At 38.3% G+C, this 63,391-nt stretch overlaps 8 protein-coding genes and 1 long non-coding RNA gene across 31 annotated transcripts; 5 read left to right on the top strand and 4 right to left on the bottom strand.

Annotated features, from left to right (window-relative positions):
• Positions 1–12,093: 12,093 nt before the first annotated feature.
• LOC110770484 (importin subunit beta-1-like) lies at positions 12,094–13,000 on the top strand. Its single transcript, XM_088255272.1, has 2 exons — positions 12,094–12,635; positions 12,802–13,000. The coding sequence occupies exons 1-2, from the start codon at positions 12,112–12,114 to the stop codon at positions 12,953–12,955; spliced, it is 678 nt and encodes a 225-aa protein (XP_088111398.1). The 5' UTR covers positions 12,094–12,111; the 3' UTR covers positions 12,956–13,000.
• A 13,434-nt stretch (positions 13,001–26,434) lies between these two features.
• Positions 26,435–27,164, bottom strand: LOC148293535 (uncharacterized). Its single transcript, XR_015836231.1, has 2 exons — positions 26,782–27,164; positions 26,435–26,742 (listed from the first exon to the last, which is right to left on the bottom strand). It is a non-coding gene; the product is annotated as an uncharacterized LOC148293535 (long non-coding RNA).
• Positions 27,165–33,078: 5,914 nt separating this feature from the next.
• LOC110768414 (zinc finger protein BRUTUS-like) lies at positions 33,079–40,059 on the top strand. Of its 18 annotated transcripts, none has more exons than XR_015836583.1 (8): positions 33,961–34,264; positions 34,493–34,614; positions 35,279–36,673; positions 36,762–37,007; positions 37,251–37,309; positions 37,566–37,791; positions 38,218–38,889; positions 38,999–39,216. XR_015836583.1 is itself a non-coding variant. In XM_088254995.1 (7 exons), exons 5-7 carry the CDS (start codon positions 36,874–36,876, stop codon positions 39,906–39,908), a joined length of 414 nt encoding a protein of 137 aa, XP_088111121.1. In that variant the 5' UTR covers positions 33,954–34,094; positions 34,183–34,264; positions 34,493–34,614; positions 35,279–36,673; positions 36,762–36,873; the 3' UTR covers positions 39,909–40,059. The 18 variants fall into 18 exon arrangements, 5 of the variants coding, with proteins under 5 accessions (XP_088111121.1, XP_088111124.1, XP_088111123.1 ...); XR_015836580.1 differs by having other exon boundaries at positions 33,962–34,264; positions 36,762–37,130; XR_015836573.1 differs by lacking the exon at positions 37,251–37,309 and adding an exon at positions 39,855–40,059 and having other exon boundaries at positions 33,966–34,264; positions 38,218–38,251; positions 39,023–39,090.
• LOC148293534 (uncharacterized) lies at positions 40,049–41,231 on the bottom strand. Of its 3 annotated transcripts, none has more exons than XM_088254992.1 (3): positions 41,134–41,231; positions 40,895–41,033; positions 40,049–40,580 (listed from the first exon to the last, which is right to left on the bottom strand). In XM_088254992.1, the coding sequence occupies exons 2-3, from the start codon at positions 40,946–40,948 to the stop codon at positions 40,155–40,157; spliced, it is 480 nt and encodes a 159-aa protein (XP_088111118.1). In that variant the 5' UTR covers positions 40,949–41,033; positions 41,134–41,231; the 3' UTR covers positions 40,049–40,154. The 3 variants fall into 3 exon arrangements, with proteins under 3 accessions (XP_088111118.1, XP_088111119.1, XP_088111117.1); XM_088254993.1 differs by having other exon boundaries at positions 40,895–41,025; XM_088254991.1 differs by having other exon boundaries at positions 40,895–41,231.
• Positions 41,232–42,420: 1,189 nt separating this feature from the next.
• CXIP2 (CAX-interacting protein 2) lies at positions 42,421–44,041 on the bottom strand. The gene is made up of 2 exons (XM_021972165.2): positions 43,606–44,041; positions 42,421–43,148 (listed from the first exon to the last, which is right to left on the bottom strand). The coding sequence occupies exons 1-2, from the start codon at positions 43,987–43,989 to the stop codon at positions 42,645–42,647; spliced, it is 888 nt and encodes a 295-aa protein (XP_021827857.1). The 5' UTR covers positions 43,990–44,041; the 3' UTR covers positions 42,421–42,644.
• Positions 44,042–47,066: 3,025 nt separating this feature from the next.
• TBL3 (trichome birefringence-like protein (DUF828)) lies at positions 47,067–49,222 on the top strand. The gene is made up of 6 exons (XM_021972158.2): positions 47,067–47,358; positions 47,464–47,707; positions 47,806–47,977; positions 48,071–48,270; positions 48,371–48,529; positions 48,685–49,222. The coding sequence occupies exons 1-6, from the start codon at positions 47,169–47,171 to the stop codon at positions 49,016–49,018; spliced, it is 1,299 nt and encodes a 432-aa protein (XP_021827850.1). The 5' UTR covers positions 47,067–47,168; the 3' UTR covers positions 49,019–49,222.
• Positions 49,223–50,783: 1,561 nt separating this feature from the next.
• LOC110768426 (UvrABC system C protein) lies at positions 50,784–52,742 on the top strand. Its single transcript, XM_021972154.2, has 5 exons — positions 50,784–50,914; positions 51,110–51,208; positions 52,159–52,220; positions 52,322–52,380; positions 52,484–52,742. Exons 2-5 carry the CDS (start codon positions 51,129–51,131, stop codon positions 52,499–52,501), a joined length of 219 nt encoding a protein of 72 aa, XP_021827846.1. The 5' UTR covers positions 50,784–50,914; positions 51,110–51,128; the 3' UTR covers positions 52,502–52,742.
• Positions 52,743–53,036: 294 nt separating this feature from the next.
• Positions 53,037–55,594, top strand: HCC1 (electron transport SCO1/SenC family protein). 2 transcript variants are annotated; one of them, XM_021972153.2, is made up of 7 exons: positions 53,073–53,404; positions 53,586–53,759; positions 53,841–53,931; positions 54,237–54,449; positions 54,621–54,710; positions 54,813–54,945; positions 55,306–55,594. In XM_021972153.2, the coding sequence occupies exons 1-7, from the start codon at positions 53,270–53,272 to the stop codon at positions 55,415–55,417; spliced, it is 948 nt and encodes a 315-aa protein (XP_021827845.2). In that variant the 5' UTR covers positions 53,073–53,269; the 3' UTR covers positions 55,418–55,594. The 2 variants fall into 2 exon arrangements, with proteins under 2 accessions (XP_088110874.1, XP_021827845.2); XM_088254748.1 differs by lacking the exon at positions 55,306–55,594 and having other exon boundaries at positions 53,037–53,404; positions 54,813–55,081.
• Positions 55,595–55,629: 35 nt separating this feature from the next.
• Positions 55,630–63,158, bottom strand: FAC1 (AMP deaminase, putative / myoadenylate deaminase). Of its 3 annotated transcripts, XM_021972151.2 has the most exons (19): positions 62,647–63,157; positions 61,640–61,797; positions 61,182–61,389; positions 60,428–60,606; positions 60,272–60,323; positions 60,039–60,166; positions 59,747–59,926; positions 59,463–59,530; positions 59,182–59,324; positions 58,944–59,005; positions 58,646–58,759; positions 58,360–58,500; positions 57,900–58,052; positions 57,354–57,407; positions 57,167–57,277; positions 56,905–57,078; positions 56,716–56,796; positions 56,412–56,510; positions 55,630–56,130 (listed from the first exon to the last, which is right to left on the bottom strand). In XM_021972151.2, the coding sequence occupies exons 1-19, from the start codon at positions 62,999–63,001 to the stop codon at positions 56,062–56,064; spliced, it is 2,529 nt and encodes an 842-aa protein (XP_021827843.2). In that variant the 5' UTR covers positions 63,002–63,157; the 3' UTR covers positions 55,630–56,061. The 3 variants fall into 3 exon arrangements, with proteins under 3 accessions (XP_021827843.2, XP_021827842.2, XP_021827844.2); XM_021972150.2 differs by having other exon boundaries at positions 59,182–59,530; positions 62,647–63,158; XM_021972152.2 differs by lacking the exon at positions 55,630–56,130 and having other exon boundaries at positions 56,406–56,544; positions 62,647–63,158.
• Between the last annotated feature and the right edge of the window lie 233 nt (positions 63,159–63,391).

Genomic DNA, 63,391 nt, shown 5'->3' with positions numbered 1-63,391 from the left:
ACTATGAATAGGAAGAGTATGTATGGACATTCGACAACAGGGATTAGATACATGCTTGGTTGTTTAAATTGTTCTTCTATGCTTAATGGGTTCCTAATGCTTAATTTTAGGTTAGACAACAAATGATCAAATTAGGGAATTAGGAACACAAGGTTATGACCACACACCATGGCTTAATCATACATTAGCTAGAATCAATCCGTTAATCTAATTGAACTTGGGAACTTATCTGCTTGAGTTAGTTATTTTCTTTCTTCCTTGTTTTATTTATTTCCCTTCTTTTTCATTTCTGTTTTGTGTAGGGAAAATGAATTGAATCATTCAATCACCAATCCTCGTGGGATCGACCTCGCACTTACATACGCTATACTACCGAACGGCTCGTGCACTTGCGAGTATCACAAGTTGAGGATGCAGCTGAATCCATTTTGGTGCAGCTGTATCTACGCAACAAGTTTTTGGCGCCGTTGTTTTAAAGTTAATGACGTTAATGGACAAGTTGTGTTTGTAGTCCAACAGAAAAGGACAATTGCCCAACAAGCAAGAGAACTGGGTTTAAGTCCCAGCTTACACAACCCATTGGTGCTTGTTGCTTTGAAGCATGGAATTGGATGTGTGTTGATTTTCCTTTTCATTTTAGTTTTTATTTCCTAATCCTTTTAATTCCATTTCAAGTTTGTGTGTTTGTTTTAGCAATTTATGATAGCTTAATAAAAATGGAGAGAGATGGCAACCTCAATCATAAGAATGGGAAGTGTGGAGCAATGGGAGAAGTCGCGACCTCCAAGTGCATCACATTCGACCTAATCGCTTCAAGGGGGAGCATTTCAATCCTTTCTCTTCTTTGAATTATGTTTATTTCCGTCATTGTTTTTACCTTTTGGTCCGCGCTGAGTTCTTTGTTTTTCTGTGCTGAATCCAACCATATAAAGAACGTGAAATTTGGACTTACGGTTGGAAAGTTATAGCCTAAAAACTGAACACAGGTCGAAGCTGAAAAACATAGAAACGAATCTGTCCAAATGGTGATAAACGGGTGATAGAAAGTGCTGTTTGTTTTTTTTTTTTTCTTTGGTTTCTTGGTTTGTTTCTTTTAGTACAACAATTTATGTTGTTTGTTTGAATTTGTTTAGAGTACTTAGTTCATTTTCGTTTATGGTTTGTTGTTCCATTTTATCTTAATTTGTTTTTGTTTCTTATCTTAAAAATTTTAAAAAGATTTTTCATATGAGCTGACTTATGGTAACTCCAGTGAGCACTTCCGTCAATACAGTGTCTAGGAGTTCTATAGGCGACACCTTCGGTGTCTAAGAAGTTTGGGTTTTAAGCGGGACCATTGTGACCCCTCCAACCTTCCCGGATCCCCTGGCTGTGTTTTCTGAGGCCCTTAACTGGTCATCCGTGAGTTGCTTGTATATTTGTGTGTTTTAAAAACAATAATAATAAATATAAAAAAAAAAAAAATTGAAAATTGAAAATTGGGTTTTTATTTTTCCTTGTAAATTGCAATTTGGAACTTCTTTGTTTTCTTTTATGTTTTTTTTGTTGTTTTATTAGGTTAGTTTATTTATTTACGTGGTGTGGTTAATTAGTTTATTTCTGAGTGTTAAAAACACATTTTTATTCAAACATTGCATTCAAAAAGATAAAAAGTTTAAAAAAAACAAAAAAAAACAAAAAAAAACAAAAACAAAAACAAAAAAAAAACATTCAAGTAAATTAAAAATTAAAACAACTTCTTCATCTTCATCTTCATCTTCATGGCATGCCTCTGTTTTCTCTTACTTGCAGAATCTGCAGCAGCTCCACATGGTCCTCATTTTTTCTCTGCAGTGCTTCCACGTGCTGATTGGCACAATAGAGCCGCTTCTGCAAGTCCGCCACCATAGCCTTCAAGGAAGTTATTTCCTCGCTCATCGCGGCACACTCCCGTGTTCTCGCCAGCAATCGCATGCCCAAATTGGTAGCCGAGACCGCGTGGAGTACAGTTAAATTGTGGGACTCCTCCACCGCTGCCTTGTCAGACCTCTGTGCCACATGCAGATGATCTGTCGGTGTGAGCTTGTTACCAATCATGCCTCCCAGCAGCGCTGCTCTGTTCGGCATTGCCTCAGAAAAGTTCGGTATTATCTCAGCAAAGTTTGAGGCCGTACCGTGATGATATGTGGAGTTTGGGAAGACAGGAGTTGGAGGAGCCCTTGTCTGGGCATTTGGTGGTGCAAGTGAGAGCTCAAGGTTGAGATCATCAAGGTGAGTGCATGAGGATGCCATTTGTTTTGCTTCTAAATTTTTTGATGTTTTTCCTTGAGTTTGCAGGAAGAAATGCTGGGTATCATCCGCTTGCAGAGGTGTGGTTTAAATAGACATATGCTGATGAGAGAGAGCCAACACCATTTCGGATTTCCCGGGCATGCTCGACCTAATCGCTTCAAGGGGGAGCACCTTTACTTTTACTTTACTTTTCTTTTTTCCGTGTTTTCTGGTGTTTAATGTTTTTGCCCGTTACTTTCATTTTCTAGAGCTTTGTGTTTTTGCTTTTCCCTTTCGGCTATCATCTTTATCTTATTTTAGTTAGGGAAATGTGTTTTCTTTTCCGTTTGTCGTTTTTTTTTCTTTTTTCTTTTTCTTTTTCTTTTTCTTTCTGCAACCTTACTCTTTTATTTCCGAAACAAAATAACGAAAATACAAAAACAACAAAATAAAATAAAAACAACAATAATGCAGTAGGAAATCATTTCTTCTCGATGCTTGGTGTCTCGACCATTGGAGCTTTGAGTTTGGCCCTCTGGCTGTCCTCTTCCGGGGCTTCACGCACAGCTTCTTGGGGCTCATCACTTGAGCTCCCAAAGATCGCAATCTTAGCTTGAGCGTAACTACTCTCGCGATCTGCTTGTTTGCGTTTACCCGGTCGGTCTAGGTCCTCCAGCTGCTTTCGCATGTCGCGAGAATACAACTCTACCATCTTTGATAGGTTTTTATTCTCGTCCCGCAATACTTCTAGCTGGTGTCGATTCACCTCCACTATCCTTGACCTTTCCCTTTTCAAGCTTTTTATAGCACTCTGACAATCTTCAACCATACTTCGCTCCGCCGCCAACTGAGCTTTGAGCACCTCTACCTCATGGGACTTCGCAAGTAGGCGATGACCCAAACTTGCGACTGTTGCTGTACTCTGCACGCTCAGTGCCAGGGCATCGCTCACGACCCGGTTGTCATCCCTTGTCCCCAGAACACGTATATCTTTAGGAGTCACTAAATTTCTAGCCACTCCAATGGCAACATCGTTGTCCAGGAGTATTGAGTCAGTTACTGTCACAGGCCCCCGTGCGGAAGCAAAGTAGGGCATCCATACTGGTGCCGCTGCTTGGCCTCGTGTCTGAGTCGGTGGAGCTAGGTTGAGATCCAACGAAAATGGGTAGTTAGAGGCCATTTGATTTCTCACTCTCTTTTCTTCTTTCTTTCTTTTCTCTTTTGTGTGTTTCTGAGTTTGCGTTTTTTTTTTCACCCTTTCTTATAGACTTAGTCTTTGACAAACCCTAGCCATTACAGCATCTGAGCATTTTCTGAATCTCCAGCATTCCTTGAGTCCCACAACCTTCTCGCCTTCCAACCATACCCAACTCATTTATCACGACGTGTCTTTTCTGAACGAACGCGTTCAGTAAAGTCTTCGCGCCTTTCCATGAGCCCGTAATTTTTGCTTGTGGAGTCTGCGGCGCCTCTACGCGTCAACACGTGTCTCGCCCTGTCAGTTGGTCCCTTACACTGAACCGAGACATCATGACCCATGTTCTCTTAAAAATAAAAAATAATAATAAAAAAACGTGTGGGCTTCGGATTTCATTGTGGGTCGGGTTTTCACCGTTGTTTAGGTTTCAAGGTGGGTTAACTTTCTTTTGGGTTGGGCTTTCAATTGTTTGGGTTTTGGTTTGCGTAAGACTGTCTGTTTAGGGCTTACTGTTTTGTCTGTTTAGGGCTTTCTGTTTCGAGTGTTTTACTGTTTCATTTTTTTTCTTTTTTGTTTATTTGTTTGTTTGTTTTGTAATTTTTATTTTTGTAATTATTTTATTTGTGTTTTTTATTTTTTTTTTGTGTGGTTTATATTTACTTTAGTACCTTTCATTTCTTATTATGACATTGCTTGTTCCTAATTTTTAAACATTGAGGACAATGTTCATTTCTAGGTTTGGGGGTATTGGAGTTTAGCATGTAAAATTGGTTTTTCCTTAATTTTATTTAATTTTTTTTTTTATTTGCTTGTTTTTATTTTTATTTTATTTTGTTAAGTCTTGCTTTTATTTTGATTTTGATTTTATTCACTTTCCGAACACATTTGATGAGATTGTGATAAATGTTTGCATGACTTAAATGAAAATTGAATTTTATTTATTATTTATTTTTTTTTCCTTGTAAATTTTTATTGTAAAAAAAAAAATTTAATTAATTGATTAATTTGGCATCATTCTAGCATGATATGTTCGAAACCTTCTTTGCACTTGCCATTTGTTTCATAATTCTCCAATTAAAGGATTTGCATGACCCAAAGAATTGTATCAAGCATAAATTAGACTTATATAACCATAAATGTGAGCTTTTGAGCCTTGTGCTTCATTTCATGAGTGTTATACACATACTCTTATTTTCTTGTCATCAAAGTTGTTGTTTGATCTCATTATTCATTGATTTGGTTGAATACTTAAAAGTCATTCATTCTTTTGCAATTCGATTTCATGACATTTAAGAAATGATATTAGGCCCTCTTTGGATCGTTTGTACCTTTCAAGCTAACCTTATGCATGCTTAAGCATGATTTTCCATTGTTAACCATTTTGAGCCTACATGTAAACCTTTTCTTTCATTTACCAATTATATTTCCTCGCCTTAGCCTGAAAAACAAATATTTACCTTTCTAAGGAACTCATGAGCTTTAATTGGGATGTGTTTTTCATACTAAGTTTAGGAATTGGTGTTACATTTTGAAGGAAAAAAAAAAAATCACACAATTGGTGAAAGAAAAGAGAAAAGTTGTGATTAAGTGGTGGTTGAATGAAATTTCATTTTTGGGTTTCATTTTTGGGCCTTCAAAATAAATTGGTGTTTAAGGAAAGGAGTGAATCAATGTAAATGAAGGTATAAGGAGTTTTGATCATGTAAAAGAAAAATAAATTCTCATTGTGATGATTCGAAGTCTTGTAAACAATTGTTTTATGCTCTTATATTTTGAGTTCCTTGGACTTTGTTTTATCCATACCTTTCATTTCTTACTCACCTTACACCCTTGGCCCCATTACAACCTATGTTAAAGACCTAAATTGATCTTAAATGTCATGTGGTTGAATTGCATTCATTTTTCTACTTTTAAGTGTTTGGCATCCTTCTTGAGATCATATTAATGCAAGTTCTTCATCTTTCTATTTCGAGTTAAGTCTTTATGGTTTAACTCTAATCTCATGTTTATAACTGAGTGTTGCATTATAGCCCTCTTCCGACTGATTCCTTTGTGAGAGGACAACTTTGGTGAGATTTGAAGTTGAACTTGTGCTTTGTATGATTTTTGAAATTGTGTGAAAACTAAGATTGGGGAATTTGTTGCATTTGGCTATCACACTACCACACTTTGAGCATATTATGTTTTGAACTTTGCCGCTTTGTGAATAATGTTTAAAATTGAGCTTTTATTGTTAAAACTTTTGAGTCATGTGCATGAGTCATTTCTCTTCAGAAAATGTTCGGAAAGATTGTTTTGAGTTCTTTTTATTTTTGTAATTTTTTTTGTTTTGTTTTGTTTTGTTTTGTTTTTTTTGTTTTGTTTTTGTTAATGTAATTATTTTTTTTTGTTTTTGTTTTTTATTTTGCTTAAGGACTAACAATCTTTTAAGTTTTCTAATTACCTTGTTTTACAGAGTCAGTAAAACGTTTGTGGGTATCGTATCTGTTAAACCCTCAGGAGACACAACTCCTCCTACTAGGGATGCCTAGAGGTTTAAAGGCTTGTTGCATATGCTCAATGCAATCGAGTTACCTACGAAAGTGGTCTAGTTAACTTCTTGTTTGTTTTTATCTTTGTTTTCCTTTTGTTTTGCTCGAGGACTAGCAAAATCTAGGTTTGGGGGTATTTGATCGGTGCATATTTACATATCATTTTGTACCCTTCTAGCTTATGATTTGGTTATGTTTTTGAGTTAAACTTGTGCTTTTAATCCTTTTTGTGTTTATCTTTCAGTTCATTGAGCTTTAGGTAATAATGAGGGCTTTGGATAGTAAATGATGCAATCCATGCATGTTAGGGCCTAATTTGAATGAATGGATGAAGAGCTTAAAGACAAACTCAATTTTGGCTACAGTCCCCTGCCAGCCCAGTTTCGTAGGTCATATTGCAAGCTTTGTTTCAGCAACCTACATAGCTCGGATGAGGCCACATTCTTCATGAAAGTTGTTCCAATGGGTGTGTAATATAACATATCCAAAATTCAGCCCCATTGGATAAATATGGAGTCTGTTACCTAGCAAACACAGAGCCATGCTCAGGATGGATTTTATCAGCGCGCAAAATGAGTTAGCAATTTGTTTTGGCCTTAACTTCCTCCTCCGACCTTGGATTGGCCCAAATGATATATGGCTGGAAAGAAGACATTCTGAACTTCAAGTTTGAGTGCTTAAAGTCTTAATTTGCTTAAGGGAAGCCCAATTCGTAAGCCCTTGAAGTTGCTGGTCATGCTGACCTCAGGATGAGCTATTATTTCTGGTTGGAAGCTTGGTCATGGTGACATGAAGATGAGCTAGGGCTGCTGGTGGGATTTATTAGTGAAGTGCATCAACCATTTCAGATTTTATAATGGAAGTGTTGTATGCATTAGTGAAGTGCATCAACCATTTCAGATTTTATAAAACAAGTGTTGTATGCATTAGCCATACTTAATTCAGATTTTCAGCTTCCTTAGGCCTATATATAGTGAGGTTTCCCAAGCTTGTAAACACACCCCAAGGGGGGGAGCTCTCAAACACTTCTCTAGAGCTCCCTTCCCTTCTCTCCCTCAAATTCTCTTAGTTTCTCTTTCTAGTTTTCAATTGTTGTAATGAAATCTTTTGTGTTGAAATTTTCCTTAAGTTTTTCTTAGTTCCACTTTACTTTTCATTATGTAAATTCTTTTCTTTAGTCTCAAGTTTGATTAGTTTCCAAGTTTCAATTATGGTTCATGTTCTTATTCATTATGCTTATAAGTTAATATGCTAGTTTGAATGATTGATCACCATTAAGGCTTGCATGTTAGCTATCTTGGTTTGAATTAAGAGTATACACCATGCTTTAATTCGAATTGAACTATGAATAGGAAGAGTATGTATGGACATTCGACAACAGGGATTAGATACATGCTTGGTTGTTTAAATTGTTCTTCTATGCTTAATGGGTTCCTAATGCTTAATTTTAGGTTAGACAACAAATGATCAAATTAGGGAATTAGGAACACAAGGTTATGACCACACACCATGGCTTAATCATACATTAGCTAGAATCAATCCGTTAATCTAATTGAACTTGGGAACTTATCTGCTTGAGTTAGTTATTTTCTTTCTTCCTTGTTTTATTTATTTCCCTTCTTTTTCATTTCTGTTTTGTGTAGGGAAAATGAATTGAATCATTCAATCACCAATCCTCGTGGGATCGACCTCGCACTTACATACGCTATACTACCGAACGGCTCGTGCACTTGCGAGTATCACAAGTTGAGGATGCAGCTGAATCCATTTTGGTGCAGCTGTATCTACGCAACAGTGTCCTCCAGGTTATCATTCAGAAACTTAGCAGTGTTGAGGAAACTAAGCGCTTTATATTGGAGGCAGCAGATTGCATAATGCTTTTGTTTCTTAGAGTGTTTGCTTGCCGTCAAGTCAAATAATATGGGTAGAATATTTTCAGATATATTTCATTCTCCGAAAGGAGGTATTTATAATACAGGTTACAAACCCTAGTAGGGTTTAATTAGGAAATAAGTGGAATCATAATTACATAATATCTACACAAAAGGTAAAATAAATAAAACCCAAATAGAATAGGACTAGGACTCGCCAACACTCCCCCTCAAGTTGGAGCAAAGACGTCACGCATGCCCAACTTGTCAAGCGAGTTGAGAAAGATACTTGTAGAAACAGCTTTCGTAAGAACATCAGCTAACTGATACTCTGAACGGATGAAGGGGAAGGACACAATCTGCGCGTCCAACTTTTCCTTAATGAAATTTCGATCAACCTCCACATGCTTTGTACGGTCATGTTGTACAGGATTACGAGCAATTGCAATCGCAGCCGTATTGTCACAATATAACTCCATGGGTTTATTAGGCCCAAAACCAAGGTCTTTCAACAATCTTCTCAACCATAGTAACTCAGATACACCATGGGCCATTCCCCGATACTCGGCCTCAGCACTAGATCTAGACACCACCTTTTGTTTCTTGCTCCTCCACGTAACAAGATTGCCACCCACAAACATAAAATAACCAGATGTCGAACGCCTATCTGTGGCTGAACCTGCCCAATCAGCATCTGTATACCCTTCTACATTTGTATGGCCATACTTGGAGAAAATTAACCCCTTGCCAGGAGTTACTTTCAGATACCTTAAAATACGAGTCACAGCCCCCATATGATCTACACTAGGAGAGTGCATAAACTGACTCACTATATTTACAGCATACGCAATATCTGGACGAGTATGAGCCAAATAAATCAATTTCCCCACAAGTCGTTGATAACGTTCTTTATCAGTTGGAACTTGATCGGGATATATCCCCAACTTATGATTCTGCTCACTAGGGGTATCAATCGGTTTACAATCCAACATTCCAGTTTCTGCAAGTAAATCCAAAACATACTTTCTTTGGGATAGAAAAATACCATGTTTAGATCTGGCAACTTCAATCCCAAGAAAATACTTTAAATCACCCAATGATTTCATCTCGAACTCAGAAGCCAGATACTTTTGAAGACTCTGTATCTCTACATGATCATCTCCAGTCACAATCATATCATCAACATAAATAATTAAAGCCGTCAATTTACCTTTATGACGCTTCAGAAACAAAGTATGATCAGAGTTACTTTGCACATATCCAAACTTCTTCATAGATGCAGCAAATCTTCCAAACCACGCTCTTGGAGACTGCTTTAATCCATACAAGGATTTCCGTAGTTTGCACACCACACCCTCCTTAGAAGTCACAGGGATACCTGGCGGAGGATATATATTTCTTCCTTGAGATCACCATGGAGGAATGCATTTTTGACATCAAATTGTAGCAGCGGCCAGTCACGGTTAGCAGCTAAGGATAAGAGTACGCGTACAGTGTTGAGCTTAGCTACTGGAGCAAAAGTCTCTGTGTAATCCACTCCATATGTCTGAGTATACCATTTTGCTACCAATCTTGCCTTGTAACGGTCAATGGAACCATCAGCCTTGTGCTTCAAAGTAAACACCCATCTGCACCCAACTGCCTTTTTTCCTTTTGGTAAAGGAACTATCTCCCAAGTAGAATTCTTGTTCAAGGCTTCCATCTCAACATGCATTGCATCTACCCAGTTTTGATCAGATAGAGCATCCTGCAACTTAGTTGGCACACATACACTAGATAATTGACACAAATATGATGCATATGACTTAGATAAACGATGAGTTGACATATAATGGTTAATGGGATATTTAGACTTGGCATGTATATCAGGAGAATATTGTACTTTAGGTTTCCCACGGGTAGTACGTGGGGGCAAAGAATAGGTAGGCATATCACTAGAAAGTACCTCATTATCACAACTTGATTGAGGCAGTGGCAGGGCAGAGGGGGGTCTTGTATCAATTTCATCTGTACGAGAGTCGCTAGTATCACTGTTATGTCCTTCTGAGAGAGGCTCGAAAAATTCCAAAATATCACCTGGCGACCGGTCGCTTCACTCGTATCGTCATTGTCGTCGCTCGTCGAGGCAGGCGACCGGTCGTTTCCTATGTGCGACCGGTCGTTTTCAGGCAGATTCGTTAGCGACCGGTCGTTCACTTCTATGCGACCGGTCGTATCTAGGCAGATTCGTTCACGACCGGTCACTTCCTCCATGCGACCGGTCGCTTCCTGTTCTTCAAAAAATCCTTCTTCATGTTCTTCAGAAACTCCTTCTTCAGGTCCAACATCTTCCATATTTTTCACTCCGAAACTCTTCAATTCACTCCCCCTCTCCCCCTGAATTGGAGATGAGGGAGATACATAATAAGGCACTTCTTCATGGAAAGTCACATCCAAAGTAACATGCACCTTCTGGGTAGGTGGATGATAACACTTATAACCCTTCTGAGTAGAAGAATAACCAATAAAGACACATCGCAGAGCACTAGGATCAAGTTTACTCCGTTGATGAGAGTAGACATGAACATAAGCAACACACCCAAAAACTTTAGGGGGCAACTTGGAAACGGAGACAGGGGAAACATGGTCACCAAACACATCATGCGGAGTCTTGAAATCAAGAACCCGGCTAGGAGTACGATTAATCAAATAGGCAGCAGACAGAACAGAATGCCCCCAAAGGTGATGGGGAATAGACATATCCAACATGAGTGAGCGGGCAACTTCAAGCAAGTGTCGGTTCTTTCTTTCAGACACACCATTTTGTTGAGGAGTAAAAGGGGTTGTCGTCTGGTGAATAATCCCTTGAGTACGGAAGAAAGACGCTAAAGTATTATTCACATATTCACCTCCGTTGTCTATCCGAAATACTTTGACCCGAGCATGAAACTGAGTAGACACCATAGTACAAAACTCTGGAAGGATGGAAACAACATCATGTTTATTTTTCAGCAAGAAAACCCAAGTAAGTCGGGTACAATCATCAATAAATGTGACGAACCAACGAAATCCGTTCGAAGTAACGCGAGCAGGACCCCACACATCAGAATGCACTAAATCAAAAGGCTTTGCAGCTTTACTGTCACTTAAAGGAAATACAGTGCGATGGCTCTTGGCCAAAATACATGTCTCACACTTAAAACTGGACTCATCACAGGAGCGGAATAAAGATGGAAACAGACGCTTAAGGTAGCCAAATGACGGGTGTCCCAAGCGACGATGCCATAACCAAATTTGTTGTTTGTCTTTGACACTGCAACTTTGAACAGTATTAACGACACGATCACGAACTGGTGCAGAAGGCAATGTCAAATAATATAACCCCCCTATCCGTTTACCATGCCCAATCATCTCGTGAGTCCTAAGATCCTGAAAAGAGCAATGGGTAGGATAGAAAGTAGCAGAAGCATTAAGTGTATCAAGTAAGCGACCAACAGATAACAAGTTACAATGAATATTGGGAACTAATAACGCATGAGACAAGGACAGAGTTGGGGTGAGAGAAATGGTGCCCTCGCCAATAATTGGAGAGGGCAAGCCATTAGCACTAGTTATGTATGGGTTACGGGTGTTACTAGACAACTCATCAAAAAATTTAGCATCATAAGTCATATGATCAGAAGCACCAGTGTCAATTATCCAAGTATTAGAGCCAGTACCTGGAATAGAGTCAGAGACACGCAAATTCGCAGAAGCAGCAGCAGCACCAACAATGGAATTATCACCCATGATTGTAGCAGAAACCCAACAAATCACGCAGAGTATACAACAGAACACAGCACAGACACAAATCCGGCAGATGTACGAAGACAGTAGAGGCACGAACACAGTAAAGGCAGATGCACACAGCGGAACACGGCAAAAGCACAGGAAATAGAGGCACGAACACGACAGAGCACACAGCGGAACATGACAAAGGCGCAGGCACAAGAACCCTAAAGAAATTAGGGCACACAGTAGAACACGGGTGGGCACAACACACACAGGTCACCAGAAAGTCGGCTCTGATGCCAAGTCAAATAATATGGGTAGAATATTTTCAGATATATTTCATTCTCCGAAATGAGGTATTTATAATACATGTTACAAACCCTAGTAGGGTTTAATTAGGAAATAAGTGGAATCCTAATTACATAATATCTACACAAAAGGTAAAATAAATAAAACCCAAATAGAATAGGACTAGGACTCGCCAACAAGTTCTACAGTGCATGAGGAAGCAATGCTTGCTATAGGTACACTGGCTTATGCAACTGGGTCTCATTTTGAAAAGTACCTGCCTGAACTGTACAAGTATTTGAAGATGGGGTTGCAGAATTTTGAGGAGTATCAAGTCTGTGCTACCACAATTGGGGTGGTTGGTGACATTTGCCGTGCCTTGGATGACACGGCATTACAGTATGAGTACTGTGCTGCGATTATGTCTCCCCTGATGACCGTCATCTCTAGTGAAGCGCTCCACAGGTCCGTCAAGCCTCCCCTATTCTCTGCCTTTGACGACATAGCTCTCGAAATGGGAGAGCATTTTGAGAAGTATACACCTTGTGTAGTGTACATGATGCAGGAAGCTGTGAGACTCTGTTATGCTGATGAGTTATTGGAATATGGAAACCAGCTAAAGTGTAGCATCTTTAAAGCTTTTTCTGGTATGCTTCAGGGCTTTAAGAATTCAAAGCCTCAGGTCATGATGCCATATTTCCAATATATCCTGCAATTTATTCTATTTGTCTTAAGGGAGACGCACAGGTATCATCATCTCTCTGTCTCTGTCTCTGTCTCTCTGTCTCTCTCTCTCTGTGTCTCTATATATATCTTTTTTTTTCCTTGATGTATCAAATATATTACCCCTAAATTTCTGGCTTTGCCGGTTTGGAATCTGTTTTCTTCTTATCTGATTGTCCTTGTTTTACAGGGATGATAGTGTGACAAATGCTGCAGTTACTGCATTGGCTGACGTTGCAGATGTAGTTGGCCCAAACTTCTGCCGTTTGTGGACCATGCATAACAACTCAGGACAACGGCAGCTTGCAGTCTCGAAGAGGATAAGGCGCATCATGGAGACATGAGAAGTGGCTGGTTCTTTTGTGAGTAAATGATATTTTCTGTATAGTATTTGTTGATACCGTAACTAACCGAGCAACTAACTAAGCAAGATTAGCCACGTGCCATGCTTAGAGAGGTCATCACCTTCACCAAAGAAGCCTTGCCACATGTCACCACTAGGGGCAATGTCAAGAGTCCCACATTGGAAGACTACAAGAAGTGGAGACTCCCCCTCACCTATAAAAGAGGACTGCTCTTCTCTTAGAGGGGATCTGATCCTATCGGATCTGATGCTATCCTATCCTAGGCTGAGCTCTCTCTTCAGGACTCTCCTGCTAGACTGGCCTTCGGCATCTCCGATCCCGGGGACTTGACCCCCATGCCTCAAACTCCTAGCTTTGTACCTTAGGCCCTAGGCCTTCTTCCATTAATCTTTGGGTCTAATCCCCTTGTACAAATGTAAACAATATCATAATGAGAACATCTTCTCCGTGGACGTAGCCCATTCATTAAGGGTGAACCACGTATATCTTGTCTTTTGTATATTTATCGCTTGCCCAAATCTTCACACACATACTGAAGGTCCTAGCCACTTTCCTTGCTGAAGACCCGAGTCTTTTATCTAAGTTGACCCTCTACCATTTTGAGCATCAACAGTTTGGCGCCGTCTGTGGGAACCGACACAAAAGGCTTATGTCGTTCTCCCTTCTTTCAGTGCCCTTCGGCACCCCTCCAATCATCATCCTTAACCATTCAGCATTATCTGTGCCAAAGCAATCAGGGGTCAAACTCAAACATCACATCAGCCTTGCCGAACGGCTAGGCCTATGCTGAAACACGAATGAGCTCACATATCCCTTTCCTCCCCCTGCCGAAGCTTCAAGGCCCAGCTCCAGCCTGCTGCCTCTCGAAGCCCAGCTCCACAAACCTGTCGAAGGTCAAGCCAAGACCTACCCAGAAGGCTCATGCCACGAGGCATGACACTGGCCTAGCCTAAACCACCTTTGGCACCTTCGGCACCCCGTGCCATTCGGCACTTCAGATTGCGACTTGCAAGTCTTATGCCTTCGGCACCCTCGTGCCCAGGCCACATTGCCTTGCAACACGCAAGCTTTGTGACACCTCCGGCACCCAAGTGCCTAGCCACATTGCCTCGCGACATGCAAGCTTTGTGTCGCCTCCGGCACCCAAGTGCCTAGCCAAATTGTCTTGCGACACGCAAGCTTTGTGTCGCCTTCGGCACCCAAGTACCTGGCCACATCGCCTTGCGACACGCAAGCTTTGTGACGCCTCCGGCACCCAAGTGCCTAGCCACATTGCCTTGCAACATGCAAGCTTTGTGTCACCTTTGGCATCTCCTTTGCCTTCGGCACCCTCGTGCCTAGCTTCACCTTCGGCACCCCCCTTGCCTAAGCCCACCTTTGGCACCCTCGTGCCTAAGTTCACTTTTGGCACCTCTTTGCTTAAGCCCACCTTTGGCACCCCTTTGTCTAAGCTCACCTTTGGCACCCCCGTGCCTAAGCTCACATTTGGCACCCCCGTGCCTAAGCCCACCTTTGGCACCCCCGTGCCTAAGCTCATCTTCGGCACCCCCGTGCCTAAGTCCACCTTTGGCGCCCCCGTACCTAAGCTCACCTTCGGCATCTCCGTGCCTAGGCCCACCTTTGGCACCTCCATGCTTTGCAACATCCAAGCTTTGGCACCCCCATGCCTAAGCTCACCTTTGGCACCCTCGTGCCTAAATTCACTTTTGGCACCCCTTTGCCTAAGCTCACCTTTGGCACCCCCGTGCGTAAGCTCACATTTGGCACCCCCGTGCCTAAGCTCACATTTGGCACCCCCGTGCCTAAGTTCACTTTCGGCACCCTAGTGCCTAAGCTCACCATCGGCACCCCTTTTGCCTAAACTCACATTCGGCATCCCCTTGCCTAGGCACATTGCCTTCCAACATGCAAGCTTTGGCACCCCTTTTGCCTAAGATCACCTTCGGCACCCCTGTGCCTAGGCACATTTCCTTGCGACATACAAGCTTATGTATTTGGCAAACCCCTCTGCCTTCGGCACCCTTGTGCCTTTAGCATCCCCTTTGCCTTCGGCATCCCCCCCTTGCCGACCGACACCTTGGCTCCTTGCCTAGCTTAGCCTAGCACTCTAGGCTCAACCCAAGCCCACATGGCCCCTTGTTGAACGGCACGACACGTGCCTAGCCCAAACACACCCAGGCCCTGCTGAAGGTTCCTTCTCTTTCTTCCAGAGCCCAGCTCCAAATTATGCCAATATCCAAGGGACCTAGCCCCCTTCCGAAGGCTCAGACCTAGAACAAACTCCTAAGGCCAAGCTCAGTACTCAGGCCTAGCCCTTGCCTAGCCCTATCTTGCGCAAATAAGCCTAGCCCTTGCCTAGCCCGATCTTGCGCAAATAAGCCTAGCCCTTGCCTAGCCCTATCTTGCGCAAAACAAGCTCAATACAAGCCGTAGATGGCCCTTGCCGATCGGCACCTTGACCCCCGCCTAGCCCAAGCCAAGGCTCAGGCTTAGCCAAATCTGCAACCTCTTCTCAAAGACACCCTTGGCGGCATGTATGATTCCTTCTAAATCCTAGCTCCAACTATGGCACTAAAGGAAATGGCGCATGGGGGACTCAAGTCTCTCTTCTCCCCAAAACCCCTTACGACTGACCTTTTGTCCAAAACCCTAAGGGCCCAGCTCCAATTCACTAAGATCTGCCGAAGATAAGCCATGAAGCTGAGCACCCTTTTAATTGCCAATGGGTTTCGACGAAGCCCTACATGCTTAGACCCAGTACACGGCACAAACACTCTAAGCCTCCTTTTCGAAGCTTCAAGGCCCAGCCCCAGGCCTCCTTGCACACCTTACACACCTCAAAAGACCAGCTCTAAGGGCCAAGCCCTAGACCACTCGCACTTACACACTCTCTGAACTGCCGAAGCAAGACGGCTGTTGCGTAGATACAGCTCCACCAAAATGGATTAAGCTGCATCCTCAACTTGTGATACTCGCAAGTGCACGAGCCGTTTGGTAGTATAGCATATGTAAGTGCGAGGTCGATCCCACGAGGATTGGTGATTGAATGATTCAATTCATTTTCCCTACACAAAACAGACATGAAAAAGAAGGGAAATAAATAAAACAAGAAAGAAAGAAATAACTAACTCAAGCAGATAAGTTCCCAAGTTCAATTAGATTAACGGATTGATTCTAGCTAATGTATGATTAAGCCATGGTGTGTGGTCATAACCTTGTGTTCCTAATTCCCTAATTTGATCATTTGTTGTCTAACCTAAAATTAAGCATTAGGAACCCATTAAGCATAGAAGAACAATTTAAACAACCAAGCATGTATCTAATCCCTATTGTCGAATGTCCATACATACTCTTCCTATTCATAGTTCAATTCGAATTAAAGTATGGTGTCTACTCTTAATTCAAACCAAGATAGCTAACATGCAAGCCTAAATGGTGATCAATCATTCAAACTAGCATATTAACTTATAAGCATAATGAATAAGAACAAAAATCATAATTGAAACTTGGAAACTAATCAAACTTGAAACTAAAGAAAAGAATTTACATAACAATGAAAATTAAAGTAGAACTTGGAAAGACTTAAAGGAAAATTTCAGCACAAAGATCTCATTATAACAATTGAAAACTAGAAAGAGAAACTAAGAGAATTTGAGGGAGAGAAGGGAAGGGAGCTCTAGAGAAGTGTTTGAGAGCTCCCCCCCTTGGGGTGTTATTACAAGCTTAGAGAACTTCCCTATTTATAGGCCTAGGGGAAGTGAAAATCAGAATTCAATAAGACTAATGCATACAACACTTGAATTATAAAATCTGAAATGGTTGATGCACTTGTATTAGAAAATCTGAAATGGGTGATGCACTTGTATTAGAAAATCTTGAATTGGTTGATGCACTTCACCACTAAATCCCACCAGCAGCCCTAGCTCATCTTCATGTCACCATGACCAAGCTTCCAACCAGAAATGATAGCTCATACCTAGCTCACCATGACCAAGCATCCAACCAGCACATGCTGAGGTCAGCATGACCAGCAACTTCAAGGGCTTACAACTTGGGCTTCTCTTAATCAAATTAGGACTTTAAGCACTCTAAATTGAAGTTCAGAATGTCTTCTTTCCAGCCATATGTTATTTGGGCCAATCCAAGGTCGGAGGAAGAAGATAAGGCCGAAACAAATTGCTAACTCATTTTCCGCGCTGATAAGATCCATCCTGAGCATGGTTCTGTGTTTGCTAGGTAACGGACTCCAAATATATCCAATGGGGCTGAATTTTGGATATGTTATAGTACACACCAATTGGAACAACTTTCATGAAGAATGTGGCCTCATCCGAGCTATGTAGGTTGCTGAAACAAAGCTTGCAATATGACCTACGGAACTGGACTGGCAGGGGGCTGTAGCCATAATGAATTTGTCTTTAAGCTCTTCATCAATTCATCCAAATTAGGCCTTAACATGCTTGAATTGCATGAATTATGTTCTCCAAAGCCATCATTGTTACCTAAAGCTCAATTAACTGAAAGATAAACACAAAAAGGATTAAAAGCACAAGTTTAACTCAAAAACATAACCAAATCATAAGCTAGAAGGGTAAGAAATAATATACAATTATGAACCGATCAACGGCTCCCTAGAAATTAAATTAAGGAAAAAAATCAAATTTACATGCTAAACTCCAATACCCCCAAACCTAGAAATGAACATTGTCCTCAATGTTTAAAAATTAGGAACAAGCAATGTCATAGCAAGAAATGAAAGGTACTAAAGTAAATATAAATCACAAAACATACAAGAATTAAAATACACAAATAAAATAATTACAAAAATAAAAATTACAAAACAAACAAACAAACAAACAAAAAATGAAACAGTAAACCCTAATCACACAATTCTGAAACCCAAAAAAATTTGAAGCCCAAAGCCCACAATGAAATTAACCCACCTTGAAACCCAAACAAGGTGAAAAACCGACCCAAAATGAATTCTGAAGCCCACACATTTTATTATTATTATTATTATTTTAAAAAAAAGAAGATAAAACGTGAATTATGAGCGCAAAGTGGGATTTCTGAAAAGAAAGCACGTGGTCCCTAATGTCGTCTCATGGATAGTCACGGGCAGAAAGCAGGAGCCACGTGTCGACGCATAGAGGCGCCGCAGATCCACAAGCGAAAATTACGGGCTCATGGAAAGGCGCGACAACTTTGCTGAACGCGTCCGTTCAGACAAAGCAAGTCGTGACAAATGTGTTGGAAACGGTTGGAAAGTGAGAAGGTTGTGGGACTCGAGGAACGCTGGATATTCAGAAAACGCTTAGACGCTGCAACGGCTAGGGTTTGTTTGTCAAAGACTACATCTATAAGAAGGAAAAAGAAGGGAAAAAAACAAAAAACAAAAAACACACAAACTTAGAAACACAAAAGAGAAAAGAAGCAAGAAAAAGAAAAAAAAAAGTGAGAAATCAAATGGCTTCTTCCTACCCCTTTTCGTTAGATCTCAACCTAGCTCCACCGACTCAGACACGAGGCCAAGCAGTAGCACCAGTATGGATGCCCTACTTTGCCTCCGCACGGGGGCCTGTGACTGTCAATGACTCAATACTCCTGGACAACGATGTTGCCATTGGAGTTTGCAGAAATTTAGTGACTCCCAAAGATATACGTGTGTTCGGGACAAGGGATGACAACCGGGTCACGAGTGATGCCCTGGCACTGAGCGTGCAGAGTACAGCATGTGTCGCAAGTTTGGGTCATCGCCTACTTGCGAAGTCCCATGAGGTAGAGGTGCTGAAAGCTCAGTTGGCGGCGGAGCGAAGTATGGTTGAAGATTGTCAAAGTGCTATAAAGAGCTTAAAAAGGGAGAGGTCAAGGATAGTGGAGGTGAATCGACACCAGCTAGAAGTATTGCGGGACGAGAATAAAAACCTATCAAAGATGGTAGAGTTGTATTCTCGCGACATGCGAAAGCAGCTGGAGGACCTAGACCGACCGGGTAAACGCAAGCAAGCAGATCGCGAGAGTAGTTACGCTCAAGCTAAGATTGCGATCTTTGGGAGCTCAAGTGATGAGCCCCAAGAGGCTGTGCGTGAAGCCCCGGAAGAGGACAGCCAGAGGGCCAAACTCAAAGCTCCTATGGTCGAGACACCGAAGGCCAAGAAGAAATGATTTTAGTTTTTATTTAATTTTAAAGTGTATGTGTGTTTTTTTTTTTTAATTGGGAAATAAAAACGTTAGCTATCTCAAAGAAACGATTGACCCTAAATTTAAAGAACGACAATCAAACAAAAACACGAAGACCCAAACAAGATTTTTTTTTTTTTATTTTTTTTTTTTTTTAGTTAAGTAAATACACAAATAACTGCTTCTTCTTTTAAGAGAAAAACTTAAGGATGACCAGTTAAGGGCCTCAGAAAACACAGCCAGGGGTTCCGGGAAGGTTGGAGGGGTCACAATGGTCCCGCTTAAAACCCTAACTTCTTAGACACCGAAGGTGTCGCCTTAAAGAACTCCTAGACACTGTATAGACTGCGGTTGCTCACTGGAGTTACCAAAAATTTAGCTCCTTCAAAGAATATCCTATGAGTTTTAAATTATACTACCTAATTAAATAAAAAACAAAATAAATAAATAAACTGAAATAAACACGCAATTCAAACAAGAATTTAAAAGAAGAGTTGGGATTCTTGCACCAGGTGTCCAAGACGTATCTTTAATTTTGTCTCTTCTTCCAACTACATTATTAAGAAACCTGTCAAACAAGAAGAAAATAATTGAAAATAAAATAAAATAAAATAAAAACTGAAAAAGCAAAAACACAAACATCAGAAAACAGGGAGGCAAAAGTAAGTGAAAGTGTAGACATGCTCCCTTTAAAAAAAAAACGTGCTCGCAATTTGCGCCAGAAATGAAGGGATCCGAGAGAAAATAGCATAGGATAGCACCCTCGAGATCCGAAGTGCTTTCGGCTCCCTCGTCTGTATAAGTCTATTTAAACTCATCTCGGTGAAGTAGAAGAGTACCCCGCATTTCTTCCTGCAAATTCAGAGAAAAACATCAAAAAATCCAAAAACAAAACAATGGCATCCTCATGCACTCACCTTGATGATCTCAACCTTGAATTGTCCCTTGCGCCACCGAATGCGCAGATAAGGGCTCCTCAAAACCATGTCTTCCCAAACTCCACATATCATCATGGTACGGCCTCAAACTTTGCTGAGGTAATACCGAACTTTTCTGAGGCAGTGCCGAACAGAGCAGCGCTGCTGGAAGGCATGATTGGCAGCAAGCTCACATCGACAGATCATCTGCATGTGGCAAAGAGGTCTGACAAGGCAGCAGTGGAGGAGTCCCACAATTTAACTGTGCTCCACGCGGTCTCGGCTACCAATTTGGGCATGCGTTTACTGGCGAGAACACGGGAGTGTGCCGCGATGAGCGAGGAAATAGTTTCCTTGAAGGCTATGGTGGCGGACTTGCAGAAGCGGCTCTACTGTGCCAATCAGCACGTGGAAGCACTGCAAAGAAAAAATGAGGATCATGTGGAGCTGCTGCAGATTCTGCAAGTAAGAGATAATAGAGGCATGCCATGAAGATGAAGATGAAGACGAAGAAGAAGAAGAAGTTGTTTTTATTTTTAATTTATTTGAATGTTCTTTTTTTTTTTTTTTTTTTTTTTAAATTTTAAATTTTTACTTTTTTTGTTTTTGTTTGTAATGCAGTGTTTGAGTGAAATAAAAATAATATGTTTTTAACACTCAGAAATAAACTAACTAACCACACCACGTAAATAAATACATAAACTAACTTAACAAAACAAAAAAAAAGAAACAAAGAAGTTCCAAATTGATTTTTTTTAAAAATTTATTATTATTTACAACTAACTGACCACACAAAGAAAAATAAATAAATAAATAAAAAGAAGTTCCAAATTGCAATTTACAAGGATAAAAAAAATAAAAACTCAAATTTCAATTTTTTTTAATTTTTGTTTTGTTTTGTTTTGTTTTTTTTATAAAACACACAAATATACAAGCAACTCATGGATGACCAATTAAGGGCCTCAGAAAACACAGCCAGGGGATCCGGGAAGGTTGGAGGGGTCACAAAGGTCCCACTTAAAACCCAAACTTCTTAGACACCGAAGGTGTCGCCTAAAGAACTCCTAGACACTGTATTGACGGAGACGCTTACTGGAGTTACCACGAGTCAGCTAATATAAAAAATCTTTTTAATTTTTTTTTAATAAAAGAAATAGAAAATTAAAATTACTAAAATAATAACAAAACAACTAAATAGAAAAGATTGGAATACTCCCCCTTGAAGCGATTAGGTCGAGCATGGATGCATTTGGAGGTCGCGACTTCTCCCACTGCTCCACACTCCCCATTCTTATGATTGAGGTTGCCATCTCTCTCCATTTTTATTAAGCTATCATAAATTGCTAAAACGAACACAAAAAACTTGAAACAGAATTAAAAGATTACGAAATATAAAAAAAAAACTAAAAATGAAAAGGAAAAATCAACACACGTCCAATTCCATGCTTCAAAGCAACAAGCACCAATGGGTTGTGTAAGCTGGGACTTAAACCCAGTTCTCTTGCTTGTTGGGCAATTGTCCTTTTCTGTTGGACTACAAACACAACTTGTCCATTAATGTCATTAACTTTAAAACTTGAAATTGTCCAATTAAGAAAAAAAAAAAAAAAGTAGGAAAGCCAAATAGAATCAAACAATGTTACCAATCCCCGGCAACGGCGCCAAAAACTTGTTGCGTAGATACAGCTCCACCAAAATGGATTAAGCTGCATCCTCAACTTGTGATACTCGCAAGTGCACGAGCCGTTTGGTAGTATAGCATATGTAAGTGCGAGGTCGATCCCACGAGGATTGGTGATTGAATGATTCAATTCATTTTCCCTACACAAAACAGACATGAAAAAGAAGGGAAATAAATAAAACAAGAAAGAAAGAAATAACTAACTCAAGCAGATAAGTTCCCAAGTTCAATTAGATTAACGGATTGATTCTAGCTAATGTATGATTAAGCCATGGTGTGTGGTCATAACCTTGTGTTCCTAATTCCCTAATTTGATCATTTGTTGTCTAACCTAAAATTAAGCATTAGGAACCCATTAAGCATAGAAGAACAATTTAAACAACCAAGCATGTATCTAATCCCTATTGTCGAATGTACATACATACTCTTCCTATTCATAGTTCAATTCGAATTAAAGTATGGTGTCTACTCTTAATTCAAACCAAGATAGCTAACATGCAAGCCTAAATGGTGATCAATCATTCAAACTAGCATATTAACTTATAAGCATAATGAATAAGAACAAAAATCATAATTGAAACTTGGAAACTAATCAAACTTGAAACTAAAGAAAAGAATTTACATAACAATGAAAATTAAAGTAGAACTTGGAAAGACTTAAAGGAAAATTTCAGCACAAAGATCTCATTATAACAATTGAAAACTAGAAAGAGAAACTAAGAGAATTTGAGGGAGAGAAGGGAAGGGAGCTCTAGAGAAGTGTTTGAGAGCTCCCCCCCTTGGGGTGTTATTACAAGCTTAGAGAACTTCCCTATTTATAGGCCTAGGGGAAGTGAAAATCAGAATTCAATAAGACTAATGCATGCAACACTTGAATTATAAAATCTGAAATGGTTGATGCACTTGTATTAGAAAATCTGAAATGGGTGATGCACTTGTATTAGAAAATCTTGAATTGGTTGATGCACTTCACCACTAAATCCCACCAGCAGCCCTAGCTCATCTTCATGTCACCATGACCAAGCTTCCAACCAGAAATGATAGCTCATACCTAGCTCACCATGACCAAGCATCCAACCAGCACATGCTGAGGTCAGCATGACCAGCAACTTCAAGGGCTTACAACTTGGGCTTCTCTTAATCAAATTAGGACTTTAAGCACTCTAAATTGAAGTTCAGAATGTCTTCTTTCCAGCCATATGTTATTTGGGCCAATCCAAGGTCGGAGGAAGAAGATAAGGCCGAAACAAATTGCTAACTCATTTTCCGCGCTGATAAGATCCATCCTGAGCATGGTTCTGTGTTTGCTAGGTAACGGACTCCAAATTTATCCAATGGGGCTTAATTTTGGATATGTTATAGTACACACCAATTGGAACAACTTTCATGAAGAATGTGGCCTCATCCGAGCTATGTAGGTTGCTGAAACAAAGCTTGCAATATGACCTACGGAACTGGACTGGCAGGGGGCTGTAGCCATAATGAATTTGTCTTTAAGCTCTTCATCAATTCATCCAAATTAGGCCTTAACATGCTTGAATTGCATGAATTATGTTCTCCAAAGCCATCATTGTTACCTAAAGCTCAATTAACTGAAAGATAAACACAAAAAGGATTAAAAGCACAAGTTTAACTCAAAAACATAACCAAATCATAAGCTAGAAGGGTAAGAAATAATATACAATTATGAACCGATCAACGGCTCCCTAGCTCCAACTATGGCGCTAAAGCCCAAGCCATTCTCCTTTACCAAAGCAAATTGGGGCCCAGCCCCAACGACACCTTCCAGGGCCCAGCTCACAGCCCCCATGCCTTACCGAACACCAAGGCCCTCACCGCTTCCTTGCCTAAGCCTAGGGCCCCCCTTGGCTCCCTTGTCGAAAATGAGCACGGGCCCAGCCCCCTCAAACCTTCTCCTTATCTTCAAGAGCTCCAAAGTATGCTAGGAGCCAAGCCCAAACCTAGCATCCAAGGGGCTCAGCTCCAAATCCATGTCAAAATCCCCAAAGGCTTCACTACTTCACCATGCCGAAGAATGGGCCACAAGGCCTCAAAATTCGCCAACAAATTCCCTTGCCGATCGGCAAGGGATGTACCGAAGCTCCTAGCTGACCTAGCTCTAAAAATGTGACCTAGCTCACCCACTTGCTGACCTAGCTCCAAAATGTGACCTAGCTCACCCACTAGCTGACCTAGCTCTTAAAATGTGACCTAGCTCACCCACTTGCTGACCAAGCTCCAAAATGTGACCTAGCTCACCCACTTGCTGACCAAGCTCCAAAATGTGACCTAGCTCACCCACTTGCTGACCTAGCTCTAAAAATGTGACCTAGCTCACCCACTTGCTGACCTAGCTCTAAAAATGTGACCTAGCTCACCCACTTGCTGACCTAGCTCCAAAATGTGACCTAGCTCACCCACTTGCTGACCTAGCTCACCCACTAGCTGACCTAGTGACCTAGCTCTAAAATGTGACCTAGCTCTAAAAATGTGACCTAGCTCACCCACTTGCTGACCTAGCTCCAAAATGCGACCTAGCTCACCCACTTGATGACCTAGCTCCTTTTTGTTGACCTAGCTCCAAGCTCCAAAGGATGACCTAGCTCCCAAAAAAAAAAAAAAAAAAAAAAAAAAAAGGGCCTTGCCGAACGGCAAGGACCATGCAGAAGCTGGGGGGACTACCCATTGGCTGACCTAGCCCCAAAAAAAAAAAAAAAAAAAAAAAAAAGACTTGAAGACTTGCAAACCACTTAGGTTTTTGTTGCAACTTCTCTCCCTCCAAAGTCCTTCTTACCCGGGGACTTGGGGGACTGGGGATAGTGCACTATACGACTTGGAGGACGTACTACGGTGTTGCTCGGCCAGTGCACTTAAGATTACAAATCCCCAAGCAAAAAGTACCTTCTTACTCGCGAACTTGGGGGACTACTGTTGATACCGTAACTAACCGAGCAACTAACTAAGCAAGATTAGCCACGTGCCATGCTTAGAGAGGTCATCACATTCGCCAAAGAAGCCTTGCCACATGTCACCACTAGGGGCAATGTCAAGAGTCCCACATTGGAAGACTACAAGAAGTGGAGACTCCCTCTCACCTATAAAAGAGGACTGCTCTCCTCTTAGAGGGGATCTGATCCTATCGGATCCGATGCTATCCTATCCTAGGCCGAGCTCTCTCTTCAGGACTCTCCTGCTAGACTGGCCTTCGGCATCTCCGGTCCCGGGGACTTGACCCCCAGGCCTCAAACTCCTAGCTTTGTACCTTAGGCCCTAGGCCTTCTTCCATTAATCTTTGGGTCTAATCCCCTTGTACAAATGTAAACAATATCATAATGAGAACATCTTCTCCGTGGACGTAGCCCATTCATTAAGGGTGAACCACGTATATCTTGTCTTTTGTATATTTATCGCTTGCCCAAATCTTCACACACATACTGAAGGTCCTAGCCACTTTCCCTGCTGAAGACCCGAGTCTTTTATCTAAGTTGACCCTCTACCATTTTGAGCATCAACAGTATTAGTACAACTCAGGACAACGGCAGCTTGTACTCTGGAGAGGATTAGGCGCATCATGGAGTCACGAGAAGTGGCTGGTTTTTTTTGTGAGTAAATGATATTTTCTGTATAGTGTAAGTACAACTCAGGACAACGGCAGCTTGGACTCTGGAGAGGATTAGGCGCATTATGGAGTCATGAGAAGTGGCCCTTACTCTGTTAATTGTAATACATCCACTGATCAGTGGTTTGATGGGTCAACTTTTATGTCCTCCAGTTTTTCCCGTGCTTTCCTCATACTGCTGTACAACTTCATATTCAGTGACAATGCTTAGAAGCCATTGGAGACGACTTTTGACTACCTAGTTTGCATCAAATCAAATGCTTAATAAACTTAGAATAGAGCTCTGATAATTTTTATTATAGCCGCTCTGATAATTTTTGCTATAGCCGCTCTGATAATTTTTGTTATAGCCATTAAAGTCTTTCTTTTTAATTGCAATTTGCATGGCAAGGCCCTGGATGAGTTAACTTGAACAAAAACCTTTAGCTGTAAAGAATTCCATGTAGTTTTGGGTTGGGTTATAGGTGGCATGCAATGAAAGAGTTTGGTTTCTTAAATAGTTTAGATTAGCTATCTGTGTATAGCTTCAACATTCAACTCACTTAATTTTTCTAAAAATTCTAGAAAATTATGTTAAAATCTTTTATCTTCTAATAAAATCGAGATCCTTTAGCTTCTAGTTTTACATTGATGGTTGTAGCAAAACAACACAAAGTGTGATAACGGTATAGCAATATGCTTTACTGGTATCTTTGAAAAAAATTCATGTGCTAAAAGCTCATTAAGCGAGACAATTTTCAGGGCAAATTAGTCATTTGAATTTAAAAAAAAATAAATAAATAAAGCCAATTCCCACAATAATAAAATTCTTCTTTTTGGTTTGAACTTCAAGTGCGTAATTTGGAAGCTATTTGGCAGGTTTTTAAAACTATTAGGTGTATAAGATTATGATGACTTGGCAAAGTTTATTATGACTTGGGTTTGTTTGTTTATATATATCCTATTTATTTATTTTGGGTAAATTTCATTCTAATTCGTGGAATAGGAAAGAAAGCAAAGCCATGGCCTTGTCATGACTTGCTGATTTGGGCCTCAATGTGGAACCTGCCTTAGATTAGATGTGACTTTGGCAAAATACATACATTTGAAATTGAAAGGATAAAAACTAAAATTGTTATCATTAAAGTCAAAATACATTTCAACAGTACTAGTGCTGCTTGCTACAAGTAGAAGAAGAGTCCTCCTCCTCCACCTCCTCAGTCGGCGGCACGTAGTAGTCATGATGAGTGGCGATTTCTTCCCTCGTCGCATTCAAATGGTTTGTGATGAGATCAAGCCATTTCTTTATCGCATTCAATTCGCGTACCCTGAATTCAAACCATTCCTTTGAAAAATTACAATCAGTGTTGCCCACGCCCAGCCTCTCCACCTTTGACTCCACTTGCTTAAGATAGTTTGGCCTCTCCACCTTTGACTCCACTTGCTTAAGATAGTTTTTCACTCTTTGTTGGTACTCCACATAGAACTTCTCTTTCTCCATCAACTTCTCATGAATAGTCTTAGCCATAGCAACCTCAGCAGCATCAGCTCTTCCGTCCATTACGAACTGAATTATGAAGATAGGTAGGTGCACCTATGACAACAAGTTGGAACTAGAAGGGATGCAAAATCTATAAATTGAATTCTCGACTGATGGATGATGTTCATACAAACTAGAATACGAGTATTTATAATTAAGAAAATCTAATCCTACTAGGAGTAGGATTCCTACTAAGAGTATTTATAATTAAGAAAACCTAATCATTCTAGGAGCAGGAGTATTTATAATTAAGAAAACCTAATCCTTCTAGGAGTAGGAGTATTTATAATTAAGAAAACCTAATCCTACTAGGAGTAGGATTCCTACTAAGATTATTTATAAGGCTTTTTATCACAAATGGTCCTTCACGTTTACGAAATTATCACGAATGGTCCTTGAGGTTTTTTTGTGACACTAATAGTCCTTAACGTTTGGGCTTTTTATCACAAATGGTCCCTGCCGTTACAAATTCTGTTAAGTGTGATGTGGAAAATAAGTGGAGCCCACATGTCCAATCACATTGTGACATGTGGATAAAAATATTTTTTTTATTTTTTTAATGAAAATTCTTTTTTTTTTTTTTCTGCAACTTTTCATCCCCTTCCTTACTCCGTCTCTCTCCACCTCTGCCCTCGCTCTCCACCCTCTGCTATGATGAAACAACAAGAGGGTCACAAACCAAAAACAGTAGGGTTCTATAATTGGATGAGAAATGCATTAAGAGCGGCCCTTCAAATTCATAAACCCTAACCCTAATGCTATGATGTGGGCCGTCTGTACCGCCATGGAAACCATGCCAAAAAAAAAGAACACAATAAACAGAGGTGCAGAGTATATTAATGTGTATGAATCATAGTCCAACCACTAAACATAAAGCCACATATTCTGCCAAAATACCAAATCCTCACGACTAAAATCTTAAAAATAAAAATAAAAATAAAAATTACTACATCAAAAGCCATCAATTCATGTTTCCATGGAATGAAAGAACCAGATGACCCACAAAACCGACAATCCTCATACTGAAAATGAGTCAACATTTCATAGAAAAAAATCCCGACTTAATTAAACGAAAGAACCCAGAAACAGCAGCGTCAGAGACACTAAGGGTCAAATGACAGATCTAAGACCTGTTAGGGTGGAGAGCGAGGGCAGAGGGGGAGAGAGACGGAGCAAGGAAGGGGATGAAAAGTTGCAGAAAAAAAAAAAAAAGGAATTTTCATTAAAAAATTATTTAATTATTTTTTTATCTACATGTCACAATGTGATTGGACATGTGGGCTCCATTTATCTTCCACGTCACACTTAACAGAATTTATAACGGCGGGGACCATTTGTGATAAAAAGCCCAAACGTTAAGGACTATTAGTGTCACAAAAAAACCTCAAGGACCATTCGTGATAATTTCGTAAACGTGAAGGACCATTTGTGATAAAAAGCCTATTTATAATTAATAAAACTTAATCCTACTAGGAGTGGGATTCCTACTAAGACTAGTAGTTAGAAATCCTAGTCCTATTTGGGCTAAAAATTAAATTAAAATGGACAAAACTGACTGTTTTTGCAGGGTGAGGTGAGCCCCAGGTAATTAAGAGATGATGGGGATACGTTAATTTTTTTGGTTTTTTAAGTTTTATATTATTATATTATTTTACATATTTGATTTTGAATAATTTCAAGCATTTTTAATATTTAATAATTAAAATTACCAAAATAGACATGCCATGTCAGCTGAATTAACGATTTGCATATAGCAAGTGTATTGTTCACATATGAAAGCATTCTTTACGTTTAATGCATGTATTTTTTTACAAATTTTTTAATAATACAAGTAAAAATACTCCACTTTAACACGTATCTTTCATTATATTCTTATTTTATTTTATCAAATAATACGTATATATATATATATATTTATTTATTTATTTATTTTTTCTTTTTCTGTTTACGTATTTTACTAACTATATCCCTTACAGTATGGAAAAGTAATTTCACCCATAGATTTATCCTGTGACGTGGGCATGCCATTTAGATCATTTGGTTGATCAAATGGAAAAGATGAATTGAACCTTAAGCTATGGCCGGGTTGGAGTTTGGATGGAGGGTGGGCGACTAGATCTCACAGCACAGGGTAAGTGTTGGGTTAAGACAGCCAGGCTAGAGATCAGAATTAAAAAGGCGATGACTAGGTTTACGTGGGAAGATCAGTTTGGTAGTTGTGGGCGGCTGCTGGTGTGGTTGGGGTGTAAAGTAGGGTAGTGGTGCGATGGAGCCGAAGAAGATGATGTAGAACCATGGGGATGGTTAATTTTTTTTGTTTTTAAAATTTTAAAATATTATATTATTTTACATATTTGATTTTCAATAATTTCAAGCATTTTTAATATTTAATAGTTAAAATTACCAAAATACACATGCCATGTAAGCAGATTTTTATCTAAAAACTAACAGAATAAGGCAACCTTGGTCACATAATGGAAGTTCAGGGGGGAGATTGAGTCATTTAAAACTTCAGGGGGAAAACTGAGACGACTTGGAAACTACATAGCGTATTTCTACATTTCTATCATGTATTTGATGGAAAGTCAAATATTTCCTTCCGAAAAACTTACTATTTATCATCTATTGAAGTTTTTCTTTTTTCTTCTTTTATGAATGAAGCGCGAATGATGCGTAATGGCATATGTTTAAATTAATATGTCGTAGCGTAATGTCACCTATTAATATATCCTTCACTAACCTCTTCTACTTTTTAGCTGATTAAAAGAACTTTGGAATTTTGCAGGCACAAAGGCATGTTCTGGTGGTGGCACGATATGAATGTCTTGATTGTCTGGCAGATGTACATAAAGAACACCTTCAGTTGTTAAGGACAATGCATGCTGTTGGTTTGAACTGGGCTGAGAAGTTCTTGCATGATGATTCATCATTGGTCTTTCGGCTTGGATATCACTCGTTATGCACTATACTTTGCTTAGGTTGAAGTCTTCCACCATCTAATATTGTAGTAACCATGAAAACTAGGACATATTTAAAAGAATGATGTGGCTTTAATATCGTGCAAAAAGGCCTCCACGAGATTCGTGGTTGGCTTGATTTGTTCAGTTTAAAGTCTTTCTTTTTAATTGCAATTTGCATGGCAAAGCCCTGGATGAGTTAACTTGAACAAAAACCTTTTTTTTTTTTGTCTGAACCATGAGGTGGTCCTGGATGGGCCCCAATTATGGGTGGCACCTTTAAGCCTTAACCACAACCCAGACTAATCTCCACTCACACCGGGTCGGCTCATAAGGGGTAAAGTGTTGGCCAAAGTGGTGACTCCGTACGAGAGCAGGGATCGAACCCCTGACCTCTCTTAAGAACAAAAACCTTTAGCTGTAAAGAATTCCATGTAGTTTTGGGTTGGGTTATAGGTGGCATGCAATGAAAGAGTTTGGTTTCTTAAATAGTTTAGATTATAGCTATCTGTGTATAGCTTCAACATTCAACTCACTTAATTTTTCTATGCAGAGCTTCTTCTTTTCATAAAATAATAGCATGGATAGAGTTGATCTGGACATGTGAATTGAACAAATCATACAATTGGGAGAATGAGGATGAACCTTGGATGTTTATACGCATATATCATTGATTTAAGAAGCAACTTTTAAACCTCAATCTTTTTATTATGTCAAGGACACGTTACAAATTCTATCAAATTTTCTTCTAATTCCGTCTAAAATTCAGGGACGAAAATGTTTAAACCACAAGAACCAAAGTAGAAAATCTGACAGAATACATAGAACAAAAGTAACTTTTTGCCATTTATTCTATGCCATGTGAATAACTCATTACTATTCTTTCTTTTATTTATTTATCCTTACAAAAGAAAACCATTATTTCCTCCTACTTAACTACCCCATCACTAGCTAGCACATTATTTTGAATTTTTATTTATTTATTTATTTATTTTGTCATATTGGGAGGAAAGACAACCCATCCTAATCGCACCCACCCTGGAGTTTCGATCCTGGGTGCCATGGGGAAGCCACCGCCATTGTGATGGGAACCCATTGACAATTTCTATTTATTTTTTATTTCGTTGCCACTTGCTAAAATTATGTTTTTGGAATGAGGCAGAACATAATCTTGGATTCAAGTTCACATATATAAAAACTGAACGTAGTACCAAAGAAATATACTTAAATTTAAATATACAACTTATAAACCTTGTCAGCAGCCTAAATGTTATGTGGAGTTAGAAAGTCACTGAACAAAACTGAACATAGTGCCTGTGAAGGGGAAAGAAAGATACGTAACTAATGCATGTAGAACACAGGGAAGAAAAAGAGAAAAAGCAGACTTAGAACAAGCAATCCAACATCAAATCCCACAAGGACATGGAAATAATAAATCCCTGCCAAAACAAAATAGCAATAACTATTACTTCGACACTTATGCCTAAAAACAACACATCTCCCCTCAGCTTATGCTACCATATAACCTGAATCCAAATGGCTCTACGAATTGTTTGAAGACATTTTTTTGGTGGGGGTGGGAAAGAACACGAGTCAAAATGTAGAACACAATACATTTGGATATTAAAAGAAATACGGGTTAATTACACTTTAGTACCATATAATTACACCCTTAAGACATGTTAGTATCTACCTTCTCAATTTTTACAATAACATACCCTGGACTTTTAAATTTGTTACAATAACATACTAGATAGATTTGGGAGATTTAAAAATTAGAAAAGGGACAAGAATGTTGGCTGTTGCCAACCCAACAATAAGCAATTTCAAATCCTTTTGAGTGGTTGCAGAGACTTATACATGAAATGAACCATAATCACTAGAGAAAATGGCAATCATGTAGAGGAGATGGGCACAAAAATCATAATCAGTTAAGGATGAGATCATGAGACAATTTTCATTGTTCTCTCTTGAGTGTGTGTAAATAATGAGAAATATTTTCCTACTCCTGTCCATCCTGATTTTTTATTGTTCTGGATCTTTGCCTTTAATGACTACTATACGCTTACCAAAACTTTTTGATAATTAAATTGATTGAAAAAGATTAACGTAGTGGAATAGGATTAGGAAGCTTCAATATGGTTGAACTCTTCAAATGAAACAAAAATGAATGAAAATGAGATATTTGTTGGATCTTGAAATAAAGAAAAAGAAGGCCAGGGTGAGCCCCAGGTAATTAAGACATGAATCCATTTCAGCTAATCTATTGGCCACCATATTGCATTCAAGATATACATGATGAACATAACAATCCCAACTTATGTCTATATAGTATTGGCTTCCCCACAACATAGCAGCAAGAGGATGTTAAAACACAACTGCACTACAACAACCAATATATAGGCCAAGAAATTTTGAGACCAGGATAGATGCCCCATAACTCAGCTTCTAAGACTTGTTTGACACCAAAATTAACAGCAAATCTTGTAATCCAACTACCCAGTCAGAGCTATCTCTTTGTACACCCCAGTAGCAATGCGCACATCCTCTCCTTTTCTGCACCCATTTGTGTTGATTTTAAATCACTCCTTCATTTGGGTATTTGCCAAGAAAGAATGCAGTTAGGGAGGGAACCGGTGGATTTTCTAGAGTTCTCAGTATATACGTTTAATCTGCAGTAGCCATAAGAATAACGTATCTAGGGTTGGTAGGATTAATGTCCCTATTAATCCTTTGAAACTTAGTTGTTAAAATAATACAGGTAAATTCACATATTATTTAATAACAATACTATTAACATTAAAATACTTTATAATGATCAAAATTTTCACCATAAATTTTTTTAAAAAAAATTGTGAAATAATACACGTGTATATTTTATTGGTACTTTTTATGTTCCCTATTTTCACTAATTATGCTATGGAAGTACTTTCACCAATAGATTTATGGGAGTTTCACTAAAACACCCAAAATAGGGGCTGAAATTATAAAAAAACCCAACACCCAAAACACTTTATAAACACACCCAAAACTCATCATTACACACACTCAAAACCCATTTATAAACACACCCAAAAAATATACAATTGTTGATTTTGGGTGTGTTTCTATGTTTAAATAGTGTGTGGGTTTTTTTATAAATACATGTCTAGGATTGGGTTTATTTATAATAATCTATAGATTTATTATATCAAAATTTCTCTTTTGTTTTTGTTTTTCTAAATGTCACTGAGAGACGGTGCTAAAAATTTGGACCGTAGAAACTCCCAAAAATCCACATGGTGGATTGGGCTTGTAAGAAAACAATCCGAATGGGCTGAGCAGTCGAAGCCGAAGCACACCTCCCTCCTACCTAGGCGGTCTTGGATTTCCACCTATGACCACCATCATAGCAAAGTGGAAGAAAGAAATCACTGGCACTCGGGTTCCTTACCATTATCAATTGGTACGTCAAGTTTGGAACATGAATTGAAGCTTGGCTGATTTTGTAAAAGCAACTGAGTATTTTTCATTCAACCTTAGACATGAAGATGGTGAGGAAATCTCCAACCAAAAAATAGCAGGGTTGCTTTGTTACAGATTTAGGGGAATACCTAATCATGATACGCTAGCTATAACACTAGCTCTGGTAGCTTTAAAACTGACTCGCAACTCACACAAGGCAAGATCTCAAGAAAACATCCCCAATTCTAATCCTAATGATTGGTTGTTTTGACATGAAATGAAAATGGAACTTTTGGTCGGTCACACAAGGAAAGATCTCAAGAAAACATCCCCAATTCTAATCCTAATGATTGGTTGTTTTGACATGAAATGAAGATGGAACTTTTGGTCGGTCAGTAGATTGGGTCTCATCAGAACTTGTTAATGATAGTCTTATTCATTCTCATATAGTAAAATGTACAAAGATTAAGGATTAGGCCTTTTTCATATCCAAAGCTCAACATCCTCTCTAACAGGCTTTTGATTTTGTTAAGTCACATCCGTTTAACTTCACAATAATTATCAAAAAGTGTCTGGTCAATGTGGTCAAATCCGTTAATTTTACCACTAAATACACACTTTGCACCTTTTATTTGTCCTTTAAAAACATATAAACCTTCAAAAAATTGAATTTACTTCAAAATATTAAAACTTCATTAGAAGTAAAACAAAACATTATTAGAAAAAAGAAAAAAAAAAGCATGAACGGGAGGCGAGGGGATGCTCAGCGAGTCGAGAAATGGGAGCGGGTTGTTGGCAGGGGTTTTTTCTTCTTCCTCTTCTCGCTCCGAGTCTTTGTCTCTCTGGCTTTCCTAATTACCAGTTTTATTGTTCTTTTCATTATGCACAGATCAGAGATTACATTCATGTTATATACTTAGCGGACGGTCATGTCGTTGCTCTTCAGAAGCTTTTTACTGCAGAGAATATCGGTGATTGTTCTTATTTCTACCCTTTTAATTCTACTTTTGTGAGATTTAGGGTGGGGTGGATTGGATCTGGGATGGTGGTTGTGGATTGGGGAATCAGGGCCTTGAGGTGTGGTGGGGAAAGTGGCTGGGAGGTGGAGGTTGACAGGGTGGTGGGTTGTTGTTTGTTGGAGAGAAATGATTAGTGCAACGGATTCTGAATTCGAATTTCTAATTTGAAATGATTCTCAGGAGGAGGTTGCAAAAGAGTTTGGTATACCAGTGCAATTTCAGCGCTTCTGTATTTGGGCTAAGAGACAAAACCACACAATCAACCCAATCGACCGTTGACACTTCAGGAAGAACCACAATCAGTATGTACTTCACCCTTATTACTTTTTAAAATATTTTAAAATTTACAGGCATAAACCTGGCTGGGGCCCTGCTCCTAGCCTTTCGGCTTTATCTCTGCATTTTTACTATTTGCCCACCTGGTTTTGATGGACAATGTTTCCTCTGACACTGCAATGTTCGAGTATATCATTGGATGATTGATGATTATAACCGCCAATTTCTTTGAGAAGTTTTAAAAAGTGCTTAATGAATGAATTTTATGGAATTCGGATAGTCATTCTGCTTTCAATATTGTTTGAGGGGACAAGGGGGGTTCTTCTGCTTTCAAAATTAGTTATTCTGGATTTTAATAATTAGTTGTGATTTCTCAATTATGAGAAAGAAAACGCGGTGCTGATTTCCAGCTGTATGCATATGGTTTCTTGGTTTTTTGTTTTTCCTTTTCTCCACTTATATAAGTAGTGTGTGCAATATTTGATTGATATCAGTGTGAATATGTTGCTGTAATTGTGTGTGCGTTGGTAAAGATTGCACTTATGTTTCTAACATTTGGGGGTATAATTTATGATCATAGCTTGACATGGCGTTGTTCTACTTTTGAGGCGTTGTTTATTGTGATTCTTCTCCATCTCTATTTTGTCATGCCTAGAGGTCCTGACACAACATTTAACTTTGAAACTGCAGGTAATCTTTCCAGCTCTTGATATACACGTGAAGAGTGTAGCACAAATATACTCCCTCGAACATTATCAAGCTGCTAAATTCTGATGCAAAAATTTATGAAAGTTTCCCGAGGGAGTTAGCATTTTGTACAGGAGCCCTACAAACATCAGTCAGGCAGCACAACACAATGCACATGGCTAAGGAGGAGGAACAGGTTCTGTTTCTTTTTCAGACGTTTGAATCTTGATTTTATTTTATTATTAATATTTTTTTTTGTTCATACCCCCAATTGGTTGACGTGCCTCTTGTAATTTTATAATATGAAAGCAAAAATGGAATAGAATTTCTAAAAAAGTTGGGATTAGTATACTATTTTCTAGTGTTAAAAATGATTTTTGCAATATTTTCCTTTATAATCTGATGCGGAAGCTCATGACGTAATAATCCCCTGGTGATGCCCTATGGCAAGTATAAGAATCATTAATCATCATCACTTCTGGTACTTTACTTATTATGCGAATTTGGCACTGCAATTTTTCTCCAATAGGATCCATGACAAGTAAGAACATCTGATCAAAAACACCATTGGTATGAGCACAAAGTTTCCCCACAGTTCTACCACTAATATACAGTTAGTTAGTTGAACTCTTCCTGGCAATGTTTCTTTATTAGGAGCTACAAAAAAGGACAATAACCGTCTGGTCAACAACGCATTTGGTAGTAAGCACATATTTACCCCCAAAAAGTTCCCTCACAAACATGTTAGCATCAGGTTATTTCTACGTCAGTAGCATGCATCCACAATTGACTCTTCTCTCTCTCTAATCGACGAGAAGGAAACCTTGATCCCATCCATTGGTGGGAGGGGAAAGGGGAAACTACGAGTAAAACATATACCACGTGCACCGTTTGGGCCCAATTATGAGAACCACAATATTTTTACTTACGGACTAGGAAGAGTTGAACTCGGCACTTATGCTTCTTAAGGAACTTTCCGTTGCCAACTAAGGCACCACTCGGGAGATCTCTCCACAATATTTTTACTTACGGACTAGGAAGAGTTGAACTCGGCACTTATGCTTCTTAAGGAACTTTCCGTTGCCAACTAAGGCACCACTCGGGAGATCTCTCTTCATGTTCCAGAATTTTTATTTTCATATGCTAAAGTACTACAGTAAAATTGGGAACCCAATTTCAAAAAAATAAAATAAAATTGGCAGGTCTTTCCCTTGCTCATTGAGAAGTTCTCAGTTGAAGAGCAGGCATCTCTGGTCTGGCAGTTTCCATGCAGCATTCCTGTGAATATGAGGGCCGAGTTTCTTCCATGGCTTTCATAGTCTGTTTCACCCGACGAACATCTGGATTTGCGAAAATGCTTAAGCAAGATAGTTCCAGAGGAAAAAGCTTCTTCAACAAGTAGTGTTTCAGATTTAGTCAAAGAATTGAGTTCTTTCTATTATTGCTTTGAAAACCGCACATAACTTACAGCTCTTTGTTATTAAAGGTCATTTTCACCTGGATGGAAGGTAGAAGAAGTACTGACATGTTTGAAAGTTCTCTAGATTCCCCAGTTCCAATGTTGTGTGGATTCTGGTGCTAGCACATTAAGTCAACGTATGGAGAAGGTAAATTGTGCATGCGAGTGCAGGACTGGGGAAAGGAAATATTTAGACTCTAGTGCCGATGTTTCTGATACCAGTGTGGGGCATCCAATAAATGAAATACTGCTTTGGCATGATGCCATTGAAAGGTAATTAAATGAGATAGCCGAGGAGGCTAGGAAGATACAACTGTCTGGAGACTTTACTAATCTATCAGCTTTCAATGAGAGGTTGCAATTTAGGTTTATTGCTGAAGTTTGCATCTTTCGCAGGTATTTCGACGTATCTGTCATGTATTTGATGGAAAGTTAAATCTTTCCTTTCGGAAAACTTACCATTTATCTTCTACTGAAGTTTTTCCTTTTCTTCTTTTATGAATGATGTGCGACCAGTAAAAAGTTCCTACCATGGGTGCGGTAAACTTGTAGCGGCATATGTTTAAGTTAACATGGTAAAATTCAATTTTGGCGTTTATAGTTCCAGTTTCCCTGTTTTCCACACATGGAATTGTTTGTATCATTTGATGCGCCATATTAGAGTCTGCTCCTGATGAATCCTTGCATGTGCTTGTTATTTTTTTTCAGAGCTGATTTTTCAGTTGATCATTACAAATTTATTAAACTATAATCATCTGCGGCAGAGATTTTATATTGCATATCTATTTTCTCTCCTTTTTCATTTGAATGTCACTTATTTGCTGATTTCAGTATTGCCGAGGACAAAGCCATAATTCCCACAGTCGATGGAAAATTTTCCTTTTTCCAAGAGCACGCTGAAGATGAAAGTCAATTCAATGAATTCAGGTGTTTGATTGAAACAATTCAAAGTGCAAGAGCCATCTCTAGTTCAGCCGATTTTGATGTGAAGTTTTGTTCGCATGCTGACCAAATAATGGAAACTATCCAGAGGCACTTTAGCAATGAAGAAGTTCAGGTAAAATTTGTTTATTAGTTTCAACAAATTAGTAATTACAACCAAATATGAAGACGTCTACTCATCCTAATCCAAATAGGAAACTATTAAAACTGAACAAACCTTAAAATACCAGAATATGAGGCCCAATGACATAATAAAACCCGAATAAGAGGCGCTTATGCTTCATAATGCGAGTCACTCATACACACTGGACCATAAACAGAAGGAAAATTTATTTAAAGATATCTCACATGTTCTTTCCAAACTTTCTCACCTTCATGAAAGCTTGCAAAAGGCTGACATGGATGAGGATTCAGCTGGAAGTAGCATTAGCATTTCTGATACTTATGGTATCAACTATACTATAAAGTATAATGAGCTAGCTACAAAACTTCAAGAGATGTGCAAATCTATAAAAGTTACACTAAATCAGCACATTTTCAGGGAAGAACTTGAGCTGTGGCCATTATTTGGCAGACACTTCACTGTCGAGGAGCAAGACAAAATTGTTGGCCGCATTTTGCAGACCACGGGTGCTGAGGTGCTCCAATCAATGTTACTATGGGTGACTTGTGCACTGACACAGGATGAACAGAACAACATGATGGATGGATGCATGGAAGCAAGCAACTAAAAATACAATGCTCAGTGAGCGGCTCAATGAATGCTAGAAAGGAACTTCAGGCTAGGATAGAGAGAGACATTTTTTCCAGTTTGTTAAAGAGTCATCACTTTAGTTTTTTTTTCTTTTTTTCTTTTTTCCTTTCTGGGGTCGAAGTCATCACTTTAGTTTAGCTGTGAAAAAAATCTAATGATTGCCCATATTGGTATAGGCATTCTGTGTGAATTAAATGCAGGGGAAGTTGAGGAGAAACGAAAGCTAGCTCAAGTTGAAAGTGAAGAAGAATGTAAACATCCTGCTGTTCCTTCATTTTTGGAATATGTACCCAATCGCCTGGTATAGGCTGCGGAAACTTTCGCTTGGATTTTAGTCTAGATGGCATTATTCAATTATCTGAAGCCATATTTGATTGGTGCTACATTCAGGAAATAAAGTTTGCGCCTTGTATCAGGTGCGAACACCTTGACAATGGGAGCACATTTCGATTAAGTCAGGTAAACATTGCTAAATTGCATGCTTGCAAGCGGACACGATTAACGTTTTGATGCTTTTATAAGTACATTGCTAGTTAACTGTCTGACCCTTTCCATTTACATATTGAAGATGGAGACGTCATTTGCTTTCAGAAATCTACTCCACTTGAAAGTGAAGAAGAATTTAAATATCCTGATGATGTTCCTTCATTTTTGGAATATGTACGCAACCGCCAAACTTTCACTTGGTTTTTAGTTTTGATGGCATTATTCAGTTATATTGCATCATAACAGTTAGTGTGTGGCTTTTGCAGCTACTTTTTAGTTTATTTGTAGTTTTTTCTTATAGCAATATTTTGTTGAAAGATAATTCTAACTATATCGAGAGCAAAATCAAAGCAAATGGGAGAAAACGACAACCATGCACACTTGGGCCTTTTCCTCATTCGATCTGGAGGCCAAAATACATACATTTCAAATTGAAAGGGTAAAAACTAAAATTGTTATCATTAAAGTCAAAATACATTGTTACCATGAGCATGTAGTAAATTGAACATCGCCAGAATAATGCAAGACCGATAGCGATGGGAGTATTATCAGCGTCCTGTATACCGTTGTTTAATTTCAATTTCAATGTCGTCTACAATTATCTTAATTTGATGTGCTATTCATATCCAATGACACAATGACACTAGAGATAACTCTTTCATCTGTTATTGTGTTATTGGCCGGGCCCGTTGCAAATTTTTTTTTTCTTTTTTCTCATAGCCTTGGTTTCAATGATCCTAGGTCAATAACGTTATGCCATACCGTAGCATTTGAAAATAGTGCTATAACCCTATAACTAAATATATGAGCTTGATAGTGTAGTCTGTATGTTTTCTCTTTTAACCTTAAAAAAAAAAAAAAAAAAGAAGAAGAACCTATATGAGCTTGATTACATTATATACATCTTAGCTAATTTAATTTTAAATTTGTTTTATTAGATGAGTGAAGAGGTGGACCACGTTCGAAGACGATGCCCACACTGCGCTCAATGACAAGGCCATCCCACGTACAACTAGTGTTTGTCAGTTTACTTAATTAACAAAAAAAATATTTAATTTAAATGTAATAAGATTATGCCCTAATGACGCATTTGATGTAATTATTTTATAATCAAATAAATTGACGGATATGGAACCTGCCTTAGATTAGATGTGACTTTGGCAAAATACATACATTTGAAATTGAAAGGATAAAAACTAAAATTGTTATCATTAAAGTCAAAATACATTTCAACAGTACTAGTGCTGCTTGCTACAAGTAGAAGAAGAGTCCTCCTTCTCCACCTCCTCAATCGGCGGCACGTAGTAGTCATGATGAGTGGCGATTTCTTCCCTCGTCGCATTCAAATGGTTTGTGATGAGATCAAGCCATTTCTTTATCGCATTCAATTCGCGTACCCTGAATTCAAGCCATTCCTTTGAAAAATTACGATCAGTGTTGCCCACGCCCAGCCTCTCCACCTTTGACTCCACTTGCTTAAGATAGTTTGGCCTCTCCACCTTTGACTCCACTTTCTTAAGATAGTTTTTCACTCTTTGTTGGTACTCCACATAGAACTTCTCTTTCTCCATCAACTTCTCATGAATAGTCTTAGCCATAGCAACCTCAGCAGCATCAGCTCTTCCGTCCATTACGAACTGAATTATGAAGATAGGTAGGTGCACCTATGACAACAAGTTGGAACTAGAAGGGATGCAAAATCTATAAATTGAATTCTCGAATGATGGATGATGTTCATACAAACTGGAATACGAGTATTTATAATTAAGAAAATCTAATCCTACTAGGAGTAGGATTCCTACTAAGAGTATTTATAATTAAGAAAACCTAATCCTTCTAGGAGTAGGAGTATTTATAATTAAGAAAACCTAATCCGGATTCCTACTAAGACTGGTAGTTTGAAACTATTTAAGCAACTACGATTAACTAGCAGATGCGATATTCCATATGTGAGAAATATAAGAGGCAGGCAGATTACCTGCCGAATGCCATCGTGAAAATTATTCAAATAATATCTTGAAAGAGCACTCATCCCATCCTATCAAGGCAATCAGTGCAGTTAGATCTGACAATCCCTTTCTGCTTCCTTTCGCATCTATGAGTAAGTATCTGCTACGCTGGAATAGTAATGATTAAAAACAGTATTACAGAGAGCCAGGATACCTGGATAATGGATATGGGCATAGTTAATTCAATCTAATATTACGCTTTCATTACCCTTCCTTTTCAAATTGCTCCGGGATTTGCTCATATAGAAGCTTTAGGTTTTCAAAGTTTGAGTTCCCATATACATGATGAAAGTCAAATGAAACACAAAAACTATTAAGTCAAAAACAAAATCTCCAACACAAAAACTATATGCACACATCCCCAAAAATATGTATATATATATATATATATATGAAATTATATTATGCCTGTATTGGTTTATCATAATAATTAGAAAATTATGATTTGTAGTTAAGGAGGATAGGTAAGGAGGAAAGCATTAGGGCCCGTCTGGTAACGTTTTCGGAGAGTGTTTTATGAGAATATTTTTAGAGAATAAAAACAAAAAAATAAGAGCAAATGAAACCAAAAAATAATCAAATCTGCCCGCTGATTTTATACTTTTAAAGAGTATAGCCGTCTGGCTGCACTGTTAAAATTTCAATGTATGGAGTATAGCCGCGCGGCTATACTTGTAAAACTTCTATTTATGGGGTATAGCCGCCGGCTTTACGGTTAATATTTCTATAGTCGCTCGGCTATACACTTAAAATTTCTATTTAACGAGTATAGCCGCTCGGCGATACTCTTAAAATATTCTATACCATAGCATAGAAACTAGAGAGGAAGAGAAAGACATGAGAGTTTGTTCTCTCAAACTTGAGAAATAGTAATTCTTTTTTTTTTCTTATTCACTAAGTGAATAATAATTAAAACATAACAACTAATTAAAGGAATTGAAAAAAGACTAAGATATTACTTAATTACACAAATGAAATTAAAGAAGTTGGCCAAAAAACAAAAGTAAATAAACTAATTTTATACTTTTAAAGAGTTATCTATTTTATCACATTGCAAACATAAAACATCTAAATATCACATTGCATTCTGTGCTAGTAGCAATAGGAAGATATTTGATTGGAATTACGGAATGCATACCTATACAAAGTCCTCGAAGTGGTAATTGTTGGATTTATTTGTTAATTAGGTTAATTAGGTTCGGTACAAATAACTTTTTTATAGTGCCAATAACTGCTCCTGGAGAAAATTGGAGAAACACTTAACTATACTAGGGATAATACTATTGCGCTATCTCGAGCCAATCACACATTGTCATGTGTTTTAACTTTCCGACATGTCAATGCGTGATAGACTTAGGATACTGTTACAATGGCATCCCTGTTACATGTAAGTTCTTCTCAACAAATTAGGCAGTTTTGCAACTTTGAATACAAGCATGCTTTGAACCTTTTGCTACTAAAGAAGCCAAGAACCAAAACAGAAAGAGAGCAGACCAAACCAATATGTGAGATTCACAGACAACTTTTCATTCCCACAAAATCAAATTTCCTTCACCCAACTTGAACCATTTATTTTTTCTATCCAAATAGATGGAGCTTAAGAATTACAAGCCTAAATCTAAATACACTGCCTACACTTAATCACTCTGGTACAAGTTTCAATATTACATCCCCGCTCAACTATGCCATCTACATAGACACCAAAAATACTTGAACAATTCACTTTTTAAACACACTGGCAAGCTCACCCTTCTCTTGCATGGAGGTTAGAATATCACAACCCCCAAGCAGTTCTCCATTCACAAATATCTGTGGAAATGTAGGCCAGTTGCTATACTTCTTCAGAGTCTCCCTCAATCCAGAATTATACTCTTCATCAAGCACATCTACACTCTCATAATCCACCCCTTGGTTTTCAAGAATGCCAACAACCCTCTGCGAGAAACCACACAATGGGGCACTTCTCGAACCCTTGATAAAGGCCACGACCTTGTTCTCCTTCACCAACCGATCAATGAGTTCCTCCAATGGCACTGTTAGCTGCACATGGGGACCGGGTGTTAGCCGGAGATCAGGCTTCTTCCTCGGTGGCTGTCGGACCCAGGTGGCATTGCCTGATTCATTACCTGGAGGGACCTTCCCAGTAGCTTTTATGTGTTCTTCCATCCATGATTTCCAAGCTTGCGTTAGGGCAGCCCTATCTGGTTCATCTACTACCCCAACCTACAGAACAATATAATCACACTATTAGCAGAGTAATATCATAGAGTTCATTATTCATATACTAATTTCAACTTTGTAGTAATTGACACTGTTTTCACCAGAGTATGCCCACCCAGACAAATAAATAATAATCTGGATTATGGCTTAATCTCATTATACTTAAATTCTAAAGGAGCATAATTTATTTCATCAATATAGGCATTGCTAGGCTGCTAGAACCTCCTTTTCATTAATTTCTTTTGGTATGCTGTTGGGGTTAATTGAATTGAACTGTTCAGTTCACTATAAATTCAATTCAACCCTTGAATCAAAAAAATTTTAAATATATTTTTTTGAGTTGAAACAAAAATCAAACATGTAACGAAGAAGAAGAAAAATCCACAAAACAAACACAGATTTTGGGCACCAAGAATGAACCTTTAGTAACAAATGAGTAGGACCAGAAGAAAGTTCATACCTTGACGGAGTAGCATAGCTCCGGCAACGATTTCCGGTGAGTGAGAACACTTGCCGCTATGTTCCTCGATAAGCCAACGAACTGAAGCTCACCGTTCTGGTCGAAAACGGCGTAGACTCCGGTATCCGCCGGCAATTTTCCAGCGATTTCATCAGCCTCCGCGGGCACGGGGACCAGCTCGGTCTCGGAGAGGCTCTTAACAGCCGAAGTGACAACCAAAGCGCGAGGCTTGGCTGTGGTGTAGGGTTTGAGAGAAATGGAGGGAAAGGTGAGGGCTCTGGCTGGTAAATAGAATGAGAGGCTAGGGGTATTTTGGGAAGAGTGAGAAGAGAATATTCGGAGAGAGGGCGTGTGAATTGGAGAGAGCTGGATGATTGTGGCCATTTTCAGATTGAGTGAGAGCGGAGGGGGTCGGGAAGATGCTTCTGGTTAGAGCTATCAGATATATTGAAAACGGATGTTATTTCTGACCCGACCCGCAAGTTTGCCCCCTAGATAGTAGGTTGGGTTTTAATATCCGATCCAATGAAATTGGGCTATTGACCAAAAGGAATAGATTTGAGCGTTGGGCCATGAGCAGGGTCACATTTGTGGAAGTAAAGGATGAGATTAATTCCAATTTTTAAAAGAAGCTTTCATAGAAAATGTTCCCTTGTAGCTTGTTGGTTTTGTGATACAATTAAAGGTCAGTATGTTTTGAGTTCGACTGATATCCGAATCAGCGAAATTTTGTCCCCAATAAAAATGATCCCTAACAAAAAGTTGTCACTTTATTTATTGGGTTCGACTAGCATTCGAGAAAAAAAAATTCATGTGAATTCTAATTCTTAGGAACAATTTTAGTTATGATCAATTCGAAATAAATGGCAAAATAATGTTGCAGCAAAATTGTCTTGCAAAAGCATAAAGAAGGATATAATATACTCCTACTCCTCCTAGGTAGGTTGGGGGTCTATGCAAATGATTGACTTTTCATGTTGATGCTATATAAAAAATGATAATTATTGAATAAATGCACAATCATATGAAAGGTTTGGAGTAAAATTGCAGTTAACTTCAAATTCTAAAATGCTACGCAAACGCAATGATGGATGATTTTCAAGGATTATTGTCGCACATGAACATGATGTAATGTTAGGTTGGATCAATTTTCCAAGCAAACAGCATCATAACATCCACAACTTGTCCTCTTCCCAAAATTCAAGTAGACTTCTTCATCAGTCAAAAAAAGATAAAAAGAAAAAAAAATTCATGTTCTTTTCATTGTTCAAAACCACAAACCCAATTGAATATCTTCTGGTATCTGTTTTTCTTTTTTCTTTTTTTGTTCTGTCAGGATCTTCAGGTTGGTCAATCAATTTCAGAATCACCCAATTCAATATCTATTTATTTGATTTAAAATTGCTTCATCTAGGGGTTACCATGTCCATATCAACTGCATAAAAACATCTTCACAACCAGAAAACCATTTATGCAAACCTCAACCTGTAAACTTTATTGACTGCACATAAGTAGTAGAACACATATCTTTGGTATGTCATAGAAACTGTCGAAATATCAAGAATATACACAAGAGCTCTTCTCCTCAATCCGATCCCTTCATACACTCATTCTAGATGGGGTGAATTCTTTTGTGTGGGTTGACTTGATCGGTTGAGCAGGGGCACTTGTATTTATATGCATCTTCCTAAGAGTCTTGCCCATCAAGAAACTCTTAAGAAGTCCTTATTGCATTAGGTTTATAACTTCTAATCCACAATTAAAATAGGAATCCTTCTAGCTCTTATATTAGCCTTAAAACACTAATTTTAATAGAGCTGCAGGTTTAGTTGTATTTGAACTCCTAATTGATATCAAGTCTTAGAATCCTTTGATGATTATAAGACCACACTTTAATGGGTTAGACATCTACACGTCTAACACAACCATCTGGGGTCTATAAGTTGAAGTGGCTTTGATTGAAAAGCAATGATGATGTACAAGAGCAGATATGTGGTTGCTGACATACTGCTGCAACAATCTATAAATCAGTACAATACTGCATACCTCAGCAGCATGCTCTCATCATTTCTATTAAAAACTCTTAACAACCTGAAAATGAAATATTTAAAAGAAACAACGAAAAGGCATTTTTTGGTTTGGCTGTTGAATATTTAGCAGCAGCAGAGTATAGAGACGTGCAGTCTTTTATACAATTCAAGCTACGTAGTTTTCAGTCTTGTAGGAATTGACCCAACTTGAGTCTGCATATTAGGGTCAACTACAAGGACGGAATCATGAATTTTTATAGGAGTGGGCTAATATTTTTTTTTCGATGAGAGATCGATTATAAGTCCTATATTTTTTATATTAAATAATATATAAATAAACACCCTATCCTGTCTTTGATGATTGAATTCTGAATCAATATTCACATAAATGAAATTAACCTATCAATCAAATAAAGCACTCAATGAACTGAACTAGAAGAACTATTGAATCCGACCTAAGACTTCCAAAATCGAACCCCCACCAATAAAATTAACTAAATGAAATTTCCCGGGAGTGAGTTTCTACTCATTAACCACACTAATATTAGATTAAGTTCAAAATGATGGACTTCTATATTCTTCAATCTAAAAATGAATTGTATCTCTGGGTTTTCTTTTGCCAAGAGAAAAGTTTTTAAGTTATGAGTTTTGACGGGTTTGAAGTTTGAGAACCCCGCGTCCAACAACGCTATTATTATTTAGATGTAATTAGCAATGTGTCAAAAATGATATTAAAAAAGACAAAGAAGAGAACAGAAATCAAGATTATATATTATTAAATATCTCATGATGTTTTTGATTGGTTTATTATAATAGACAGCATGGACTGGGCTAATACTGCACCAGTTTCAAGGACACAGCGGGCAGGGGTGGGTTAATATTTGTGGGGGCTGGGAATGGCTTAAAAAATTTGCACCACGTTTTAGTATTTTACAAATCTTGCAATGGGCTGGAGGCTCCAGTCCAGCTTGTACATAGTTCAACTGTGAAGTATTTGAACTAATACTTGCCTTTAACAGATACCAATTGTTCACAAGGGTCAGGGTTTTACTTGCATATTATATCTATCTATTTTGAAATGATGTCCTAGAAAGAAGTCAAGTCATAAGAGAGAGAGAGAGAGAGAGAGAGAGAGAGAGAGTGATTTATTACGCTTTGAAGAAAAATTAAAGAAGCTTTTCCCACCTAATAAAGATTCTGAAGTGTTTATGTATATGAAAGCAATGGCACAGTTGTTGGAAGATCATATAGGTTCCACTATATGCAGAGGACACAAGGAACCCAGGATGTTAGCCTTGCAACTTTCCCTCCACTAGCCTAACCTCCATCAAATACTTTTAAAAAAGTAATTTCCCATCCCACCCAATACATGGCTTTAGCTTTACTCCTACTCAAAAACCCATTAAATATTTCTGAAAAAAATAAAAACCTCTCACTAAGTCCTCATCATTCTGTTGCACACCAATGCATATATCCTCCTTTTATCTTTCTTAACCCACAATCAAGCTTCTCCACTCTCCACTCTCCACTGCCATGAGCTTAGCACCTTCTACTTCAGGCACAATGAAGGCCTTTAGAGGAAAGTTACATTTCCCAATTATCATGCTCTGCACTATTGCCTTCATCAGTCTTCTCTACACTGAAAGAATTAGTATACTTCTTTCTTCAAACCCTTTTTCCAAGATTAAGTCGTGTTCTAAAAGAGGTTCTGTCATAAAAAATGGTAAGTCTCCTGCTGTACCTATTCTAATTATTGATTTTTTTCTTTTCCATGTTGAAATTTCCACCAATAATTCTTTCTAATTAATTTTGTGTATATATCTAACAGATGATCATAGAAATGCTACAGAGGATAAGATAGACGGTTCTGTAGTAGATGATAGATTTGTGTTTGACCCAGAGGAGTGCAGTGTTGAGAATGGAAAGTGGGTGTTCAACCGTTCTATCAAGCCTCTTTACACAGACAGAAGCTGCCCATATCTTGACAGGCAAGTTTCTTGTCACAAGAATGGACGGCCGGATTCTGACTATCTTCACTGGGAATGGCAGATAGAAGACTGCACCTTGCCAAGGTTGACAAGTTACAATTCATGTCAAATCACATATATATACATACTTCTGCACGAAGTTCTGTTTACCTAACAATTATCTTTGACAACTTCATATGTAGATTTGATCCAGAAGTTACTCTTGAGAAACTTAGGGGCAAGAGGCTACTGTTTGTTGGGGATTCTTTGCAAAGAGGTCAATGGCAATCTTTGGTCTGCATGGTTGAATCCACCATACCTGAGGACCAAAAGTCCATTCGACGAGGGCGCGCTCATACAGTCTTCAAAGCCAAGGTTATATAATTCTTAGCTTTCAATCCAAGAATTGAATGGCCATTCTTAATGTCTACAATTTCAAGCTAAGTAATGAAATGTTTCCATGTTCAGGAGTATAATGCTAGTATTGAATTCTACTGGGCTCCATTTCTTGTTGAGTCGAATTCTGACCTCCATATAATAGGAAATCCAAAGGAAAGAATACTAAAAGTGGATTCAATTGCCAAGCATGCCAAACATTGGGAAGGAGTTGATATCCTTGTGTTCAATACTTATGTATGGTGGATGAGCGGCTATACCATCAAATCATAGTAAGTTTCTCTCAATCAACCTAAGAAACTTTTTTAAGTATTGGCATTTTGTTTTTGCCATTTAAGATTGATTGGCAAGCAATGTGTAATTTGAACACAGCTGGGGCTCATTTCCAAATGGGGAAGAAGGGTATGAAGAACTAGAAGCACCAGCTGCCTACAGAATAGCATTGAAAACATGGGCCAACTGGGTTGACTCAAATGTCAATCCCAACAAAACTCGAGTCTTTTTCACTACCATGTCCCCTACACACATGAGGTCTCTCTCTTACCCTCTCTCTCTCTCTCTCTCTCTCTCTCTCTCTCTCTCTCTCTCTCTCTCACACACACACACACACACACACACACAACTTATTAGTGTAACAAAAAAAAAACCCAAAACCAAAAATAACAAGTCAAATTTGTAATTTGCAGAAGTGCAGACTGGGACAACCCAGAAGGGATGAGATGCTTCAATGAGACAAAGCCATTCTTGAAGAAGGGGTTCTGGGGAACTGGTTCAGACAAGAGGGTCATGCGCGTCGTGGCCGAAGTGTTGAAGAGAATGAAAGTTCCTGTTTCAGTCCTGAACATAACCCAGATGTCAAATCACAGAGTTGATGCTCACACAAAAGTTTACACCGAGACCGGAGGCAAACTACTAACAGATGAGCAAAAAGCTGATGTTCTGCACAATTCAGATTGCATACATTGGTGTCTTCCAGGAGTTCCAGATACATGGAACCAAATATTTTTGGCACATTTGTAGCCATACATGTTTCATGTTTGTTGAGCAACAACAAGAGACGTTTCAATTAAAAGTACCACCACGCATAACTTCTTGCTGTTCAATATGAATTCTTGTTTCATTTGTTTACATTGTATTTGAATTGAATTGTACAGCCAAGCTGCTAAAGCAACTTTAGTGTGGTCTTTGTTGTCAGTTCTGTTTCGGTAAACATAACAGCTACAATATAGCGATTTTTTAAAATCATCCAAGAAAATATGACAGGGGCGAAGCCACACTGGGACCAGTGTGGTCCCGGGTCCCCACTCAAGTTTTTTTATATTTTAAAAGTAATATACTGTTATGTATTTTTATATGTATGTTATTTCAAATACTTTACATTTTGATATGTACCCACATGTGTTGTGGTGGACATATTAAGGCACAAAGAGGTACTTCAAATTGCCCATTGTTCACTTGGTGTTGGTGCACTCTTGGTGTACAGATTACTTTATTTCCATTTTCAACCTTTAATTTAATTTAAATATGAAGTAAATGTCTTTGTCCTTTTACTTTAATTTATTTTTATATTACTCCATTTACTTAAGTTTACAATATAAATAAGGAAGTAACCCCTATTTGGATTCAAATAAAAATACTAGAAAATCAAATTCCCACCAAATCAAAATATGAATAATTGGTTTTAGTGTAAAATAGCATTTAGGCTAAAAATGTTGGCTCATTAAATCAATATATAATCCCATAAAACCAAGTTTTCTTATTTGATGTGTAATAAAAGTCGCCAAAAATTATCTTGAGAAAATGATTATTCCGAAAAAGTATTTTTCATACTTAGTCAATATTTTTTCATGTATGATATGAATGCATGAAGGGACCTAAGGTTTTTTTTAATTTGTGAAATTTTGATTTTCTTTCTATTGGGTTTAATTGGGGATAATGCTTTAAAGATATTTGCTAAATCGCTACTCTTTGTCTATCTCTTGCAATTTTTCTTGCTTAGAATGTATTTGTGTATCCCTTTGTCAAGATCAATTATTATTGTAACTAATAAGCAATATAATTCTTGCCATATGTGATATATATACACTATTTTTCGTATGTATTATGAGTTCGAATTTTTGATTCTTTATAATTTGTAAGAGGCCCTCACACACATGAAATCCTGGCTTTGCCATTGAAAACATGCATCATATTTGTGAGCCTGGAGGGCTTAGCAGAGCATAAGGAACAGGTAAATAAGAGGTGTGTGCTTAGCATGAAATGTACTCGTTCAACTTTCCGGTTGACTTTCCCTAGGTTGTTTGTTGGCCAAGTAGATTGCCCTCCAAATCTTATTTCACAACAATAAACAGTGAAACCCAATGAGTTAATAACACAAAGAAAAATAGAAGAACAGCAAATCAGTGAATACATCGAAGGATCTCTAAAGCGCCCATTTGAAAATGCTTCTCTAGAAAGCACTTTTGTTCGTAAGTCATTTTTATTAGAAGCATGTCGAAATTTTAAATAAAAATCCAAGTGTTTACAAAAAGTGTTTCTCTGAATAGTTGCTTCTTCCAGAAAGCACTTCCACATGCTTTTATAACGTGGAAACACTTTCACCTTTTTATGTCAAACGATTTTGGTTATGTGAAAGTGTCTCTAGGAATTTTAATTGCACTTCCAAACATGCCAGAAGAACAATACTACATGAATTACCGTCCAAGGCTGTGGGCCTAAAATTCCAGCCCAATAATGTGGGCCTTACATCAGGCCCAATGTCGTGAGCCGTACAACCTAGCCGAAAGCCCGACTAGAAGATTGTTCTTTACTGTATCGCTATATTTGGAGGCTCAACGAAATCAAAGCCACCTAACCGTTGTTGTTTCTGGGAGATTCGAGAAACTACGACATTTTCTGATCACTAACGCTGTTCAGGTAAAAATTCCAACTATTAGGGTTCTCTCAGTCTCTAATCATCTTTGGGATTTAAATCTCACTCATTATCTTTAAAGATCAAAGCTGAGGTTTGCGGTTAGGGTTTAGTCAAATATCGCGCCTCTTTTCTGTGAACCAGTTAATTTTCTCTCTCTGAATTTATTTTTTGGGTCCGATTTTTCTCTCTCTGATTAGGCAACGACAATATACAACCATGGCGGGAGGTGCGAATTTCATGAACAGAGTTGTCTCCTATCTCGTCAATGAGGTTCTGGTTAATAGTCTTGCCAACAGGTACCTCTCGATCCTATAATCCTATTTGATTAGCTTTTGATTTGTTGAAAGCTTCTTTCTCTGGCCACACGGACATCACTCTGTTCCCGATTGGCTCGTTCCCTTGAAGCAAAATTATCTCAAAGCTTCAATCTTGTTTCAGCTGTGGCGCGAAAATTTTATGCGCTATGGAAATTTAGATGCTTGAGGAAAATTTTCGCCGCAAAATAACAAATTTTTTTATAGTTATATTATGATTTTCTATGATCTGGTATATGTGATTTGTTCCATTTTGTCACTGCTAATGAGTAATTGAGCTAGTGAATAAAGCTTCCCAATAATCCATTAAATTCCTGATTGGTATGCTCCCATAAGCGAAACAAATTCAAAACCTCTAATTTGGAGCGTTGAGAATATTTTGCCACATTTCTGGGTGTTGTTTTAGTTTAAGATTCTATATTTTACTGTTCTTTTCTTTTTGTTTTACTTTCTGGTTTGATGCATTCTATGTGGGCATGCTATTTACAGTACCGGTAATGCATACTGGTTTGAATTGATTGGACCCTGAAGCATGCTTTTTTTTGTGGCCTTGAGTAATATTCGCTACCACAATGGATTGCTTATTCGTTGTGAAATATCTGTTAAACTCTCTCTCAATGACCGTAGTTATGTGAGAGAAATTTCATTCTTTTTTTGCATGTATTTGTGTCCCCTTATAAGAGAAATGCTGTCATTTAGACCTGTAATCAGTCCTGCTCAGCAGCGGATTTACTCCTGCTTCATCACCCTGTTTATGGTGTTATGCTTATGATGACTCTGTGTATGCTTGTAAGAATTGGGGAGATGACTGCACAAACTAAAAAACCAAAGAGATTGGGCCTTTTTCTTTCTTGAAAATTATGTTTTGTATTCTTTGAGCTAGGCTTGTAATGGAACTGATCTCTTACATGAAATTTGTCTGGTCTTTTCAGCCGTGCATTCCAGAGGTTTGCTGTGAGGACGTCAAAGAGGATTGAAGATATTTCAAGCATTGGTAATGTTGCGGTGTATTGTTCAATAATATTAGTTGGTCACTCTACTGCACACTTGAGTATATTGTTGTGATGTTATTTTACAATGATTTTGCTTATGCAGCTGCCAAGAAGAAGGAACAACTTGCCGAACAGATGAAGGATTTATCTAGAAACATGGATGTACGTTTTCTTTCTTGTAAAATCTTACTCCTTTGAATATTTGAGAATATATATATATGATATTTGCTTCTAATGCCTTGCACTTTTTTAACCCTGGCTGCAGTCTTTCAAAAACCGTTGATACTTGGCTGGTGGTTGTGGGCCTGTTATTGCAGCATCTGTATATGGTGAAATGGAATGCTTTTTCTTTCTCCGCCAGCGTAAAGAAGTTTTGTGTTTCGTAGATGTGCTTTTGAATGCACGTAGCATGTTGTTAGTTTCCAACTTGTTTAAACTCTGGTGATTCTAAACCTTTTACAATATTGTAATCAGCAGCTGAGTTTGAAGCTAATTAGACCCCTTTTACGCGGATTTTCCCCTTTTATGTTGTGCATGGTGAACTCAAACATCTATTTCCAAAATTCTTTGCATGTTGACGTGAGAGTAGGCCATTCTGGCTCCATGTATTCTTAGTGACTTTCAAAACTCATCCTGTGCCTAAGTCCACATTTTTCTATGTAGTTCGTGCAAGATAGCTAATGATAGATTACAACCAATCGAATGAAACATATCAAAATAAAATTATAATTAAGCATTTACTGCAAACTAATAGAAACATGTAAAATGGCAGAAAGAATTAATTGGATTGATTCGGTTGTTTTGGATCGGTTTGCATTTTCACGGTTTTGTACCCCGCCAGATAAAAAAACTGCGAAAAAAAAAAGAAGAAGAAGAAGAAAGCCCATCAATTTGTTACCATGCCAGCAAGCCCACTATCACTGTTACAGAAATAAACCTCCAAACGCTATTGCAAATTTGATAAGAAAAGAAAGAAAGCTTTGCAAGGGGTTTTAGCATTCTTCACAAGAAAAGGAAAAAGGGTTTAGCTTTCTCCACACCGCTACGATCCATGGCGACCATCATTTCAAGGACCGTAAATCATCTTCGTTACGTCAACCGCTCTCTGGTCCGACCCAGGTTGCCGATTTCGTCACCACCGCTCGCCGAGTCTCTTCAAAATCGGCATCTTCCACTCCTTCAACAGGTTCGTCTTCTTCAATCGTATATCATCTCTGTTACTCTTTTCTGTTCTTTCTCCATTTGGCTCTGGAGAAGAGAATTAGTAAAGTTTCAAAATTTCCTCTCCTTTATTCTCGTTTTGCTTCTCAAATCGAAATGGCTGGAGCTTATTTCATTTTCTGTTGTTTCATCTGCTTGGACCGCAGTCGCTGGCGATTTATCAAAGATGTCTTCTTTCAACCACAACCAATACTGCAGCAAATGAAGGAAACCCAGAATCAAAAACTTCAGAAAATGCAAATTCTGATAATTCTGGCGATGGGAACAAGTCTGGGGAATCACATGAAAGTAATAATGCTGGCAAATCTGTCCGAGGAGGGGTAATCGTATAGCGCATGTTCTTAGTTATTCAAATGTGAAAATGTAATTGAAATGTTGATTTTTGTGGTTGTCTTTTGCAGCCTGTTTCGTGGTTGAGTTTTCTGCTGCTGGTAGCAACTGGAGCTGGAATTGTACTCTATTACGACAAGGAAAAGAGACAACATATAGAAGGTAGACTACTATGGTGAGTTGGATGTGTGTGAGTCTTGCATGTTGGAGTTGAAGTCCATGAGTCTGCAACTTTGTCAGTGTCTCTCTTTAATCTTGCCCCATGCTCTGTTTAATGTGTCATGTGTATCAATATGCTGCCAATGCTGATATTGAGGTTAAATTTGCAGCCTTTTTCTCTGTTAATTAACTCCTTTCATTTTGTCTAAGGATGCTTTCAGCTTTGACTCACAAGATGCTGCTTGTGTGCGTAAAGGTTACATACTCTGTTCACCCGAGGATTAACTCCTCTCATTATTTTGCCGCAGAAATATTTAAAGCATCCAAGGAAGTAAAGCAAGGACCATCTGTTGGTAAGGCTGCCATTGGGGGTCCATTCAATCTTATCAACCATGACGGGAAGCGAGTAACTGAAAAAGATTTTTTGGGGAAATGGACATTGCTATACTTCGGTTTCACTCACTGCCCTGATATCTGCCCAGATGAGTTACAGAAGTTAGCTGCTGCAGTTGATAAAATAAGTGAGTCCTATGTTTGAACGAGGATTTGCCTTCTCTTTCTTTCTTTTCCTGAAGCTGGTATTACCATTTTCTGATAGTGCAGATCAGACCATTTTCTGATCTTTTACTTTTATTATTTGTATTCCCAAGCATGCAATTCCTTATATCATTGATGGTCTGTTGTGTCTGCAGAAGAAAAAGGAGGGATTGAGATAGTACCCTTGTTCATATCTGTTGATCCTGAAAGGGACACCGTTGAGCAAGTCCGTGAATATGTCAAAGGTGCTTGTCAAGATTTTAGTGTGCTACCCTAGATCTCATTGTAATAAGTAAAAATTACATGATGTAAGTTCATACCTGATATCTTTTTCTCAACTGTCTCAGAGTTTCATCCAAAGCTGATCGGGTTAACTGGTAGCTCGGATGAAATACGGAGTGTGGCTCGTGCATATCGAGTATACTACATGAAGACCCAAGAAGAAGACTCAGATTATCTTGTCGACCATTCCATAGTCATGTATGTATCAACATTTTCCAAAATGTTCTTTTACCATATTGATTCCTTCTTTCCTATTCATAAAAGCAGCTTACTTATGTGGGCATGTGCTAGTGTGAAATATCCCTGCTATATGAACTGAACTGTCCCTTAACCAATCTTTAAATTTGTTAAGTGCGTTCTGAATTCTCACTGATCGATAGTGTTTCGTAGAACAAATATGCTAATACATATTGATATGGTCTTCTACTTTTCTTGTGTGGAAGCTGAAAAGGGGGTCGTTTGTTCATGTCGTTGTTAAAATGAGTCATTTCTATGTTGGTCTCGTGATGCTTGTTGAATTCCATTTGGATGATAACACCGCTTCAAATTTCTGTGCAGGTACTTAATGAGTCCCAAAATGGAATTTGTTAAATTTTTTGGGAAGAACAATGATGTTGATTCACTTGCTGAAGGTATAACGAAAGAGATCAAGCAGTACAAGAAGAAATAGAGGAATAGTTTTCCCTTTCATTCCTAGTGAATAACATTTGTACGGTTACTTTTGAATTTGAGAGAATTTGATGAGCAGCTACTCATATTTGAGAAATTAATTTTAATCCAAGACATTTTCATGGAGTGACAATTTTCAGGAAACTTTTCTGAATTTCAAATTTCCTTGTATTTTTCAGAGAGAGAGAGGAGGAATGATTGTTTATAGGAGTCTTGAATGAGCATCATTTTGTGATATCTCTCTGACATAAAACTAACTGAGACAATACAATATTCAATATTCATGTTACAACGAAGTTAATTATTAAACTAACCCTAGTAATTAACTTCATAGTACAAAAACCACTTCTTATTTGACTAAGGCCGCCATGTATACAGTGGCATTTCTTCTTTCTTGTCTGTATTTCTCGACTCCAACTAACTCTATCTGAATCTGAAATGACGCACTTCTTAATCTCGACTTTGAGCATGTACCATGTCCACCTCATTCTTAGACCCCCCTCAACCATTGCCTCATGCTTGCATATGGCTTCTGGCACTTCCTGGAATGTATAACATAACCTTCAAACAAGAATCACTAGCCAGTCGTACCTCTTATCAGATTACTCTTCAAGTATGGCTTAAAGTTGCGCATGCCTTTAGACATCACCTCTCAACTTCTTTAGGGATCATGGCCATTCCGAGATAAACCTGTTGCATCTCTTCTCTCCAGATCTGCAAGCAGTTTGATTGGTATATTTCTTAGTTAGCTCTTTCAGTATTCTCCAAGGCTTGTTCATTTACAACAGCCGAAGAAACTAAAAGCTACTAGATGCTCATTGGACCCCTATGTTAGGGATTATATGCATAATAATAAGATGATATAAAATGAGGTATTCAATTGTAGCGTGGTGGTGTGTGTGTGTGTGTGTGTGTGTGGGAGAGAGTGCGAGAGATGAAGCATAAACAAGCCATGCATGGAAGAAATCACAGAGAGAACAGAGTAAGTTCCCCACCGTTTCACGAAATTCCACCCGGATATGAGGCACGTTTGTTCTGTGGATGTCATTTCCATCTGGCCCTCTCTTGTAGTACTCTCTGCCAATCCAGTGTGACTGAACCAGAAAATTTGAAGACTCAAGTTCAACACTATCAACCACAACTACGCATACGTTATTTCAGAGAAATAAGCTCATCGAGAATAATGACTCATCACATTACAAACCAAGTGCATTTGTGGGAAATCAATTGCACATTCAAATCTGGTATGTAGCTAGATGCATTGGCTAGATTATGTAATGCAATAACATAGTAACGTACCTTAAGTGCGTGTGAAAAACCAGATTGGTAGACTGAATTACGGGCAATTTCACATAGGTCACATGAACTCAATTTCCATACCTGTAAAGGAAGAACTTCTCAGTAACTGGGCCTTTACATACCTTTAGCTAGAGAGAGAGAGAGAGAGAGAGAGAGAGAGAGAGAGAGAGAGAGAGAGAGAGAGCTCACAGAAGCAGCTATGCTATATTCTTCCACCAAAGGTTCTTTTGTTAAGTGGATTTGGAGAGGATCATCAGTAGAAAGAGAAACATTAAGACCTCGTAAGAAAAACATAGGAAAAGGGTTCCGATGGTAGTCCAAAAACAATGAATTGTTGCTCAGGGGTGACATAGCCAAGCCAATCTGATAAGATAAACAAGAGATTGTAGAGAATCAGAAATTGCACAAGGCAAAGTCATTTATCCTATAAATAAGAATCCTTTCTCCTAACCTGGGCTAAATAATACAGATATTGAAGCACGGGAGATTTTCTCAAATTGATTCCATGTGCAATATTATTTGCGGTAAGAAAGGTTGCAGCAAGGTGGTCAATGTCACCAGCCTGAAAATTATTGAGCAAATGACTTCACATTATGCAATACTTGTGTTCAAAGAGAGAATAACTCTTTAATATATACCTCCCCAGAATGTGGACGAAATTTGATTGTTGTCATGCCTTTTGATTCACGAAGCTATAAATAAAAATCCAACAGCTCAGCATTTGATGACAATATATGGCATAAACATATATTAAGTATCGCAATTAGGAGAATACAGAAAAATAAAAGCGAACACCAAACATTTTAAATAATAGGAATAATTTTACTATTTCTTAAACTTGTAAAGATTCTGGTATTTTTATAAGAAAAAAAAAAAAAAAAAGCAAGCGGATAAGCCAAGCAAGCCATATGAACAACCAACAAAGTTCGTGAAATCTAGGCCCTGGTATTGCAACCACTGCAAATGAGACTTACAACAATGAAAAAAGAAAAGGAACTAAACCCATTTGACTTTCATGATTATAAACAAGGAAATGCGTAAACAATCACAAGGGACAAGAGGGATACGATAGAAGCTATGCTACCCTAATCACAAAGCTATTCTTCAGATAGTATGGGGAATAGAATTTAGGTAATAGATACAGAACATAGCAAAGTGTAAAATTGTTTTTGACAGCAGAATACCTTGTTTAATGTGTAGAGATTAGCATAACAGTAGTACACGTAGTATGAAAATGCAGGATTGAATACATTGGTCCATTGTGCTGGTGTTGGCATGTGTTTTGTGGGGCGTCTTTCAGGTTTGCTTTCGTCATCCACCAAATCTAACCCCACAACCTGGAAATTCAAGCATATTTAAGTCAAGCATCAAAGCAAGAACTTCTTCAAACCTATACATATATGCAAACCAGTGGCCTGATTTCCCGAAATTCTCTTTTTCAACGAGGAGAATACTTAAATGTAAACCCAGTGATGGTAGCTTGACTTACATATTAATCAGACCAACGTTTATAACATATGGGGAAAAAGTATAAGAGAAGAAGAAATTTTGAGGGTCCTTTTGGGATTCTAAACATGTAAACTAACCTAATTAACCTACATAAACGAAAAAAAAATTGAAGATTTTGCAGACAAGGTGACAAACCTGTTTCAGGAAAACATGCAGTTGTGGATGAGAATCTGGATCTATGGTAACCTCAAATAGTGGAATAAAGATATTGTCAAGAATGTTCTGAAATGATGTTACTATTCCCATTTCCTTGTATATGTTGTACAGCCGTGGCAGCTGAAAGAAGGAAGAAAATTACAAGTAAAAACCAACACAAGAGTAACATTCAAGATTTTTATCTGATACAAGTGCTTGTGGAATAGTACCATACAATTCCAATAATCTTATAAACGTTACAGAGAAGAACAATTCTTGTTTTTACCTGAATCAACCAAACAACATTCTCACTGTATAATTCATTGTTCACTATCCAACTAGCCATTTGGTCCCACTCACTTTGCTTCCTACCATATATTGATACTCTGTACTCAGCCATCTGCAGCAGAAAAATGGAGCATCAGGAGAGGCTGATCTATCTAAACATGCAGAAACACAACAAAGACACGCAATGAACATTCACACATGACAAGGCAAGGATAGCTCAGAAAGTGATTAAGAAGACAAACAGAGACCAGATCATGCACGAAAACCTATCTGCAAACAGAAGAGCAAGGAAGCACCTGATATTTACTGGCGGACAGATCAGAAAACACTTGCTTGGTCAGCTCAGCAAGGAAACGACCTATTCAAGAAGAGATTATCTAAGACCACAATTTATATATTGATCGCTGACTAAAAAATTAAGCGTTGTGATAAATTCATTAAAATGGATAGAAATGACATCTCAAAGCCATGGCTTAAGAATTTAGGTCTTCACTATAACACAGTAACCTATAATAAGTGAGCAAAAAACAATACCTTGAATAAGATTATCCTGCTTAAGGAAAATCTCACGAAGCCTACTTTGACCACAGGGGTTGTACTTGAGATTAAACTTATCAAAACGATGAAATGTGCTCTTGTCTGCATGAACATCCAAAAGGTCAACATTTAGGTCGTACCTGTTGAAACAAATGTGAAGAGAGATTATTTCCTGCTGCTTAAAATAAATATTTTTTAATACATGAACAAGAAATGATAACAATAAGATATTCGAATATGTATATTTTTTTAAAATAAAAAATGGCAGAATAAAATACCCAGTCAAATCCAAACTCTCAAAAACCTCTTTCAAGGTCAAATAGGTTCCATCTCGAAATATCACAACCTGAATAGAAGTACACAGAACTCAAGAATCAGTGAATATCATGCAATAGTCATAACTATTATTATAATAAACCTCTTTTCAACAGTTAAGCGACTATTTGCATTGCCCCTTAGGAAACTATCAAGTTTGGAATGATTATGCACAGTTGATAGAAATAAAGGGAACAAAAAAGAGAGAAACACTTGACAAAATATCAGCATAAAACTTTTAAATTACCTCATCAGGCTCTTTCCTCAACTTTGATTTTATAAACCTCAAAAGATGTTTCTGGTTCATGCATGCCGAATGATGAACATGTGTATCAACTTTTCTGACATTATAAAAGTCACGATGCGGAGCACTTTTCTGAGCCAGAAATTCCCTATCCGCATTAAGCATTAAATGAAGATTGAATTTCTGAATGACATACAAATAAACACATTGTCAAAGAACTATTACTGCTCCCACGTAGAAAAGAGCATCGGCAGGCATCTTAATGACTAATAATTATCAACAAAAGTCTGTTTACTTGTTCCAGAAGATTCAGTCGATGATGGCATAAAGTTCTGATATTCCCTGCTGCTATAACTCGAAGTATGTGATGTAGGTCAGTGAAGAAGGTTGTTGCATCAGCAACAGGAAAAAGCTCTTCTCTTGCTGCAAAAGAGGGGGAGGGGGCAAATGTGCATTAAGATCTCTACCGAGGAACAAATGTCCCTCAACTATGACAAACAGGAAAGATACACAGCAACAGCCTCTTACAATCTTTATTAGGATACACATGAACAACCCCATCTTGCACTTCAAAATAATGCTGCAGAACAAAGGAGAAACGTGTAAATTGGACCCCCAAAAAAAACTACTTTTCTGAGTTAGAGCTTAGAAGTTAGAACACTAATTTGAAAAGTACAAACTCACATCAGACTTCCCCTCAGAAGTATAAAAAAATGGTGCTGGGTTAGGCTTTGGGGTACTGGGGTCAGATATAATTTCTTTCTCCCACGGAGCAACTGTCTCGCTGAATACATATCTTTTTCGCAATTTGAGGCATTCTTGAAGAACCACATAGACCTCCACTTCATCGGTAGATGGCACTTCTGGAAAAGTTATAGATGAAAACAGAACCAAGAGGATGTCATTCCCACTCTCCAGTTTCAAAATTACAATTTAACATCACGTACTTAAACTAGTTGAAACACAATCAGTAACTCGTCAAAAACCAAATAATAAGAAGCAAGAATATGGTGAACAGGGGAAGTTAGTAAAGGAGCATTGTTTAGGCTTACATCATGAATATTTGCACATACAGAATATACATGCTTCTTTGACCTGATATCAAAAGTTTAACGGAATCAATTATCTTGTTAAAACCACTGCTACCTTTAATATTACCCGCTCAGGTTATCCAGTTTTTTGTCAATGTTCCCCAAGAGTTGAAAATGTGCTCCTTGTTCTTAATGTTTCCTAGAACTTCTTATTTGTTACAATTTGTATTAGTAACTTTTTAGTTGGCAGCAACAAGTAATGTTCAATGATATACAGCAAGTCCATACAAAACCTTTCAAATGAACACATCTTAAAATATGCATGAAATTGTAATATACAATAAATCATAAATAAAAAGGAAACAACCACAGAAATGTACTTCTGGGTGAAGAGAAGGAGCTCATACCAGTAGGAGTAATTTTAAGTTTAGCAAAAGTCTCTTGTTCTGGCTCTTTCCTTAAAATATCAGCTGCAATTGGATCAGGCTGAACGCCGTGCAGATCACCAGATACACTATGGGACCGAATCATACTTGAAGGAGCTATAGCAATTTGCTCTCCATTGGCATTAACATGGTTCGGTAAATTCTCAAAATGGATTTTACCATCTGGCCCCTGAAAGAGATGTCCAAATCCAATTCCAGAGATCCGTAAGAATTTTTCAAGAATAACGAAACAAACTCAGTTTCCCTGAAGAATAAACTTCAGATGCACACATTCACTGGAATGTGCAATGATAATGTGAGGCCAAGGACAATGTGCAAGAACATCATGTTACTTTAAAGAAAGTGAGATTATGGAGGTTTGCACCTCCCTCTCTCTCACTCTGACACACACATGCTGCACAGGTGCTGAATAAACTCACCACAGTGCCTAGTTTAGCATTGTCAGTCATATTATCTTCATCATCTGATCCTTCTACACTCTCAAAGGCACTGGCACTTGCAACTGGGGACTTAGGAGAAGTTGGTCGTATAAGATTACCATTTCTCTTAGCTGAACTCGCAAGCTCAGTAGATTTCCCTGAAAAAGAAGAAGTCTGTACTTTAACAGCAAAGGAAACTGGCATCTATCACACTGGTGCTTTGATATCAAAAATTTGGTAATGTCAGAGACAGAGGGTAAAAAGGAAACTTCGTGAAACGCTGCGCATTTGCACAATTCATATTATATCCAAGCCTAATAACAACATCAAGCATAAAGAAAATATACATTGTGAAAGAAAATCTTTCATCATTACTTGCATTAATTTCACTCTTTGCCACCATGTTCCAGCCCACTTAAGGTGTCAAGAGGAAATGGAAAATCCATTTGCCAGTTTGCATGTGGATAACATGAGGACATAGAAACCTTGTCGCATCCAATTTGTGTCCTGTATATTTTAGTATCTTTTCCTTGTTCAACATTTACAGATGAGCTCCCGCCGAGTATCTTATTTGTTCCATTTGTTTGTTACTCTTTTCATGCCCATTTGAGTAATTTTAGGAATCAAAGTAGCCACCAAAACTCTATGAATACAGCATAGCTTACTTTCAACAAGTAAGTTCTAATTCCATTTTGGTTTACTCTTTGGTTACGCTTAAAAATAAATGAAAGTAAATGAGTGTCATGCTTACTGCTTCTCATCATACAGAGATGCCATATAAGGCAATATCTATAAGTATTTCAATTAGTACAGACTTATATTATAAAATACCAATACACTGTAGTTTAGAAGGATCTATTGAGGCATTGATAATCCAAAAGAAAACCATATGTCCAAATGACGAAGCCACTCCAAAAACTACGCAGCACGACTGTACGTATCAAATCAAAATTATGAAATTAAAGCGAAAATTGATTACTCTGGTGACAAATCGAGCCGAGCCATACCTTCTGGAAGCGTGTGCAGCCTCGGCAACCCGGCCGGAATACCATCAACCGGAAGCAAGCCGTTGCGCCTATGATCGTCACCGTCAATCCCGCCGGAGATCGCCGTCACGTCCGGCAACGACGCCGAGCTCCGCCGGTAATAGCCGCTGCCCTTGCGACGAGCGTGGCTTCTACGCTTTTTCATGTGCTGCGGCGAGTCACCGCCATCGGAGTTGTCCTCTCTCTCCCTCTCCACCGTCTTCGCAAACTCAAGAAGCTGATTTAGGGTTTTGCGGTGCATATAGTAGGCCGACACAGCCACCAGCGAAGCCCCAACCAGAGCCGCCATGGCCAAATGTATCGCATACGACTCCATTTCTCGCGCGTTCCGTATTCTCAGAAGACTATCAACGTTAGAAAAATGGATGTTCCGATTTCAGTTAGAGAGAGAAACAAAACCCTACCGAAGAGCTCAGCACAGAGAGTCTACAGAGATAGTGCTCTCTGTTTTTATTCGGGACAAGCGAGACTTGCTTCAATATTTATAGGGAGAACGAGCGAAGAGCTGAGACTGAGGACATATTCTCTGTTTTTTTATATTTTTTATTATTTATTAATTTATCGGCGGTGATAGTCAAGTAAAAAAATTAAAATTAAAATTAAAAATAACGAAAATGATAAGTGAGTGCTGGCTGCTTTTTATCGCCGCTTTTGCAGATTAAATTTTAATAATTATTTTGGTAATTATTTGTTTTGTTTTATGTGT

Source organism: Prunus avium, chromosome 6 (assembly GCF_965620075.1).
Source record: "Prunus avium chromosome 6, drPruAviu1.hap1.1, whole genome shotgun sequence".
Taxonomy (NCBI): Eukaryota; Viridiplantae; Streptophyta; class Magnoliopsida; order Rosales; family Rosaceae; genus Prunus; species Prunus avium.
This window is presented reverse-complemented; position numbering and strand designations above follow the sequence as displayed.

What these genes read in the sequence shown, in the direction of transcription:
- LOC110770484 (XM_088255272.1), top strand. Translation starts at nt 12,112, where the DNA reads ATGCTTGCTATAGGTACACTGGCTTATGCAACTGGGTCTCATTTTGAA. An exon ending in GTCTTAAGGGAGACGCACAG is followed by an intron (nt 12,636 to 12,801) that starts GTATCATCATCT and finishes CTTGTTTTACAG; the next exon opens with GGATGATAGTGTGACAAATG.
- LOC110768414 (XM_088254995.1), top strand. Translation starts at nt 36,874, where the DNA reads ATGGAGAAGGTAAATTGTGCATGCGAGTGCAGGACTGGGGAAAGGAAA. An exon ending in TGGCATGATGCCATTGAAAG is followed by an intron (nt 37,008 to 37,565) that starts GTAATTAAATGA and finishes TGCTGATTTCAG; the next exon opens with TATTGCCGAGGACAAAGCCA. An exon ending in TTAGCAATGAAGAAGTTCAG is followed by an intron (nt 37,792 to 39,854) that starts GTAAAATTTGTT and finishes TTGTTTTATTAG; the next exon opens with ATGAGTGAAGAGGTGGACCA.
- LOC148293534 (XM_088254991.1), bottom strand. Translation starts at nt 40,948, where the DNA reads ATGAGTGCTCTTTCAAGATATTATTTGAATAATTTTCACGATGGCATT. An exon ending in TTCACGATGGCATTCGGCAG is followed by an intron (nt 40,581 to 40,894) that starts GTAATCTGCCTG and finishes TTGTTGTCATAG; the next exon opens with GTGCACCTACCTATCTTCAT.
- CXIP2 (XM_021972165.2), bottom strand. Translation starts at nt 43,989, where the DNA reads ATGGCCACAATCATCCAGCTCTCTCCAATTCACACGCCCTCTCTCCGA. An exon ending in AGCTATGCTACTCCGTCAAG is followed by an intron (nt 43,149 to 43,605) that starts GTATGAACTTTC and finishes ATTGTTCTGTAG; the next exon opens with GTTGGGGTAGTAGATGAACC.
- TBL3 (XM_021972158.2), top strand. Translation starts at nt 47,169, where the DNA reads ATGAGCTTAGCACCTTCTACTTCAGGCACAATGAAGGCCTTTAGAGGA. An exon ending in GAAGACTGCACCTTGCCAAG is followed by an intron (nt 47,708 to 47,805) that starts GTTGACAAGTTA and finishes CTTCATATGTAG; the next exon opens with ATTTGATCCAGAAGTTACTC. An exon ending in ATGTCCCCTACACACATGAG is followed by an intron (nt 48,530 to 48,684) that starts GTCTCTCTCTTA and finishes TGTAATTTGCAG; the next exon opens with AAGTGCAGACTGGGACAACC.
- LOC110768426 (XM_021972154.2), top strand. Translation starts at nt 51,129, where the DNA reads ATGGCGGGAGGTGCGAATTTCATGAACAGAGTTGTCTCCTATCTCGTC. An exon ending in GTTAATAGTCTTGCCAACAG is followed by an intron (nt 51,209 to 52,158) that starts GTACCTCTCGAT and finishes TGGTCTTTTCAG; the next exon opens with CCGTGCATTCCAGAGGTTTG. An exon ending in TGAAGATATTTCAAGCATTG is followed by an intron (nt 52,221 to 52,321) that starts GTAATGTTGCGG and finishes TTGCTTATGCAG; the next exon opens with CTGCCAAGAAGAAGGAACAA.
- HCC1 (XM_088254748.1), top strand. Translation starts at nt 53,270, where the DNA reads ATGGCGACCATCATTTCAAGGACCGTAAATCATCTTCGTTACGTCAAC. An exon ending in AAAGAGACAACATATAGAAG is followed by an intron (nt 53,932 to 54,236) that starts GTAGACTACTAT and finishes ATTTTGCCGCAG; the next exon opens with AAATATTTAAAGCATCCAAG. An exon ending in TGCTGCAGTTGATAAAATAA is followed by an intron (nt 54,450 to 54,620) that starts GTGAGTCCTATG and finishes TTGTGTCTGCAG; the next exon opens with AAGAAAAAGGAGGGATTGAG.
- FAC1 (XM_021972150.2), bottom strand. Translation starts at nt 63,001, where the DNA reads ATGGAGTCGTATGCGATACATTTGGCCATGGCGGCTCTGGTTGGGGCT. An exon ending in ACTTAAAATTACTCCTACTG is followed by an intron (nt 60,607 to 61,181) that starts GTATGAGCTCCT and finishes TAACTTTTCCAG; the next exon opens with AAGTGCCATCTACCGATGAA. An exon ending in TGTCCGCCAGTAAATATCAG is followed by an intron (nt 58,760 to 58,943) that starts GTGCTTCCTTGC and finishes TTTCTGCTGCAG; the next exon opens with ATGGCTGAGTACAGAGTATC.